The sequence below is a fragment of the Talpa europaea genome (genome assembly GCF_964194135.1).
Source record: "Talpa europaea genome assembly, chromosome: 12".
Taxonomy (NCBI): Eukaryota; Metazoa; Chordata; class Mammalia; order Eulipotyphla; family Talpidae; genus Talpa; species Talpa europaea.
Genome location: NC_140079.1, coordinates 7,950,658 through 8,019,576, shown reverse-complemented (window position 1 = coordinate 8,019,576; position 68,919 = coordinate 7,950,658). Strand labels below are relative to the sequence as shown.

General features: G+C 56.2%; 3 protein-coding genes across 4 annotated transcripts; 2 read left to right on the top strand and 1 right to left on the bottom strand.

Moving 5' to 3' along the window:
- Nucleotides 1-10,733: 10,733 nt before the first annotated feature.
- Nucleotides 10,734-24,862, top strand: LMNB2 (lamin B2; the record flags this gene model as incomplete). 2 transcript variants are annotated; one of them, XM_084251244.1, is made up of 12 exons in its annotated part: nt 10,734-11,009; nt 17,293-17,429; nt 19,089-19,245; nt 19,487-19,612; nt 21,723-21,893; nt 21,972-22,097; nt 22,422-22,642; nt 22,934-23,222; nt 23,293-23,400; nt 23,801-23,920; nt 24,109-24,222; nt 24,821-24,862. In XM_084251244.1, 12 exons carry the CDS (start codon nt 10,734-10,736, stop codon nt 24,860-24,862), a joined length of 1,887 nt encoding a protein of 628 aa, XP_084107370.1. The 2 variants fall into 2 exon arrangements, with proteins under 2 accessions (XP_084107370.1, XP_084107369.1); XM_084251243.1 differs by having other exon boundaries at nt 19,487-19,652; nt 21,700-21,893.
- A 2,901-nt stretch (nt 24,863-27,763) lies between these two features.
- On the top strand, nt 27,764-28,569 carry TIMM13 (translocase of inner mitochondrial membrane 13). The gene is made up of 3 exons (XM_084250946.1): nt 27,764-27,925; nt 28,004-28,072; nt 28,196-28,569. Exons 1-3 carry the CDS (start codon nt 27,806-27,808, stop codon nt 28,292-28,294), a joined length of 288 nt encoding a protein of 95 aa, XP_084107072.1. The 5' UTR covers nt 27,764-27,805; the 3' UTR covers nt 28,295-28,569.
- Nucleotides 28,570-28,954: 385 nt separating this feature from the next.
- TMPRSS9 (transmembrane serine protease 9) lies at nt 28,955-53,221 on the bottom strand (the record flags this gene model as incomplete). Its single annotated transcript, XM_084248626.1, has 17 exons — nt 28,955-29,116; nt 29,546-29,682; nt 29,798-30,063; nt 30,724-30,898; nt 33,035-33,419; nt 34,021-34,157; nt 34,693-34,964; nt 35,545-35,716; nt 37,605-37,923; nt 38,698-38,834; nt 41,263-41,537; nt 43,783-43,954; nt 45,357-45,486; nt 48,859-49,048; nt 49,152-49,219; nt 49,441-49,568; nt 53,080-53,221. The coding sequence occupies 17 exons, from the start codon at nt 53,219-53,221 to the stop codon at nt 28,955-28,957; spliced, it is 3,267 nt and encodes a 1,088-aa protein (XP_084104752.1).
- Nucleotides 53,222-68,919: the final 15,698 nt, after the last annotated feature.

Genomic DNA, 68,919 nt, shown 5'->3' with positions numbered 1-68,919 from the left:
GGGCGCCTGTTGTTATTATGGGGCATTAAGTACTTTCGCAGTGCTGTGCAGCCATGACCACTAAAATGTATGCAAGCCGTCCCCACGCGAGATACCAACAAATTAACATTTTGACGGTCCGCAGGCTCTGACAGAGTCACAACGAGGGGCAGGAGCAGGGCCAGACGCTGTCTTAATTTGATCTTCTGTTTGTCATGTATTTTTTTCTATGTTGATTTTTATTCTTTAAATTAAGATATTTATTTATCTTGACCGAGCTTACTTTGGTAACTCCCTTAGATTGTGTTTCTGCCTGCTGCGCCTTCCCCTACACCCAGTTCTGAGAATATGCCAGTCCAGGCCAAGGAGGTGTGACCGAGGGGTGCCCCTCACTCTCCCCAGGCATTTGCCCTGCCCCACGATGGGGAAAAGGCAAATCCATACCCATCTCAGGAGTGCGGGAACCCTTGTCTCTAAAATCTCTAAACTTAATCACTTTTCAAATGAATGTTGCATTGCACTGAAGACTAATAAATGCTGACATATACTGAGCACTGGCTATGTGCTAAGCATTTTGTAAAAGGTTTCTCGGTTGGTGTTCACACCTCCCTCACTGCCCATGAAGTAGCTCCTGAGTGACTATTCCAAGTTCACTGAGAAAGAACTAGAGACTGGGAATGTTACAGGGCAGGGTGAGAGGCACCCCAAAAAACCCCAAACCTGCCCACTCTAACTAGATTCTATCATCTGCCACATCAGGACAAAACACACTCTCGCCTGTGAGCCTGTCAATGGAAAGGAACTTGAATACAATGAGTGTGCAGTACAGAAAAGGGGAAGAACAGGCAAGAATATAGTTTCCAAATCAAGCACCCACAGTTACCCATCCCCTCGAGGGTAAATGCCCAACCAAACAGGGGTGGCCCAAAGCAGGGCCTCTGAGGCCCGAAAGCCTGCCACAAGTCTAAAGCACCTTCTGATGGGGACCCATAGAAAAGGGTCAGAAACAGCCAGACAAGTCGGGAAAGGAAAGAGCAAAATCAAAATACAAGTGAAGATAAAAGCTGCCACTGTCACCTCCCCGCGGTCTCTCACCCGCATCTGTGTCACCCCGTCCACGACCAAAAGGCAAGCGCAGCTTCTTCACGTGTCTCTGCTCCACGTGCCTCCTCCAGGCCTCCTCCTGGCTCCATCCTGCTTCCTTCCTTCCTTCCAGAATCTCCTCTCCAGCTTCTTCTCCTCCTTACTCAGCTCCACCCTCCCTTGGGTGAGGCAGGGAACCTGGAAACTCCCCCTTTCCTGGGGACCCCCCTGTTACAGGAAGACAGTTAATAGCTCAAAGGCACAGACCCGGGAGCCCCCTGGGATACTCCGAGATGCATGGGGGAGGCAGGGATGGTTGCTGGGGTGTGGAGGGAGAGGGCTGGGTAGGGTGCAGGAGAGGGAAGTCAGAGTGGGGAGGAGACAAGCAAAAATGTGTTGAGAGAGGGGAGGTATTTCCCTAGTGAGGGCCGGAAATGGCAAGTGGGTGAAGACTAAGCCAGCCAGGCCAGCCTCTCAGATCTGGTGATGCAGAGGAAAGATCCAGACACGGGTCTTTGCTGTCCTGCTTTGTCACCTAGCGGGGTGGGGACTAGGGTGACAGAGCAGTACATTTGTTTGGTGCAGATTTTTTTTGGTCATCAAAAACCTCAGTCATCAAGATAAATCATCTTTTTTTCCCCTGCCATTTTTTTATTGAGCTAGAAATCATATACCATAAAATATAAAAATACTTTATCTAAGTGTAGCTTTTAGAGTGTCCAGTTCACTCTTTTTTGTATAGTCTCAAGTTAGTGCAACCATCACTACTAGCCCAGAATGAGATTAACAGTATTTTAACGCAATAGTTTAAATCAAATGCATGGGGCCTCCCTGGTGGCACAAGGGGTGAAGTCTCCACTATGAAGCTGTCCACAGCCATTGCAGCACCAGTTCAATCCCCCGCCAGGGAGCAACCCACATGGCGCAGCAGACCTCTCCTGACTCTCCCGCTGCTCCCCTCAGCAGTGTACTTCGATCAATCTGCCTGTTCTGCTCCCCACTCTGTCTCTGGTGAATCCTCTCACTCCCCGCACCTCTGGCCTGCACCCCAGCTCCTGCCTACATAAATAAATAAATCTTTTTAAAAATGCATGCCTCAAAATCCATGATGAACTGAATATTAGTGTTTCCTTTCAACACAAGACCACTAACAGTGGCACGCCAAGCTGTCTTGGAACCCCAGCCTACAGGAAAACTCGGTACGGCTGATCCTGCCTTGATTTACAATGCTGAAAATGGACTCCATGTGACTTTTTTTGTAATGTTTTCTAATACTGCATCAAAATCTGAATCTTCGCCCTAAGTTTTTTTCTCCCTCTTGTCTCAACCCTGCTTCTTGGGGCCCTGCCTTGTTAATCGGTCTACAGTTGTAAGTGTAATGTTAAAGCGCCCTGGTGTTATTATGCTGGTGTCAATATCTCTCTTTAGTGCTATTAGTAATTATCTTGCTTGTGTTGGTGCTCCATCATTTGCAGTATGTATATTTATAAGTGTTGTTTCTTCTTATTGTATTAGGCAATAGATCATAATGTAATGTTCATAGAGATTATTATATTAGTACTTCTTATAACTTTTTTTTGATAATTTTTAAAAAAGATTTATTTATTTATACATGCACTGGGTACAGTCAGAAGCGCGGGAGGGTGAGAGAATTCACCAGAGCCAGAGCGGGGAGCAGAGCAGGCAGAAGGACCAAGTACACTGCTGAGGGGAGCAGCGGGCGGCAGGAGAGGTCTGCGCGCCATGCGGGACCCTTCTCCGGTGGCCGAGGAGCAGCCGGGGATCGAACCGGCGCCGCAGAGTCCGTGGGCAGCTTCGCAACCCAGCGCTCAACCGCTGTGCCACCGGGGAGGCCCCCTTCTTATAACTTTTTTTAACTGGAAAAATATTTTATCTAAGTGTAGCTATTTCTGACTTTTTTGATTGCCATTTGCTTCTTAGATTATCTTCCACCCTTCACTCTCAGCCTACTTGTCTTTGTTGGTAAGTTTCATGTATGAAGCAGAAGGTTGGTTTTGTCTTAAAGCCACTCAGCCACTCTGTATTTTTTTGCTGGTGAACTCAAGCAACTTACATTTAAGATGATTATCGAGACATAGTGCTTATTGCCATTCTATTAGTTTGTTTTTGTCTTTATTTATTTATTTATTTTTGTGTAGAAGAACTGAGGTGTAGGCCAGAGGTGTGGGGGCATAAGAGGATTCACCAGAGACAGAGCGGGGAGCAGAACAGGTGGATCTACTGAAATATGCTGCTGAGGGGAGCAGCGGGGAGACAGGAGAGGTCTGCTGCACCATGTGGGTAGCTCCCTGGCCGGGGATGGAACTCATGCTGCAGTGGCTAGTGACAGCTTCATAGTGCTGAGACTTAACCTCTGTGCCACCAGGGAGGTCCCATGTCTCACATTTTCTTGACCTGTGTTGCGTTCCTGTTTTACATCATCCATTGTTTCCTTAATTCAGCAAACATGGTTATAACTTGTACCTGAAATGCTTCCTCAGGCATAGTTCTGCTGGGTTGAGACTACCTTGGGGGATTTTTTACTCAAGTGTTTGTGACTTATTCTTCTGTCTCCTCATTTTCACTTTTTATGAGCAGCGGTAGGGAGTTTCCTTTTCTTAGCAAATTAGCTTTATACCATTCCTACCAAAAAACTAGGAATAATCCAAGGTATTTTGCCCAGGAGAGTTAGATGTAGATTATTTCACAAACTACTACCTTTGCACCCATCCCTGTACAGGGGCGCTGGTGCTAGTAGCAGGTAATAGGTAGGAAGGAACTGGAGCAACTGGGCGCCAAAAGCTCCCCTCAGAGAACATCAGGGTTCAAGTCTCCTACTGTGTGTGGGACCCTGAGTTGTGTGGTGGGATCCACAGTGATCCCTGCCCTACACTTGTCAAAAGGCTTGTACAATCTTGTGTCTGCCCCAGCCGCTAGGCCGTGGTGGAGCCCTAGATGTAGTGCTGGGGAAGAGCCAGAGCTGATACCTGGATACAGCTGGGAGCTCTCTGTGCTTTTGTTTGTGGCCCTGGGTGGGTTACCAGCAGGTGTTTCAAATATATCATTGCCTCGGGCTGCAAACAGTAACCAGATTGGATCACCCAGGGGAGACGGATGGTCCAATTTGACTTTCCTCACCAGCACAAGCTGCAGCTGTTCTTAGGGAGCCTGTGACTCAAGAAACATGGCCCTCACTCGCCGCGCTGCCCAGTAGCGCCCTCTGTCCTGCGCACCAGCGCTGTTCCCCAGTTCAGTGCCAGGTCTCTAAAGTCTCTGACGTGGGCATGTTTGAGTAGAGGGGCTCCGTACAATAGCCGCCCCTCCTTTTTTGGTTGCACTGCCCCAGTCTCCCTGCAAATAGAGTTTAATTACAGTTCTTCCTACTCCTTCCTACCACATCATTGCTTCCAATGGATGCGGGAATTAGAGTGGGGGAAAATATTGGGGTGAAGCCAGAGGCCTGGGGGTCAAAGAATTCACCAGAGACAGAGGGGAGAACAGAAAAGGTGGATTTATTGAAATACACTGCAGAGGGGAGCAGTGGGGGAGACGGGAGAAGACTGCACCTGAAGGAGGATTTGAGGCTCTTTTATACTCTTTTCTCGAGTTTTCTAACTTGGGGCACCACATTATACCAGTTATCTGCTGGGCTGTCCCAGCAGGCGCTGGCCTTTGACACAGAAACATGCCCGGGCCTTGGGTCTGCTGTCCTGCAGCTGAGCTGGTTTGTCTGGTCCTGGTGGTCCCAGCTTCTGACCCGTCCCCAAGGCAACCCTATCAATTCCCGTATCCATTTAAGCATCCCTGACCTGCGCAAGGTGTGGGGGCTTAGCTTTTAACCTTATGAAATGGTACCCCCACTGTAAGTATCTGTTTATCCTCAGGTGTTGTGGACTTTGTTCTCTTATGATTAAGTTGTGAATATGTGGGGGGAGAACCCCGTTTCTGCCATTGGTGAGTTTGAAGCAGAGAAGGGCTGGGCTCTGACATTCTGTTTTTTTGTTTTGTTTTGGGCAAAGATAGGTAAATTGTGACTTCTGTTCCCAAGGAGAGGCTTATGGCGGCGGTGAGTCACCTGAACTTTGAGACCTTGGTAAGGCAGGATGGGCCGGGGAAAGGTGGGGGTGGCATGCCAGAACATACCAGAGCAAAGGTGAGGTGGTTGGATGCCAAGGTACACTTGCAAAATGCCCAGGAGCATGGTGGGGAAAAGAGAGGGAGTGAGATGCATGACGAGGTCAGGAGTATGGACTGTGGCATCCCAGGGAGCTGGTTGGGGACTCCTGCGTGAGGTCAAAACATTCTGGTTCAGGGGCCTCCCTGGTGGCCTAGGGGTTAGTCTCAGCACTAGCACCACTATAGCCTGAGTTCGATCCCTGCCAGGGAGCTGACCCACAATGCGCAGCAGACCTCTCCTGTCTCCCCGCTGCTCCCCTCAGCAGTGGATTTCAGTGGGTCCTCCTGTTCTGCTCCCCACTCTGTCTCTTACCCCCTGCACCTCTGGCCTACACCCCAGTTCCTCTACACACACACACACACCCACACACACCATACTCTCGTTCAACCCCACCTCCAGATCCTTATATGCTGCGTGTCCTTGAGTAGGTGACTTAATCTCTGGAGCTTCCTCCTTTATGGGAAAACCAGCTGTTGAAAGGATTACAAAAAAAAAAAAAAAAAGGTGACCTAGAATAACCAAGTGTGTTCTGCACACCTTCTCTCCTGTGCTTACCTTGGAAGTCACTTGAAACCACTCCTGATGGAGGCTGCACGTCGTCAGCCTCCGTCTCTGCTGGCCCCACTCTCCATTTCTGCTGCCACTTGACACACGTTCCCATCCCCCACGCTTCTCCTGTCCCCTCTTATGCCTTAGCACTCAGCACCATGTAGCTCACCAGACATTCCACCTATTCATCTGAATGACTATGACCCCCACTACAGAGCAGGAATCTTCGTCTGTCCTGCTCACAGGCTATTTCCAGCACATAGCAGGATCTCAATAAATATGGCTGGTTGAATGACAGAAGGCGTCCCCTGATGGGGGGGTGTTAGCATTATGTGAAAAGATAAATTAAAAAAAAAATGATGAAGTTTGATTTTCACAAGTATGTGATGAGTGTGTGTCCAAGACTATCTTTTTTTTTTTTATTTTATAGAGGCATGTTTTATTTACTTATTTTATTTGTTTGTTTGTTTGTTTTGTTTATACATGCACTGGGTACAGTCAGAAGTGCGGGAGGGTGAGAGAATTCACCAGAGCCAGAGCAGGGAGCAGATCAGGCAGAAGGACCGAAGGACACTGCTGAGGGGAGCAGCAGGTGGCAGGAGAGGTCTGCGCGCCATGTGGGTTGCTCCCTGGCTGGCCGGGGATCGAACTTGTGCTGCAGAGGCTGTGGATTGCTTCATAGTGTGGTGCTTAACCCCTTGCGCCACCAGGGAGGCCCAGCTCTGGTTTTCTTTCCTTTTTTTTTTTTTTTTTAAAGGCACGTATTATTCATTTATTTGTTTGTTTATACATACATGCACTGGGTACAGTCAGAAGCGCGGGAGGGTGAGAGAATTCACCAGAGCCAGAGCGGGGAGCAGAGCAGGCAGAAGGACCGAAGGACACTGCTGAGGGGAGCAGCGGGCGGCAGGAGGGGTCTGCGCGCCATGTGGGACCCTCCTCCGGTGGCCGGGGAGCAGCCGGGGATCGAACCAGCGCTGCAGAGGCTGCAGGCAGCTTTGTAAGCCAGCGCTCAACCGCTGCGCCACCAGGGAGGCCCTATTTCTCTCTCTTTTTTGAGGGTATTCTTTTTAAATTGACCTATAACTTATACAACATTGTATGAGTTAAAGTGTTGATTCGATACAGCTACATACTGCAATATGATTACCACTGTAGTTACACCTCTATCAGGTCACAGAATTAGCTATTTGTGTATGGAGGACATTCTGAAGAAGACATTCAAACAGAAGGACATTCTGTTTCTATTGGGAATTGTTCTATACCGGAGTCTAAGGAAGCTTTTCCCCCCCATTTTTAAAATATAAAACATATAAAATTTACATGTGCAGTTAAAGAATAGACATTTACAACCACTGGGCTTACAACACAGTTGGCTTCAACCAACTGTTGAAGTCCCTTCTGTGTGCACATCCCCACATGCTTACCATTTCTACTCTCCCAACAGAACCACAATGTTGACCATGTCTCCCACTTTTCCTTTTAATTGTATCACATTGGTCGAATCCCAAATAACAATCAGCTAGTTTATTTTGGTTTTGAATTTTGTAAAAATGGCAGTATACTGTAGGTATTTACTGACACTTTGTTTTCTTTGCATGGGCTTATCCGGAGGCCATTATGTGAATGGGTGTCACTTAGGTGTGCTCCTTTTCACTGCTGTATAATATTCCACAGTGTGAATCTATACAAAAACACCAGTCTATTGTAATTGATGCATATTTTTTTATTTTTTTAAAAGATTTATTTATTTATGCATACAAGAACTGGGGTACAGGCCAGAGATGTGGAGGGTGAGAGGATTCACCAGAGACAGCGTGGGGAACAGAACGGGCAGACTTAAGAATCCAAGAAGATTCTTAAGAGCAGGGATCTTTGTTTGGATCAGGGGCGCAGCCCCAGTGCCCTGAGCAGGAGAGCTGCCTAATCAGCTTTTGATTGCCACTACCCCACTGGTTGACAGGGGCCCGATACCCCAGGACCCTATGTGCCTCCCAAATTTCAGTGTTCCAGGCCCAGGTTCCCAACAATCCTGTATTCCAGGCTTAGCCTCCAGCCTCGGAATCTGGGTGACCGAATCCTATCTCCTCATTCAGACTTCAGAATCTGAGCTCTGCGTATTCAGGTTCTGGAATCCCCTTCCCCCTCCCCCCCATTCTAAGTTCCAGAACTTCCCCTCGCCGGCCCCCATCCCATTCAGGCTCCGGAATCCCGGACCCAGATCCAGACTCCCAGCCCCCCAAGATCCCAGGATGTGGGACTCCGTCCGCCCGCCTCTGCTCCCCCAGCCAACGCCCCCACTCCAGGCTCCGGAATGCGACCCAGGCTGGGAGCCAGCAGAAACCGTTAGTCTGAGATTTTGAAAAATCTGGCGCTAAACTCGGGCGTGGAACGGGGGTGGCGGCGCAGGGTGGGGTGGGGACCCGGCGGGTCTGGGCCATGCTGGGCGCAAGGACTTCTCGCCCACAGCGGGACCCTCCTGCTCTTAAAGCAGACGCAACTGGCCATTAACTTTCCAGCACCCTGGGGTCAGAGGGTCCTAGATTCGACGCCTGGGCGCAGGGAGAGGGGTTTCTGGAAACCCTTTCTGGACTCCCGCGGCGCCTCAACGTGCCGTCTGGAAAGGAGCGCGGAGCCCTCGACGGGACCCCGCTTTGCCTGCGCCCAGACCTGGAGCTCTCGGAGCGCCCGCCCGCGAGCGCTGGGAGGGGGGCGGGGTGGCGTGGGCGCCCCAGCTGTCACCGCCTGGGAAGCTCAGCGCCAAAATTTAAAAATTGCCAACGCCTCCAAACCGAGCGCGGGGATCCGGAGCTCCGCGTCCCACCCACGGGAAGTGCAAGGCTTTCTGGGACTTGGAGTCCAGCCCCCGGGGGTCCGGCACCCGGGAGGGGGTTCCGGGCGCTCTGATTCCCCGCCCAGCTCTGAGAAATCAGGGCCAGAAAGTAGGATCAAGACTCCACTTGACAGAGGGGAAGACCCAGAACCAGGTCTACCTGTCAGGTGGGGAGCAGCACTTCTGCCAGGGAACAGCACAGGCAAAAAGTCTGGGAGGCGGATGGGACATCTGAGCGCCCAGAAGGGCAGTGCAGTGAATTGGGGGCACCCACAGGGATCAGGTGGCCTGGCGGTGGTCCGCGAGGGCTTTGATGAGGTAGGGGTTGCAGCTAAATCTGGGGGCCTCCCTGGTGGCGCAAGGGGTTATGTCTCAGCCCTATCAAGCTATCGCCAGCCACTGCAGCACAAGTTTCATCCCCTGTCAGGGAGAAGCCCACATGGCGCAGCAGACCTCTCCTGTCTCCCTGCTGCTCCCCTCAGCAGTGTATTGCAGTAGATCCACCTGTTCTGCCCCCCACTCTGTCTCTGGTGAATCCTCTCACCTCTCCACACCTCTTCCCTACCTCCCAGCTCTGGTATGCATAAATAAAATAAAAATAAATCTTCAAATCTGGGGGGTGGTGGAAGGTAGAAGAGGTGCACCATGCCACCCCAAACCTCTATCCTTTTCCTCCTCTGGTGCTGCCTCCTGTAGTATCACTTACTCATATTTTGCTTTTAGTCCCCTTGTGTATTGCCAGCTGTCTTTTATGTTGGATATTTCGACCAGTATGAGAGCCTGAAAACAGCCCAGGACACATGGTCACTTTTAGAAGATCAAAGGGACTCTGGACTATCTGGGGTCTAAGGGGGAGGACCCCGGCTTCTGATAAGTGAGTAATATTAGCAATTAGTATCAGGTGTTCCAGACAGGTGACTACAAGTGGATCCCATCCATGGGGGTCAGTTCTCAGAGGCTGTGTAAGGAGTCACAATCTCCATTTGCCATTTGCTGAGGTTCTTGGAGGAAGCTGTTTGAGCCAAGTATCCCAAGGGGGGCACAAAGGGAGGAGAGGTTCTCCAGGCAGAAATAACACCTGGTGAGTTACAAGGCTAAAGGAAACAAGGGATTCTCAACTGGGGGCGATCCTCCCTCCCACCCCCCAGGTAAATTATAGCCATATCGGAAGACATTTTCCATTGTCTGGATTGGAGGCAGGTGCTGATGCTACTGGCATCAAGCGTGCGGATGTGGGATTGAGGGGGGTGGGGGAGAGCCAAGCCCTGCGTACGTACTGCTTAACACCCTGTGACCAGATCCCCTAGACTAAAAATTCGGAATAAGTGAAATTAAACTCTAATCCTTGTACCCTCTCTTCCCTACACTGTCCTCCTGATGAACTATTAACTGGTACGAACTGCATTCGAGGGGCATCGGAAACAAACATCTACTGATTGCTGAGAAAACACCCTACTGGGAAAGTTACCCCCCCCCTCCTGCTGTCTAGACCGCCTGCACCTCCTCCTCCGACCTGGAAATGAGAAGCCCCACACTTCCCTCACATTCCTTCTCCCCTTGCATTGTGTAATCACTGAGCTCCTGCCATTCCAGGAGCTAGATTTTTGGGGGGTGCCTATCCTGCTGACTCCCTTGATGGCCATTTCCAATAAACTCTTTTGTGTAAGGACATACTCCTGGTGCAGTTTGTTTTACTGGGTGCGAGCAAAAGGCCCAGTGATGTCGTTTACACCTTGGGAGAAATCCGGCTCTATAAATTTTCCTGTTCTGGACATTCCATGTAAGTGAAATCACACACTCTATGTGGCTTGTTGGATCAACATGTTTTTGAGGTTCCTTCACCACCTTTATTTCTAATAAGGGGGGGAAGGAGGCGACACAGCTGGGGGAAGCAGCCCGGTGTCACAGAGTGGCTGAGTTGTTCTGACGCCAGGCGGTTGGGCCGGCGATGCTGCCCCTCCCTGGAGCCGAGCAACGTAGAGTGGCGAAGGGGCGGGGACTACAACTCCCGGGGTGCCCCGCGCGGCCCGCCGGACTACAAGTTCCAGGCAGCCCCGCGGCGGCAGGCGGCGGGCGGGCGGCGGCGCCATCTTGAACGGCGGCGCGGATTGAATGAGCCCGCCGAGCGGCCGCCGTCCCGAGCCGCGCAGGCCTCGAGCTGCAGCCGCCGCCGCCGCCGCTGCCATGGCCACGCCGCTGCCCGGCCGCGCGGGCGGGCCCGCCACGCCGCTGTCGCCCACGCGCCTGTCGCGGCTGCAGGAGAAGGAAGAGCTCCGCGAGCTCAATGACCGCCTGGCGCACTACATCGACCGGGTCCGCGCGCTCGAGCTCGAGAACGATCGGCTGCTGCTCAAGATCTCCGAGCACGAGGAGGTGACCACGCGCGAGGTAGGCGGCGGCCGGGGGGCTGGGGGCCCGGCCGCGGGAACGAGCCGGGGTGGCCCCGCGGGGTCCCCGGGGTGTGCGGGGCCCGCGGCGAGGGGTTCGCGCTGGGCGGGCCCTGTCCGCTGAGGAGCCCCGGGGCGTTGCGGGCCCTGAGAGAGGGGTGCACGCTCTGGCGGGCCCCGACCACCGAGGGATCCCCACGGGGCTTGGGGTCCCCTCTTGAGGGGGTGGTTGAGGCGTGAGGGTCTACCGAGAGGCTCTCCACGGGTTTCTGGGCTCCCCGGCCGGGAGAAAGGGCCGATTGGAACCCTGAGTGAAGGCTGGGGGCGCTGTCCACTGTGGGGTTCCCAGGAGTTTGGGGTGTTTCCTTGTCTAAAGGTGGGGGCTGCATCAAGCCCGCAACCGTTAAAGGGTCCTCAGGGGACTCTGGAGTGTGGGGTGCATCTTGCACACCGGGGCAGTACCATAGTTTGGGGTTTTCCCTGCGAGAGGCGGCTGGTGCGCCCCGCCCACCGAGGGATCCCGGGAGATCTCCTGAGAGCCCTCGAGGGATTTCAGAGGTGCCCTTAAGCCGAGATGCAGACTGGGCGGGCCCCTTGCTCGGAGGGATCCCCAGTGTATCTTGGGGCCCATAAACCCCCGATGGCGATGGGACAACCCTGCTCATCAAGGGGTCCGAGGAAGTTAGGGGGCCCCGAGTTTGGGGTGCAGGCTGAAGCTTGCCTGCCCCTCTGATCTGGGGCTGACAGGAATTGTGAGGAATTCTCTGGGGATGGGTTTGGGTGTGGGAGTGGTGGGGGAGAAAGTTGTGGGGGGATGGTTCTCTGGCTGGGTGTCTGGGAATCTCAGTCTCTGGAAAGAGGAGGGTCTTACAGGGTCTCTGGGGTGCCAGTTTTCTGGAATTTTGTACAAGTCGCATGATGAGTCCTGAGGAGTTTGGGGACAGGGGGTGGGGGGTAGGCATTAGGCTCTGGGCTATCTGGCCCTGGGCAGGGGGTGGGGGAGTCCCAGGGGAGGGGAGATTTTGGAAGGCCTTGGGGTGGACCTTGGGCCATGTTGGCTGGTGGGTGGGAGCCTTGTAGCCCCACCTAGGGGGGGTGACCTGAGGTCTTGTGGATCCAACAGAAGTCTGGGATATGGGGTGGGCGGAGGACTTCCCTTCAGACACAGGAGAGGGTGGATGCGCCCCACCGGCCTAGGAGAGGGGAGGGCCAGTGTCTGGGGGTCCCTGGTAGGGACCTAAGTATACCCATGCTCTTTTCTCTTTTTGGGGATCCCCAGATCCAGAGACATGCCCTCTGGGAAGGGGAGAAGGGGAGTACTCCCCACATGTGAGTGGGGTACCCCCTGTGGGCCACAGGAGTCGGGTGCTGACCCACGGTAGCTGTGTGAACGTGGGTAAGCGCTGGGGTGGTGTCACCCTCCTTCTGTGCCGTCTCGGGCAGGCCACTGGCCTCTGGGTCTCTGCCTCCTCTGTGAAGTGGAAGTCGTTGTAGCTGGCCGGCCCCTGTGGGCTTGCTTGCGGGGCCAGGATAGTCTTGCTTTTGTTCGAATCCAGGATGAGCTCTGAGGGTTCTCTTCAGCAGGGGCCAGGACTGGCCAGCTGAGAGAGTGGACTTGGGTGTTCGGGCAGGAGGTCGACCTGGTCAGCGGCCCGGCCACGGTTGGCAGGGGAGTGACACTCTGCGTTCCAGCTGCGTGGCCGTGGAAGTTTGTTTTGTCATCTGTGCCGTGGGGCTGGAATGGCCCACCCAGAGCAGAGCAGGGCCACCTTGTCTGGCTCCTGGTCATACATGGGCCTCCCTTGGGCCACCTGCAAATGGGGTAAACCTCCACTGCAACCTTTGGGGGTGCTGGGTCCCATGGGCCCCCGGAGCAGATGCCGGGAGCCCCAGCCACTGAGCTCCCTCTGTGTGGGCTGCAGGGTTGTTTCTTTCCCAGCTAGGGCTTGTTGGTCAGCTGGGCTAACTCGTGGGGGTACTTGCCCCACTTGGCTGCCACCCAACCATGACTGTCCCTGGGTGTGTTCAGAGTGGGAGCTGGGGGGATCCGGGCTGCTTGGGCGGGTGGGGTGAGAAATGCTGTCCTAAGGTTCGGTGGGGAGAGAGGACCTGGAGCAGTGGATGAGGCTGTTTTGGGGGACTGGCATGGAGATGACCTTAAGCCACCCAGGGGCCCAGACTTGACGGGCAGGCAAGGTGGGTCTCAGGCCGGAGCGGGTGGTGTGGGAGGGGCTGGGCCGTGGCCTGCTAAGGGACATGGGTGTCCTGTGCTCTTTGTACTGCAGGTTCTCACCTGCGGAATCTGCCCTGGGGGCAATGTCTGGGGACAAATGGGGTGTTAGGCTGGGTGGGTATTATGAGTGGGGGCGAGGGATGCTGCTTAGCACCCCACGGTGCCCAGGACGGCCTCCCACAGAGTGATGGGGACCCTGAATGCCATTAGTGCCAAGGTTGAGGAACCCTTTGAAGGTGCCACTTAAAAATAGTATAAAGGTGGGCCTCCCCTGGTGGCGCAGTGGTTGAGCGCTGGGCTGCGAAGCTGCCCGCAGCCTCTGTAGCGCCTGTTCGATCCCCGCCCACTGGTGAGGGTCCCACATGGCGTGCAGACCTCTCCTGCCGCGCCCACTGCTCCCCTCAGCAGTGTATTTCGTCATTCTGCCTGTTCTGCTCCCCGCTCTGGCTCTGGTGAATTCTCTCACTTTCCTGCACTTCTGACTGTACCCAGTACTTGTATAAATAAATAAAATAAATCTTCAAAAAAAATAAATAAATAAAGGGCCACACACTGGCAGTCCATCCAAGACTTCCGGGACACCAGGTAAAAGGCAAGTTTGCTCCACTGGTCCCCCATCCCCCGTGAGGTCGGTGGTGTCGGCCTTTCCCATCCACATGCCCCGCCCCCACTTACAAGGATGCCATTGGTACCCCTTGGCAGGGCGGTCAGTGCTGCAGGTGTCACTGTGGGGGTGGCTTTGGGAAAGCAGCAGGGTAGGAGCTGGCCAGATTTCCTTTTGAGAAAGATCATGGGTGCGAGCAGGAGAGACGGGAGGAGGGGAGGTATCTCCAGGGAAACCCCCCCCCCCCCACACACACACCAGGAGTTAAGTCCTCCAGGAGAGAATCTTGGTTTTGCTTTCTTTCCCTCCTGGCCCAAGCGCCCTGTTCTGCTGGGGTAGGGGGCTCCCCAGGTGCTGCAGGGAGGAGGGACTAGACCAGGAACTTGAGGGTGAGGGTGAGCTGTGCTTCTCAGCCCAGGGTGATTTTATAAAATGATTTTGGGGATGCAGCCAAGTCCTCACCTGCTGCATCCTCCTCCGCCACCCTCCCCCCAAAGAAAAGGCTCCCCCTGCCAAGGCCAACACGTGTTGACACTTGTTGGGATCCCGTGCCTGGCCCTCGCAGGTCGCCATGAAGACAGTCCCAGCCTCCCTGTGGTGGTGTGAGTGAGGGCACAGGTGCCGGGCAGCTGGGCCTGCCGGGACACCACCTGTTCCATGGTCTGAAAGAGCCTTTGTGCGGTCTGCTGCCTGTGTCCTGCCGTAGACCAGGGTCAGCACATGTGTTCTGGAGAGGGCTGGTGTCCGCGGGCCTGCCTGTCCCTAGTGGTGCGGGACCATCGAACTCCTGACTCCTCCATGGGCTGGGTGTTGGGACAGCTGCCAGTGATGCCTGATTTGTATGCACTGGAACTGGAATTTCCTAGAATTTTCCCGTGTCACAAAATACCTTTTTCTTTTCCTTAATTCTCCCTCTGTCCTCTGGCTGTTTAAAAAAGCATAAAAGCCATTCTGGACGGGGGCAGGACAAGCATAGGGCAGAGGGCTGGAGTTTGGACTGTGGAGCTGAGTCTGCGGAGCTGACTATAGAGAATTGCCTCTTCAGATAAACACACGAGTGTGCGTGTACAGAGGAGCCCAACCTTGAGCTCCAGCCCAGACACCTGTGGTGGCCAGGCAGGTGGCCCTTGAGCCAGCCAGTATCCAGGTCTGGGCAGAGCCTAATGGGGACCCCAAATTTCAGTCGTGGAGACATGAACCCAGTGGTGTTACTTGGCCTTAGTTTTTATTTTTATTTATTTCTTAAAAGATTTTCAGTTATGTAAGAGCTGGGGCACAGGCCAGAGGCAGGGGAGGGTGAGATAATTCACCAGAGACGGATCAGGGAGCAGAACAGGCAGATTGTCCGAAATATGCTGCTGAAGGGAGCAGCAGGCGAGACAGGAGAGGTCTGCCGCACCATGTGGGTATCTCCCTGGCCGGGCGGGAATTGAACCTACGCTGCAGAGGCTACGGACAGCTTCACAGCTCTGTGCTCAACCCGCTGCGCCGAGGCCTGGCTTTAGTTTTTAGGCCAGTTTTAGAGAGGCTTGGCGGTCGTACGGTGTCCCGTGAGCATCTTTACCAGTGTGGACACGCCCTTGTAAGCTTACACAGACCTTATTCCGGTTCCTCAGTTTCCCAGATGTTGCTTACTCGCGGTGCCTGGGCAGGGGGCAGGGGGCGGGGGCAGGAGCTCTGGACAATGTCCTGTTCACTGTTGACTGTATCCGGCTGGGGTGATGGGATGAATAATATTTTAGTGGAATCTTTTAAAAATACAAATTTACACACAAAAAATCTGCAGGGGCTGAAATATCAAAAGTTTCCAAACAGTGTCGGGATTACTGAGCTCCCTTCGGCCCTGTCCAATGTAGCACCGACCTGGCCTGGGTCCCTTGGTGGGTCAGTCCATCCCGGGCCCTCTTGCCAGAGACGGTGCCCCAGGACGTGTGCGGCTTGGGGAGGCGGGGAGGCAGGGCAGGAGAGCCTGTCTGGGCTTTCTGTCAGGCTTCTAGACCCTCCCTTGGACTTAGTGGAAGGCGAGATGGTAGGAAAGAGAGCAAAGACATGTGCGTGAACAGAGGCACCCAGCTATCTTGGGAGTATGGAGCTGGCTTGCTGCTTTAGGGTTTATTCCAGAAGTCAGTCCCCAGAAAGTGGACATGGAGGGTGTGGCCTGAGGTGACCACCTCTGAGGGCGGGCCCTTCCTGTGCCTCCCAGGGGAAGGATCGAAGGGGCCACTAGGATGCAGGAGGAGGTTTGTTTTTCGTCTGTTCCCCATCCCCCCACCACTGTGTGCCCCCATTTCTGAATTGCCCCAGACCTTGACGGGAAGGCAGTTGACTGTTACGCGCCTTGGTTCCCCACCTGGAGTGGGGCTGGAGCCCACATCTCACTAGCCTGTGGGATGAATGACCGAGAGCACCTGGATTGGGGTGGGACAGCCACGGTATGGGGGCTGGTAGTCTCTGACCATTGGACCCCACCTCCTTGTCCAGACTGACATGGTGCGTTCTCATTTTAACCCTCAAAAGTCCCACATCCAGGAGACCCCTTTGGCCAGGCAAACCTGATTAGTTGTTCACCCCACCAAATGGCATCTTCTTAGCAGTTGTCCATCTGTGCACCTCTTTAAAGTTCACAGTCAGTGGCTTTAGTATATTCACAGACACATGGACATTCACAGAACATTCTATCACCCCGGAAAGAACCCCCGTCCCCACTGGTGGTCACTCCCATCCCCACCTCGACCCCTGGCACTGCGCACCCTCTGTCTGTGGACGTGCCTGTGCTGGACATTTCACACTGTTTTGTTGAAGGTCCCTCCGTGTGGTGTGTGTGTTGAGCGTTTACTTCTTTTTGGGGCCGAGTCATGCTCCACCATGTATGAGTGGACACGTGTGTTCTACCTTGTGGCTGTTGTGTTCGTGCTGTGAACATGTGTGTGCAGTTTGGTGTAACATGGGTTCATTTTCCTGGTAGACACCTAGGAGTGGAATTGCTGGTGTCCAACACCCCTGCCAGCTGGGTGTGGACGTGCTGGTTTCTCCACGTCCTGGCTGCCACTTGTTGGTCTTTTTGCTCCCAGCCACCCTAGCGGGCGAGGTAGCATCTTACCGTCCTGGTTTGGCCCCAAATATTTGGTTCCATACACATGTGAGTGGCCCTGTGTGCCTAAACGTGGGGGTGGGGCGGGGCCAGAAGGCTGGTGACAATGAGTTGTACACTTGTTCTCTGGGTGGGGGAGAAGGAACATGGACCGGTCAGGCAGGCTGCGTGGCCCCAGAATTTGGGGCCCCAGAATTTGTGCTGGTCAGGGAGCTGCTGGGGGTGTGTTGGTTTTGCTGATTTTCTCCGACCTGGTGAGCTGGCTGTAGGGCCGTGTCTGGAGCAGGCAGTCTCGGCCCACCTGCCGTCTGCCTCGGGTAGGGAAGGGGCTTCACCTGGGCCTTGCTGTCCCTCAGGTGAGTGGCATCAAGACGCTGTATGAGTCGGAGCTAGCCGATGCCCGCAGGGTGCTGGACGAGACGGCCCGAGAACGTGCCCGGCTACAGATCGAAATCGGGAAGCTGAGAGCTGATCTCGACGAGACCAACAAAAGGTGGGCTGCAGCTGGGGGGCATGTGCAGGGTGGGGACCTTCACCCTCTGTGTGGCAGGGACCACCTGGCCTTCAGGGCCTGTGTCCATCTAAGTGGGGTTTGGACAAATGTTTCATGGCGCGAATCCCCCATAGAAGCGTCACACAGAATAGTGCGTGCTCGGTCCCCTTCCCCTTTCCTGGAAGCCACGGGTCCTTTCACTGATTTTACCTTCTCCAGAATGTGCTGTTGTTGGATTCCTAGCGTGTAGCCTTCATGCCTCCCGTGGCGCAGAGCAGAGCGCCAGGTAGACCCCCAGTCAGCCGGCCTTTGATAAAGCAACACAGGCCACCTGCACATTTCAGAAGCAGCCCGGCAGACTATAGATCATCCCGTTCACTCGAAACAGATTTGAACTACAAAAGAATGCGTGCTTCTTGGAGAAGATTAAAGGAATTCCAAAATCAAAGAGAAAAACAAATCTCCATGAGCCTCACAGTCGCTGTGGACTGTTTCTTTACCACCCAAACTTAGAGTTGTTGAGTTTTCCACATTTCCTGACCCTTGGGTGGTGGGTGAGCAATGCTGTCCTGACTGGTCCAGCTGCCCAGGCTTGAACTCCCCCCCACCCCCACCCCGTCCCCTGCCCCGTGCTCTTCTCCCAGGAGAATGGCCGGGGCTCCCTCCCGAGCTTTGCGTTCCAGGGCCACCCTGCAGGAGCACCTGTGCCCTGCTCGGGGTCCTGCCCCCGCATGGCCCCTTCTCTGCTTCGGCGTCTGTCATTCTGACACAGCCCCTGCTATCTGCGCCTGAGAGACTTCTTCACAAGGCAGAGGTGTTTGCAGTGTGTGTGCTGGGAAGATGCCTTCTCCACAAAGCTGGCAGCCAAGGAACAAGTCCAGTGTCCCCAAGCCCCTGCAAATTTCCTCCAGGAATGTGGGGCTTAGCCCCCTCCCCCGGGAGTGGAACAGCCAGCATTGTGTGGCTTCAGCTCAAGAACCTGGGCTCCTGGGAAGCCGGGCCCTTCCTGGAGGCCACTGCCACACAGAACAGGGTCCTGAGGGCTGCTGGTAACACCACCAGCCTTGTGACTCAAGTGACTGGACCTTGCGCACTACGCCCCCCCTTCACAGGAACAGGACAACCCCCCCCCCCCCAGTGTATCTCAACTCAGGCTCCCCTGCCTCCAGGGAGAGTGGCAGTATCTGGGGACATCTCTGGTGTCACTGGGGTGCTCCTGGTATTGAATGGGTGGGGCCTGTGATGCTTCTCAACCTCCTGTAGTACCTGTAGTGTCTCCCCTTACATGAGGTTTTTTTTTTTTTTTTTTAAAGATTTATTTATTTATTTATGCAAGCACTGGGTACAGTCAGAAGTGCGGGAGGGTGAAAGAATTCACCAGAGCCAGAGTGGGGAGCAGAACAGGCAGACTGATGAAACACTGCTGAGGGAAGCAGCGAGCGGCAGGAGAGGTCTGCACGCCATGTGGGACCATCGCCGGCGGCCAGGGATCGAACCGGTGCTGTAGAGGCTGCGGGCAGCTTCGCAACCCAGCGCTCAACCGCTGCGCTACCAGCCCCCCTACATGGAGTTTTGAACCCACAGCCCAGGCCTCATTACCGAGGGGAGCTGCCTGCACTCGAGGGCCACTCCCCACTAACTTCCGCTTTTGACTTCCAGCTCCAAGAAGAGGGAGGGAGAACTCACTGTGGCCCAGGGCCGTGTGAAGGACCTGGAGTCCCTGTTCCACCGGAGTGAGGCAGAGCTGGCCGCCGCACTCAGTGACAAGCGCAGCCTGGAGAACGAGGTGGCTGAGCTCCGGGCCCAGCTGGCCAAGGTAGGAAGTGGGCCTCGGTGGGGATGAGCTCTGTGGTGACGGGCACGTGCAGCTGCAGGGCTGGGGCGGCTGAGGGGGTTCTGGCAGGTGTGAGCTGCCTGGGGTTCAGTGTCTGACCCGTAGGCCCCATATGTAGTAGACACCCCTCTTTGGAGTTTGTCTATTCAGGGGGCTCCCGTGGCCCCGAGGAGCCACAGGGGTCCAGCAGGAGGTTGTCCTCTCAGCCTGTCCTGCCTCCTAGGCAGAGGATGGCCATGCAGTGGCCAAGAAGCAGCTGGAGAAGGAGACGCTAATGCGCGTGGACCTGGAGAACCGCTGTCAGAGCCTGCAGGAGGAGCTGGACTTCCGAAAGAGCGTCTTTGAGGAGGTGAGCCCATGTGGTCCACCTCCAGCCTGGATAGGCCCGCGTGCCTGGGGCGGCTGTCACAAGTCACACACGCAGGGACCTTCAGCAACAGGGCTCTGTCCTCCCAGCTCTAGGGCTGGGAGTCCAAAGTCAGAGTGTTGCAGGGGCTGCTGGCCCTTCAGCGCTGGGAGCCCCGGGCATCCTGGGTGCATGGCTACATCATCCGGTCTCTGCCGACACGCTGGTGTCCTCCCTCTCTCCTCTCTCCTGCCTCTTACAAGGACACTTCACGTGGGGTTCAGGGCCCACCCCAGTCATCCAGGCAGCTCTTATCTCCAGACCCTTCAGATCTGTGAAGTCCCTGTTTTCAACAGTTCCACTCAGGGTTAGGATGTAGGCACACCTTTTGGGGGGGGGGCACCATTCATCCCACTACAGATGTCCCTGTCAAAAAGAGGGGTCCAGATGGACCCCCCATCTCTGGCTTGTGGTTCCTCCCACATCATCACAGAGCCCATTGTGTTGTCAGGGCCCAGAGCGGAACCCTGGGGGTCCCCCAGTCCCTGCAGCCACTGCCCGGGAGCCTGCGAGCAGGAAGGATGCCCATGCGACTGAGGAGCGCCCTTGTGCTCCAGCCGGTCCCCTCCTGGGCCTCGGGGGCTGCACGGGGAGCCCAGAGGGAAGCTGGAGGGAAGGCCAGGAGTGCTGAGATGGGAGCTGAGTCCACACCTGTAAAGGCATCCATGGGAGAACGTGTCAGGGGACCCTTGAAGGAGCCTGTGAGGGGGATTGTGGAGGGAACTGTGCAGAGACCCCGGAGGGGGCCTCTGAGGTGGACTTTGAGGAGCTTTCGGCAAGAATCTGTAAAGAGAACCACAAGGAGGCCCTGGCAGAGAGCTGTGGGGGACACCATGAAGAAGGTGGGTGTTCTGGTGGTGGGGCTTGGCAGCCCCCCCCCCCCCCCCGCCCCCAGGGCCATGAGGTTCACCAGTTCTTTGTTTTTACAAACCCCTGCCATGGCAACACGTGACCAGGTCCGGGGCCTTGGCACTTGCTCTCCTAGAGCCCCAGGTCTGTCCAAGAGCAGTGACAGCTGAGCTGGTCCACTGGCACCTGCTGACAAGGGGGCAGGGGCATGGGTGGGCCAGGCCTCCAGGGCCGGTTTAACCAGGTGTCACTGTCGCAGCCCACGCTGGTGTCCCAGAACTGGTTTCTGCTGCCCCTTGAGTCTTGCAGGCCCTGGGCACCTGGGGTGGACTTTGACATATGTGTTCCCGTGCCGTATGAGTGAGTTTAGAGTGAGTTAATATATTCACAGCCCTCACTCATTCTGCGTACCGCCGCATTCAGAGCATTATCCGAAAAGAAACCTTGTTCCTATTAGCATTCTGGGTTTTTTTCCTATCTCGGTTTTTCCTAAGTGAGATTAAAAACTAACTATTTAAAAGCATACAGTTTGGGGCCTCCCTGGTGGCGCAGCGGTTGAGCGCTGGGTTGCGAGGCTGCCCACAGCCTCTGCAGTACCTGTTCGTTCCCCGGCCGCCGGCGAGGGTCCCATAAATAAAATAAAATAAAATAAAATCTTTAAAAAAAAAAATAAAAGCATACAGTTTTATGGCACTTAGTACATTAATAAGGTTGTGCAACCACCACCTCTGTCCAATTCCCAAACATTCTATCACCCGAAGAAATTCTGTTCCTAGCAGTAGTCACTCCTGTCACAGTCTCCCCAGCACGCTACCATGGGCTGACGTGCAGTCTGTGGCTGTGCCTGTTCGGAACATCTCACGTCAGTGGACTCACCGTGTGGACCAAGCAGCCTTTTCATGGCTGTGTAATATACCACACTATGTGGATAGACATGTTTTATTTTTCCCTTCATTTGCTGGGGGACCTTTGACCTGTGTCCACTCTAGTGGTTGTGAGTTGTACAAATATCAGTCAATAATTGTGACGGGGTAAGTAAAGTCCCAGAGGTCATCGTTTGGAAGATTTTGAGTCCTGGTTTGGGCCTTGTGCTTGGGTGAAGAACACTGGTGGCCAGGACAGGGCTCAGTCACCCTGGCTCCCCACACTCGCCTGCTGCTGCCTCGGGTAGCCCTGCTGAGCAAGTCACTGTGACCGTCGACAGGAGGTGCGGGAGACGCGGCGGCGGCACGAGCGTCGCCTGGTGGAGGTGGACAGCAGCCGGCAGCAGGAGTATGACTTCAAGATGGCGCAGGCCCTGGAAGAGCTGCGTGGCCAGCACGACGAGCAAGTGCGGCTCTACAAGTTGGAACTGGAACAGACCTACCAGACCAAGGTGTGGCTCGGGCAGGTGGGACATTGGGTGGCCTCCTCCCTGGCACTGGCCCCTCACCATCCGCCTATCTCTTCTCAGTTGGACCACGCCAAGCTGAGCTCTGACCAGAACGACAAAGCGGCCAGTGCTGCCCGGGAGGAACTGAAGGAAGCCCACATGCGGCTTGAGTCCCTTAGCTACCAGCTCTCTGGGCTCCAGAAGCAGGTGACTCATGAGGGCCCTGGGGACCCCTGGGCCCTGTGGCCCAGTGGCCCAGTGGGGGTGGTGGGCTGCCTCTACTCTGGCGCCCAGTGGTGCCCTGCGGTGTCTTGTCCCCTGTGCTCGTAGTGGAGCACTTTGGCCGCTGCCACCTGGCTGCTGAACCCCTGGCTGTCTCAGGCCTGGTCCCTGGCCCCCGCCCAGGTACCCCTCCCCTTGCTGTCATATGTGTGCAGTCCTAGGAAACAGGAAAGAGGCCCCAGTCCGGGGGCTTTTCTCTGGGCCCAGCCTGAGCTGAGCTGACCTGGCCAACCTCCCCTCGCCTCCCAGGCCAGTGCCGCGGAGGACCGGATCCGAGAGTTAGAGGAGGCCATGGCTGGGGAGCGGGACAAATTCCGAAAGATGCTGGACGCCAAGGAGAGGGAGATGACCGAGATGCGGGACGTGATGCAGCAGCAGCTGGCTGAGTACCAGGAGCTGCTGGACGTCAAGCTGGCCCTGGACATGGAGATCAATGCGTACCGCAAGCTCCTGGAGGGCGAGGAGGAGAGGTGGGTCTTGGGGGAGCCCCCTCCCCAGAGGGGTGAGGAGGCGCGGCGAGGTGAGGGAGCAAGAGAGGTGGTGGGTAGGGAGGGGTGAGAAAGGAACCTGGGGGGCAGTAGGGGTGGCGCCAGAAGAAGAGGTGTGGAGAGGAGGGGCAGGGTGAGGGCTAGGCCCAGCAGGACTGCTGCTGTCTGTGGACCCTGCGCTGCCCCGCCCACCTGTCCTGGGCCCGCTTTCCCAGTCAGGGCTTGGCCAGCCGGCTCTGGGCTCCTGTCAACAGCTACCCTCTCCTCCGACAGGCTGAAACTGTCCCCCAGTCCCTCATCTCGGGTGACCATCTCTCGGGCCACTTCAAGCAGCAGCGGCAGCAGCGTGTCCACAGCTGGGCGCTCGGGCCGTGGCAAGCGAAAGCGGCTGGAGGCAGAGGAGCCCCCAGGCACGGGCTCCAGTGGCATCGGCTCCGGCAGCAGCACCAGCACCAGCAGCAGCTTCCACCTGGCCCAGCAGGCCTCGGCGTCAGGCAGTGTCAGCATCGAGGACATCGACCTGGAGGGCAAGTTTGTGCAGCTCAAGAACAACTCAGACAAGGTGAGACCCAGCAAGGGAGGCCCTGGGGGGCCATCTAGAGCTGTGCGTCAGGCGTCTGTCTCCCTGCCAGGATCAGTCCCTCGGTAACTGGAAGATCAAGAGGCAGCTGGTGGAAGGGGAGGAGATCGCCTACAAGTTCACGCCCAAGTATGTGCTACGGGCTGGTCAGACCGTCACGGTAGGTGGCAGCTGAAAGGCAGGTTGGCCCCCGTGGGAGGGTGGGGTGGTGGTCTGTGGCCCAGCTCTGAGAGCAGCCACCTGCCGTCTGGTCACGGTGACCAGTGTGGCAGTGGCGGGGTCCCACGGTGGAGGTGGATCCGGGCCATCTGAACAGGTGGGCATTGAGTAGAGGTGGTGTGCCCACGGACCCAAGAGCCAGGGGCTCCAGATCCCATCTTGGCCCGCTTGCTGAGAGCTCTTGGCCACTGCGCACCTCCATCTCTCCATAGCCCGAGACCGTCATCCCTGGGCAGGACCGAGTAGGGCCAGAAGGGTTGAGCGCCCGGGCATCGAGGGAGATTGCGTGGTACTTGCCCCTGGACCCAGAGCCATTGCTGAAGGCCCTTCTTTGTCCCCAGGTGTGGGCGGCTGGTGCAGGGGTGGCTCACAGCCCCCCCTCAACACTCGTGTGGAAGAGCCAGAACAGCTGGGGCATGGGCGAGAGCTTCCGGACCATCCTGGTCAATGCCGATGGGGAGGTGGGTACCTGGGCTCGGATGGGTGGGAGCTCTGGGGTGAGCTTCAGCCAGCAGGGCCAACAAATGCAGCCCCGGCCTGGCCCTGGGATGAGCCTGTGGCCGGTGACGGCGGACTGGGGCCCTGCCCTCACTGCACTGCGGTGGCTGCGTGGCTGCCACCCGAGCGTCCGGGGCTTGTGTCTCCACAGGAAGTGGCCATGAGGACCGTGAAGCAGACCGCCATGGCTCGGGAGACGGAGAACGGGGAGGAGGGGGAAGAGGAGGAAGCTGAATTCGGGGAGGAAGATCTTTTCCATCAACAGGTAGCCGCCCGGGGCTGCACATGCACGCACACGTGTGCTCTCGTACGCCATGTTTGTGCTGCAGCGAGACACAGAGCTGGCCCTGAGTGGTTCTTGGCCTCACCCAGGCCTTCCACCCCCACCACGGGGCCCCCAGGTGGAAGCCAGAGGTGGGCAGGGGCGGCTGTCCCTGCCTCTGGTTCTTGTCCCTAGTGTGGCCCTCAGGGTCGCTGGCCCGAGGTCCCCGGGAGCGGGGGACGGGAGGCAGGTTCCATCTTGAGGTGGCGCTGGCACGCCCTGGAGGCTCTCCTCACCATTCCGACCTCACATTTCCTCCACTGTGAGATCCCCGCGACCGGCGGGAGACCCAGAGCCTGGGAACCACCCCGTTGGTAGAGGGTCATGAGACGGCCGGAGTCTGAAACAAAGTTGTGATGTGGTGTGTGGCTCAGGGCAGAGGTGAGGGCGACACGGAATGTTCTGGGGCAGGGACGGTTGAGCCTGAAACCACTGGCCCTGAGCTTCAGCCCCTCCCTGCTCAAGGGTGGTGGGTATCGCCAGCGACCTGCCTACTCAGTGGGCACACACCCTCACCTGACTGCGCCATCCTTCCTTCCAGGGGGACCCCAGGACCACCTCTCGAGGCTGCCGCGTGATGTGAATGGAATTTCCTCATCACACGTCTTTACCCAGAGCCACTGAAAACTATTTTTATATCATTGGCTTTGTTTAGTCCTTGATATATTTCTAGAAAATTTTTAAGCAAACCGCCAGGAGGCGGGGGTGGGTCTGTTACTCTACTTGTGGTGGACGCGGACTCTCCATCACCACTGTCAAGACTGTTTTTTGGTGCCCATTTCACCATTTGGTTGAATTCAAGACCCAGGAACTTGATGGCCAGGAGGTGGGAGGGCCTGGCTGGGCTCTGCGGCTGACCTCCGCCCTCCCCCACCATAGGCACCACGCCAGTCCCGAGCCCCCAGGTGACACCGTGAGTGAAACTGTAATGGTTGTTTCTGTCAGCTTTTTTCAAAACCAAATTTAGAATCTGGTTCCAACCTGGTGGCAGGCAGGGGCATCCCCGTGGAATTTTGGTGGCTCACCCAACCGTAAACCAGAAATTTACGTAATTTTACGTACAACATGAATCCGTTTGGAATGATCCCCTGGGAGTCAGGGATTTTTACGGTCTTGTTTGCCACAATTCCTGCTCTGCCCATGCGCCACGACGCTCTGGGCTGGGCCGCACTCTCCGCAGGTCATTTCTCCAGCCACAGGAACCGCGGGGCCTGAGAGGCAGTGGCCTGGGCAGCGGACGGGTCCATGCTAAGACGTCGCCCAGGTAAATGTCGAGAGGACAAGTCTGATACCCTTAGAAGCACCTGCCTCCAGTTTCAGAACAGCAGTCCACGGGCAGCCACTCCAGGTCCTCCCAGCAGGAGGAAAGTGACTGACTTCCGGGAGAGCCCTCCGGCTCCCTGTTTTCCAACTCTGTGCCTTGTGCATGGGGCTGAGCGACCTCCCCATTGTCTATATATACTCCCATGCATATATCCATATTGTAGCTTTCATCTGTAGGTTTCTTGCTGAAATTATGTTTCTCAGACAGACATGCCAGTGCCATCATCCTATAGGATGGCTCTAGGCCTTACAGCCCAGCTCTGGCCGCCTGACATCCCCGTTTGCATTAGCTTACCGTTTACACCTCCTTCCACATAGATACACAGAAGTTATTTTTTTAATGGATATTTATTTTTTTACATTGGTCAGTATGCAGATTGCCGGATCCCACGTCAGGGTTCACACCAGGGCCACCAGGACAGTCCCGAGGGGCGGTATGGGGGTGGGGGGGTGCCTATCTCTGAACCCCCACGTGGCAAACTTCCTTCAGAAAGTGCAGCTCGAGTCTTAAAGATGCAATACTGAGCCTTGGAGGTGTGCTGTCTCCCACATAGCTCGAGCAAGTTCTGGCCTTCTGTGGGTCACCCTGGGCCAGGAACAGCACACCTGCTTTCCTGCCCCCCCCCCCAAATGTCCGCCTCTCCCTGGGAAATGGTGAGGAGTCAGATCTGAGCCCCAGGCCACGAAAGTGCCGATGGCCAACAAACGCTGCTGCCACTGCATGTAGGATCTGCCTGCAGCCCTTTGCTTTAAGTTCTGGGTTCTTTCCTGACCTGAGTTGTTTTTCTCCTAGAGGGAAATGCTCTACCAAAGTAACTCCTCCCAGAAGGGTAGACACACCACCTTTCTGGTGAGCACCCTGAGTGTTGCCAGCTCTGGTGAAGCGCCATTGCCCCCATGTGTGGCCCTTTCAGGGATGTGCTTTTTGTGGCTACCTGCTGTCTCCCTTTAAGCCTGGCATAGTAGGACCCATGTGGACTGCGTAGGGTCTGGAGAGCAGATGCCAAGGCACTGGGAAAGGTGGGTCTTGGTGACCCCAGAGACCTGGAAAGTCTGCACTGATTTCAGCCACACCCTTCAAATTATTTTTGGGACTCTGGAGGATCAAAGTTGTGTCTGGAATTGGGGGGTCTAGGATTTGCTGAAGAAGTTTTGCAGGCTGAGCTTGTGGACCCACGAAGGGAGCGGGACCCACCCTCCCCCAGGACCCTGAGGTCCCCAAGGTCCCCAGATGCATGGATAGTGGGTGCCTCTGGCAGATGATGGTTCTCACCTCAAAACTGGTTCTCCTACTGGCCCTCATCCGTGTTGGCCTGGCTGAGGTCTTGGGTGGAGCTGGGAAGTGGGCCAGGCACCGGGGTGCCCTTGACTGGGGGGGCAGGGGAGCTGGACTGGGGAGCCCGTTGGCAACGGCCGTTGGTAATGAAGTATTCGGGAACATAGAGTAGAATTCATTGTTGAAATGACTGTGGTCTGGGAAAGTTCGCACTTGTCCTTAAATATGCTTAACTTTAAGCCACTTAATGTAGAAAGGATTCTTTTGTTTAAGCCCCGTCACGTGAGTCCCCGAAGCGCAGGCCGGCCCCGCCCCCGGGCGCTGTCGCCTTCCCCGGGCCCGGCCGCGCCCGCTCGCACCGGCGTCCTCGTGCGGAGGAGCCCGGCTTCCACCCTCGCGGCGGCTGTGCTTGTGCGGCGAATCCCGAGGGCGCGGGGGTCCCCCGGGGCCGGCGGCGAGTGGCACGCCGGGCGCGTCCCCGGGGTTTGTAATGTGCGTTTTATGACTGGAAACTTTTGTACACGCTCCAATAAACGTTTTGGTTTTGAGTCCTGCCTGCCTTGCTCGGCCCGACGGCCCCAGCCCGCTCCTGGAGGGCCGGCCCCGGCCCCGCGGCGCCCGCTCCCCCGTGTCTGGGTCGGGTTCCCGGTCACGCGGCTCCCACTGCGGCGACACCCGGGGGCGGCGCCCGAGCGCGGGGAGACGGCCCTGCTCGCGCCGCCCCGCACCCCCTCCCCGCGACGGCCGCGGAGCCGGCCCGCTTCCGGGGCGCATGCGCACAGGGCCCGCGGCCTCGCGGGAGTTGTAGTCCGCGCGCCGCCCCGCCCACGGCCGCCCGCCTACATCTCCCGTGGTGCCCCGGGCGCCCGGCTTCCGGCCGGTACGGCTCGGCGCGTGCGGCCTCGGTCCGGTTGACTTTGCGGAGCCATGGAGGGCGGCTTTGGCTCGGATTTCGGGGGCTCCGGGGGCGGCAAGCTGGACCCGGGGCTCATCATGGAGCAGGTGAAGGTGCAGATCGCCGTGGCCAATGCGCAGGAGCTGCTGCAGGTGCGGGCCGGGGCGGGCGGGGGCCGCGGGCGGGGGGCCGCGGGCGGGCTGGCGGCTCAGCGCCCGCTCGTCCCGCAGAGGATGACGGACAAGTGCTTCCGGAAGTGCATCGGGAAGCCGGGCGGCGCTCTGGACAATTCGGAGCAGGTGAGACCCGCCGGGGCGACGGAGTCGCGGGGCGTCGCGGCGGGCTCCCTCGCGCGTGCGCGCCTCGCTGACCGGGCTGGGGGCGCCGGCCGGCTGACCCCTGGCCTGCGCCCCCGCCTGCAGAAGTGCATCGCCATGTGCATGGACCGCTACATGGACGCCTGGAACACCGTGTCCCGCGCCTACAACTCGAGGCTGCAGCGGGAGCGAGCCAACATGTGACCGCGGGAGCGCCTCCGGCAGTTGCCCCCACCCCACACCCCCGTTTCATCTCCATAAATGTCTGTTGTGAGGCGAGGACCAGCGTGTGCCCTTGGTGTGCCCTACTGCTGGGACAGTTGTGATTCAGCCGGCCGCCCAGACCTGCCAGCCAGCGTAGCTTGGGTCTTGGGAGGCCCTGGAACTTTCAAAAGTGCTAGCTGCCTGGCAGGACCTCCCCTGGTGTGCCCAGGTCAACCTCAGACCCTGGGTATTGAATGGGTGAGGGACGGGGGACTGTGCTCATACCCCACCTGGGCTGTGAAGTCCCGGGGCAAATAAATTATGGAGGACAGGTGGGCAGCGGAACCCTGCGTGTCTTCCCTGCAGGGGGTATCTGGGAAGAGGTGTCCTTTGAAACTGGGCTCATCTGACTGAGCCTCTTTCTTCCGCCCCTCATCCTCTGCCCAGCTCTGGACCCCTGGCGTAGGTGGTCCTCTCTCTGACATGGAGGTACAGAGCCAGCGTGTGAGGAACCAGGGGCTGTGTTTATTGCAACAAAATATTCAGTAAACCATTTGCAGCCCCATGTCCCACCCGCCACCTGAACTCCCCCTCTGGGACTGGCCGCGGCTCCTGCTGCCTTTGCATCTCTGGTCCTGAGTCTGGGCGGCCACGTGGTGGTCATTCCTGGATGTTCTGCCCAATCCAGCCCCGCACAGCAGCCACCCGGGTATAGACACCAGGGAAATGAGGCCGGCCGCAGCCATAACCCCAGCTGGTGACCCCGGTTAGCACCCACCGGCCAGAAGGCTCCCTACAGGCCAGGGGCCCCCCGGCATCACCCTGAGAGGAGAGAGGAAAGGCTCTTAGAGTAGGCCAGCGACTCCCCCACAGCAGTCTGGGACCAGGGAGTGTTGCCCGGGGTTCCCCAGGCTGGCAGACATGGACGCCAGCCAGCGGGCCCCTGACCAAACAGGGCTCGCTGCAGCCGCTGCTCGCTGTGTCGTATCCCCTCGAGAGGCCAGAAGAGACTGCACCGGGGGGAACCCAGGGTGGGTGCCCAATAAATGGTTATCTGTACAGTGAATTTTCCTCCAAGGCTTAAACGGTGAGCTGCTTGATTCACCTGGAGAAGCTGGCACCGAGGATAGGGCCCAGCTGAGGGCTTTGGAGCAGGGAACCTCGCCCTCCCAGGGTGGCCTGATCAAACCCACTTCATTTGCCAAGTGCGCCTCCAGACCCCGGCCTTGGAAGGGCAGGGTAGGGTCTCACCGAGCAGCTGTCCACGCCGCCGAGCGGGAAGCCTGCACACAGCATGCGGCTGCTGATCTGCACCGGGTAGAAGCGACGGCAGGTCTGCTCGCTGAGGAGGCGCACGGCGGCCTTCTGCAGCTGCCGCGCCATTGAGCCTGCGGAGGAGACGGGCAAGCAGAACCCCCTGGATGAACTCCCCACCTCTCCTGGAGGCCCTTCCTCATGCCCCTGGGTCCCCGCCCCAGGGTGCCCCGGCCCTGCTGCACCTACCTCCCTCTCTCACCGAGCCCCAGCCTGTGATGACGCAGCGTGTGCCGTCGGGGGGCCGAGGTGCCGGTTCTGGCAGGCAGATGGGCCGCACCAGGCTGCTGCGGCGCACCGGCCCCGCCAGCTCTAGCAGCGCCACATCGTAGTCCAGCGTGTAGAGGTTGTAGAAGGGGTGCTTGTAGATGCCCGCCACGCGCTCCAGCTGCCCGTCTGTGCCGCTTAGGAACGGCGTGCCCAGGAAAGCCACCCACTGCTTGGGGTCCCCATAGCTGTGAGACGTGTGGGGACAGGCTTCGGCCTGGATCCCCGCACTACCCACCCTACCCGCCCTCCAGGGGCTCCCCTGGGCCCCACAAGGCAGGGGCTTCACACGTGCCCCCAGGGGCAGATGGACCTGGACCCGGTGCTTGGCCTCTCTGGCCTGGGTTGCTCATCTGTAAGAGAAGCTGAGCCCTCCCTCCCAGGCAGAGGGTGGCAGCACTAATGCATCTGCGCCTAATATTAAGATCCTGGGGGCCTTGAGAGGCCCTGCCCTGCCTGCCCTTTGACCTAGACGCCTCCAGGCACATAGTGTACACTCGGGACAGTCTTGGATGTCAGAGCCCTTGCCTCTTCCACCTGCTGAGCATCCAGCCAGGAGAGGGCCTGGCCCTGGGGGAGGGGCAGCACTCCCTACTGGACGGCCTTTAGGACTGGTGCCAGTTCCTATGGGGGTGGACCCAGGCCGGAGGGACCCCAGTTACCCAGACACTTCAATGTTGCCTGCAGGCTAGGCCTGGGAGAGGCTAGATCCTGGGGTTGGTGGGGTCTGCCAGGCTGACCGCAGTCCCCAGTGCTGTGTGCTCAGGTTCAGGAGAGGGGCCGCAGGTGGGTCCCCATGACCCACATCCACCGGCAGGGAGACGGCATTTGGGATGGGTGGGACTCACACGTCGAAGCAGTGCGCCGCAGACAGCAGCCACCTCTCGGCCACCAGCACGGCCCCGCAGCGATGCTCCCGGCGTCGCAACCACAGGCTCACCTGCCACGGCCACTCCCCTTGGCCCGCAGCACTGCCGCCCACGATCCTGGTCAGCCCTGCCGCAGCTGGTGCCAGGCCGCAGTCTGAGGGGGAAGCCCGGCTTCACGTCAGCAGGAGGACGGGACAGGCCTCCACGCAGCCCAGCCAGCCTGTGCCCTTGCAAGCCCTGCTGGGAATGCCCGGCGGGAGGAGCTCAGGTGGGGTGGGGAAGCTGGGACTAGTGCCTGGGCCACAACATGAGCTTCTGGGCTTTCCTCAGATAACATCTGAAATACATTTAGGTTTGTTCTCTAGAACCTCTGTGGGTCAGTCTCACCAGCTCCTGCTCTCTTTCGGGGTGCCTTCTCTGGAGCTCTTTAGATCCCTGTCACACCCAGGGTCCTTTCTATGATACCTCCTCTGGGCTGTGATTCCCCAAACCCCACCCCTACCTTCCAGAGCCCCCTCAGGACAGCTGTAGAAGAGCAGCCCTGTGGTGATGGACCGCCGTTGCCACCCCTGGGGGCACTTGGGTACCCACTGGTCATTTCCACAGACCCAGCTGCCTTCCCGCCCCTTCAGTTTTGGGGAAGCCCCGCTAGTCCAAGGCTGGAGGGAACCAAGGGGCTCAGCTCCTCACCTGCCAGGTGCCAACCAGCCTCCCCACCCACCTCCCTTCTCCAAAAGACCCTGCGTGCGTGGCGCAAGCACCTTCCCTGCACTGGCCCCTGCTCACGGGTCTTTCCACCCCCGGAGACTAAGCTGGGGAGGAGCTCCCTGAGACGCAGCCCAGCAAGCGCCTCCCACGCGAGCCGCAGCCCACAGCCTCTGCCCACGGCCTCTGCGCTCGGCCTCTGCTCCGGGCGCAGGGGTGGCACCTGCTGGCTGATTTCTCGGCTCGAGTCCTGTGGAGTTGGCTGCATTTGATGGGATGTCACCTTTGACCTACAAATACGGCCATTTAATCCAGTTCTGATTCAGATTTAATCCAGTTCTGATTCAGATTTAATAAAGATGAATGCTTTATACTCGAGTGGAAAGGTCTGAAAGGCACCGCTTCGTCGGCGGCTCTGGCGGGTGCGAGCGGGGGTCGCTGACGCGCGGGACGGGACGGGCCTCTGCGCGCAGGCCGGGCGGGCTGGCTGTGCCATCCTGGGTGCGTCGTTCCCCGATGTTCCCAAGACGACCACATGCCCCGCGCTCACTTCTTAGACCGTGTCCCTGTCCTTGCAGCGACATGGGGCTGCCCTGCCGAATTGTTCTTGCTCAGCCCCTGCCCCGAACCCGGGCCCTCGGCTCCCGTCATGGGGCCCGAGGGACCCAGCGCCCCTGCGCCCCAGCTTTCCCTGCTTCGACTTCTCCTGCTGTGGTGCTGTGTGACTGTTTTAAGTGTCTGGCCCCTGCTGCGCCCTGGAGCTCAGATGGCAGCCTGGAGGAGGCCTTTGTGAAGGGCCTGCCCGGCCACCCCGCCCCGGGGAGTCTGGGATGCGGCTCTGCCCCGCAGGCACCCCTGGCTGTCAGGACAGAATCGGGGCTGTCCCTGTTCCCCACATTCATAAGTCGAAATCCTAAGCCCAGACCCTGGGACACGACTGAGGAGGCTTTAAAGAGGTAATTAAGCCAAACGAGCCCAGCGGGGTGAACTCCAGTCCAGCGTGGCCGCCGTCACGCGCAGGGAGACGGTGCCCCGCACACCCAGGAGAGGCCTCAGGAGACAACCCTGCCTGCACCCGGGCCTCTGTAGGGCCAGGTAAGAAAGTATCAGGCTTTTCTGCCCTCCCGCCGTCAGGATGGATGCTGGACCCCTGCGGTCCTGAGGGCGGCCCCTGGAGTGGTGGGCGAGCGGCGGTGGGTGCGCCTGGGCGGAGAGACCGGGCTTCTGAGGGCGGCGTCGCGGGGGCGCCAGCAGAGCGGAAGCAGAGAACAAGAGCGCAAGAGAGGTGGCGAGCACCAGAGAACGCTGGCGAGCCCAGAAAGGGTGAAGACTCACCGCCCGGCCCCCCGGCGCCCCTGCCTGCCCGCGCCCAGTAAAATCCCAATAAAAGCCTGAAAAGCCCCCGAGGGCTCCGGGGCTCTCCTCCTCCACCCTCTGCTCGGGTCCTAGAGAACCTGCCCCGCGTCCTCCTGCCTGTACAGCCTCCAACCCCCAGTCCCCGGAGCCGGGGAGAACCGTCTGGTGCTTGCGCCGCCGGTGGCTGGGATGACCCAGGCGCAGCCACCCACGCGGGCCACCCTGGTACCTGGCAGCCGGGCGCCCGCGGGGGTCTCTGGGGCGTGGGGCAGTGGCGTCTGTCGCCGGGTGGCGGTGCTCGAGGCCGTGGCTGTCCCGTTGGCAGGCCGGCTGGTGGCCTTGCTGGTGAGCCGCGGGGCGGGTCTGCGGGTGGTGAGCCCCGCCGGGGTCCGGGGGCTACGGCTGGCGGCGGTGGGCAGGCTCGTGGGGGAGGGGGGCGGTGTGGGCAGGGGCCGGGGCGACATGGCGTCCAGGATCCAGCCCTTCATCCTGGTGATCCTGGCGTACACGCCGGGTTTTCTGGCCTGAGCACAGCCGACGCCCCAGCTCACGATCCCCGCCAGGTAAAACACGCCGGGCGTCTCCTCGCAGGCCAGGGGCCCCCCCGAGTCACCCTGCAAAGAGGAAAGGGCGCTGGCGGGCCATCCTTGAGCCCGCGCCCGCGGGCACTGCCCCCTCACACCAGCACTCGCAGGAGAAGCGCCAGGGACGTGGCTTCAGGCCACACCTAGACGGGCCGGCGTGACCCCGCCCGGTTCCCTGCGGACCTCGCGGCTCTTGCTTTCGTTCTGCACATGTTTAAAACGTGCAGAAAAGCTGAAGGACCACACCTCCCACGGACATTCCCCCACCTAGGACTAAGCATTAAGCGACCGACGCTGGCGTCTCCTGCACGTCCCCGCAGCCTTGGCAGCCGCGCGCCGCCTTCCTTCAGCCACCGGGACGGGGCCACGAGGCCCAGGCCGTGGGGCAAGGCTGGATTTTCTGGGCACAGAGAGGACAGTCTCCCCACCCCGCACAGACCCTGGGCATGGAGACCGCGGCAGCCCTCCCGGCAGTGGGGGGCGGGGGGGGGGCGCCCGTCTCTGCTTTTGAGCCCGGACAGGCCTGTGACCCTCGCCCGGAGTCTGGGGCACGAACACTGTTCCAACTGCTCTTGCTACAGGTTAAGCGCGAGCGGAGCGGGGGCAGTAGGGGAGGGCGGTGGCACCTCACCTGGCAGGAGTCCACTCTGCCCTCCAGGAAGCCGGCACACAGCATCCTGTCAGTGAGGGAGAAGTTGTACAGGGAGCTGCAGGCCTTCTGGTCGATGATGCCCACGGACGCTCTCTGCAGAATGTCAGGCTTGGTGGCTGCCAGGAAACATTGCTTAGAGGGTGCTCACGGCGCGACCCAGTCCAGCTCTGACCCACCCCTGGGGGGAACCCTCCCCACTGGCCAAGAAACTGAAGCTTGGGACTGGGGAGAAGGCAGTGCCTCCTGGAGTCAGACTGGGGTCAGGAACCCCCCACTGCAGGCTCCCCAGCACCTCGGGTGGCTGCAGGGAGGTCTGCAAGGAAGCATGAACTCTTAGGGGGTTCTGAGGGTGTACCACGAGGGTCTTCAAAGTTTATATAAAGGGCCAGTAGCCTCTGTGGGCAGCACTGGGGCCTGCGTTGGCAGCAGGAAGGCAGCCACCCACCCGCGGTCTGTGAAGCCACGGCCTGGCCGTGTGCCAGCACCACCTCGTTCACAAGGAGCAGCCGCCCTGGAGCTCGGGACAGAGCCTTCCACCCCTGGAGGGGAGGGGAGCTGAGCAGTTGGCAGATGACGGGAGCAGAGACAAGGGGTCCCTTTGCAGGGGGTCCCTGTGGGGCCTGCATACCCCTGCCCCGGCCCAGAGCTCACCGTTTCCCTCCTGCGTGTTACCCCATCCCGAGATCATGCACTTCCGGCCCACGGGGAACTTCTGGATGGCCAGGGGGAGGCAGACTGGCTGGACGTGCTTGTTGAAGACCAGGGGCCCCGCCAGCTCCAGCACGGCCACATCAAAGTCCAGGATGGCTGGGTTGTACTGGGGGTGCAGCAGCACTCTCTTGAGCCCCATCTTCACCGGACTCCCCCCGATGCCCGAGAGGGATGCTGTGCCCAGGTGGGCCCGCACCTGCTCCACCTTTGTGCTGCCAACAAGGGGGCGCTCAGACACCCGCCAGCACACCCTCCCCGGGGAGTCAGGCACCGCTGCTGGGGCTTGGGTCATTTTTCAGACCCTCAGTTCTGGGGAGGGGCATGAAAAGGGGCCACAAAGCTGCTCCCCCACATGGGCCCTAGGCTGGGAGGGTTGTTGGCAAGGCAGGGAGGACCTTTGCCCTTTGGGGGCAGCGTGAGAAGCCCCTGGAGCTCTATGGCTATTAAAGTCAATGCTGCTGGCTCAGGAGTGAAGGGAAGTCCTGCCCCTCAACCCCCATTTGTCCCCCTCTGTCCTCCAAAGTCCAGCTCCACACCCTTCTCCCAGAAGCTGACACCAGGTCCAGGCCCTGAAGACGACACCCCAGGCCCCCTACTCTCCCTCCTGCTCCTCCTTTCTTGTTTAAATTGAGCATCCAGACACCTGGGCCTGAGCCTCTGAGGAGGGGCTGCCTCTGCCGGCCACACCACACACCTGGGCAGCAGGAGGCTCCTGAATGTTGGGGGTTTGATGGGGTTGCTGGAGACACTGGGGGAGCTGAGCACCCCCCGCCGGAGCTGAAGAGGTCTTACTGGTTGAAGCAGTGTGCTGCAGACAGCAGCCAGCGGTCGCCCACCACGGTGGCTCCACAGAAGTGTCGGGAACCTTCCTTCAGGCTGACCTGCCAGGGCACATCCCCAGAGGCGGCTCCAAGCCCTCCTACAATCCTGGGGGGCTTCTCCATGGCCGGTCTGGCCCCGCATTCTGGGAGGGGACAGGAGAGGAAGGCAGCTGAGCCTTGGGGCACCAGAGTGCGGCCTCCTGCTCCAGCTGGGCCGGGGCACCATCATCCTCACTATACAATGAAGAAATGGACACCCCGAAGGGTGTCCTAAGGCCTCCTAACTAAGGATGTAGTACAGCAGGTGGGGGATAAAAGAGAGAAGACAAGGGTCTCCCTGGTGGCGCAGCAGGTTGAGCGCAGCGCTGTGAAGCTGTCCGCAGCCTCTGCAGCGTGGGTTCAATCCCGGCCGGCCAGGGAGACTCCCACATGGTGCGGCAGACCTCTCCTCTCGTGCCTGCTGCTCCCCTCAGCAGTGTATTTCAGTCAGTCTGCCTGTTCTGCTCCCCACTCTGTCTCTGGTGAGTCCTCTCACCCTCCCACGCATCTGGCCTGTACCCCGGTTCTTGTATACATGAATAAATAAAAAAATCTTAAAAAAAAAAGGGAGAAGACAAAAGCATAGTGTCCGGACCCCCTCAGCCCCAACCTGCTCTCTTAGTTTGGGCTGATATTTGTTCTCTTAATATACTTGTAGACGGATTTGCAAGAAAACATGGACAAGCTGTAGCACTAAGAATCAGGATGATGGGATTATAAATGGATCTTTAAAAAATGTAAGGAGGGCCTCCCCCGTGGCGCAGCGGTTGAGCGCTGGGTTGCGAAGCTGCCCGCGGACTCTGCAGTGCCGGTTTGATCCCCGGCTGCTCCCCGGCCACCGGAGGAGGGTCCCACATGGCGCGCAGACCTCTCCTGCCGCCCACTGCTCCCCTCAGCATTGTACTTCGATCCTTCTGCCTGCTCTGCTCCCCGCTCTGGCTCTGGTGAATTCTCTCACCCTCCCATGCTTCTGACTGTACCCAGTGCTTGTATAAACAAAGCAAACAAATAAATAAATAAATAAAACATGCCTCTATTAAAAAAAAATCAACTTTAAAAAATGTAAGGAACTCTCAATTTTTCTCGTTTCTAGAAATTTAGAAAAGGCCTGACAGGAAACTAACTTCTACCTCTAGCTTGCCCTTGGAAGTCATTTCAGCACTGGGGATCTGTTCTTTTTTCCATCTGTAGCAGAAGGCCTAAGGGAAAAAATCCCAAAGCTAGTACAACCAGATTTACAGATGCTAGACTGTGCCAGGGAGGCCGCAGCAAGGACTGCACGCAGAATCAGAGTCCTGGGCACCGAGTTATGGTCCCTTCTGAACTGTGGCTGACAAAGCTGCTCAAGCAGACTCAGAGTTATTCTGTCTTTGCAAGAAGCAGTACACTTGCACCATCCACAAAAGGATCAGAGAACTTGACATAAGAGCTAGCATCCTAGAAGTCTTAGAAGAAAAATAGGAGTAAATCTTTGTGACCTTGTAGACCGGGAAAACTCAAGAGAAGCAACTAAAAAAACTTAGAAGCAGAGAGATAATTCTGAATGTTTGTCACCACCATTGAAAAGGAAATAAAAGTAAAAAGCCAGATAAGAAGATTTTCCTCTTCAATTGGGAGAGCTTGGAGCAAGCAAGCATGTCTAGGAAAATTTTGGAGGACAGATTAATATGAAAATGTACACCTAAATGCTTTATGTGGGTGGCAGGTCTGGAAGAACACTCATTTGTGATAATTCAAAATTAGTCTCTCTCCCACCCTGCACCTACAACCATCATCACTAGCTGCTTCTTGTGCCTTCAGGATAGACTACATACAACCTCTGGGTCTCACTGACTTTGCCATGCTGCACATCTGCCTTAACCTTTGCTCATAACAGACATCACTAATCAATCACCTGTCTCTTTCCTAAGGATTGCTTCAGAAAGTCAGTACCAGCTGATCTGAACCTGCAAGGAGTGGACACCTACTTCTGCCTGTCTCCCCCCAAAATACCTTGTGGCTTAGACGTGGTAACTGAGTCAAGAGGTGCAGTGCTGGGGGCCAGTGTGGGTTTGGTGGGGGTGTCGACCACCCCGCTTTCACGGCTGGTGGGCCAGGTATTGCTTGAAGTGGTGGGGGCAGGAGCCACAGTGGGAGCCAGAGGCTTGCTTGCCATGGTGATTGCCTCCAGGATCCAGTCACGTAGCCTGGTCACTCGGGCATAGACCCCCGGACGCCAGGCTTCTGCACAACCAATTCCCCAGCTCACAATGCCAGCCAAGAAGAACCTTCCGGAGGGCTCCTCACAGACCAGGGGGCCTCCAGAGTCACCCTAGGAGACAAAGGCACATCCTCAGGTGGGGTCGGGCCCCCGAGCCACAGCCAGTCCAAAACCCAGAACTACAAGATCAAGGAAGAAGCCCTGGATAGGGACTCCTGAGACCTCTTTCCCATGAGCTGACAGATCAAATGTAAGTTAATAATTCATATATCAGAACCTCAGTCCCGTCTTCCGTAAAAATAAAATAGGACGTTTGGACTATACCGTCTCTAAGGTCTCTTGCGTTTCCACCACTGGCAGTTTTAAAATCCAACCCAAATAATCAACATCCTCCCCCATCCTTATCCCAGTAGATCTTTAATAATGTCACCGCTTGCTTAGGTTGACAGTATGGCTGCTGGGCTGGAGCCTCCACACAGCACACAGGCAGCCGCAGCGTTTTCCGAATGCCTGGGCCGCCCTCATGCATCCCGTCTGCCCACGTCCAGCTCACCTTGACTGACACATTGAAACACAAGCGCTCTCTTGTCTCCCAACATTTTCTCTGGGTTCTGGTTTGACGTGGTGACCTGAGTACACTCCACCTTTCCCCACCCACCAGACTTTAGCAATAAGAGTCAGGGTAAAAACTAAGAAAAAGGGAAGCCAGTCGCTGTTAAAACCCCAGCCGGGAAGTCTTGGTGGTCAAGCAGAGAACGAGAGGACTCCCCTTCCAGGGAGAGTGGCCCCGCAGACAGGAATGTATGGCCCTTTCCTGCTGGCCATGGGTGGGGTGTTGTCTGGGGCCTCTTGGCTTGTCCTTGGGCCTGCGGTGCCTCGGCTCACCTGGCAGGAATCCACCTTCCCGTGCAGGTAGCCGGCACACACCATCCTGTCCGTGAGCGAGTGGCCATATAGGCTGGCGCACAGGGCCTGGTCCAGCAGCTCCACGGTGGCTTTCTGCAGCATCTCCGGCTTGACCACTGTCCAGGATAGGGAGAGGCAGGTGTGGTGAGCATTCCAGGGTCCAGGGCAGCTGCCCCGAGCTGGGAGGCTGAAGAACAACCGCTCTTTGAGCCTCAGTTTCCCCGACCAAAAGCAGCCCCATGTTAGAAAGCAGCAAAGCGTGAATGTCCACTGATAACCTCCCTCGCCCAGACAGCTGGGAAGCATCAGAGTAACACCCCGAGATTGGTTCCTCCCTCCCAGGACAGGGAAGCACCCTAAATCTCCATGGACAAAGGATTAAGAGGATCCCGCATGGACAGATCATGGGGTGTCTCGCAGTTACGAGAAAAGGACGGGATGCAGCCATTTTCAACAAAATGGAGGGAATTTTAAAAAATCATGTGGCAGAGCAAGTCAGAACGACAAACACTGGACATTCATGCAACATACAATACGACAGCATAAAGCACTTTCAAAAAGTGGTGGACTCCAGGGCCTCCCTGTTGGCGCAGCGGTTGAGTGCTGGGCTGCGAAGCTGCCCGCAGCCTCTGCAGTGCTGGTTCGATCCCCGGCCACTGGGCGAGGGTCCCACATGGTGCGCAGACCTCTCCTGCCGCCCGCTGCTCCCCTCAGCAGTGTGCTTTGGTCCTTCTGCCTGTTCTGCTCCCCGCTCTGGTTCTGGTGAATTCTCTCACCCTCCCGCGCTTCTGACTGTACCCAGTGCTTGTATAAATAAATAAATAAATAAATCTTTAAAAAAAAGTGGTGGACTCCAGTTGGACATCAACGGACATCCTCAGGCCTCTGAGGCTGAAGGGGAGCGGGGAGAGGGGCAAGGAGGCCCAAGGCAGGGGGATTGGAGGTAACACTTTTCTTTTTGATGCCCTAAAATAAACACTGAGGTCCCTGTGAGCCTCTGGTCACAACATTTTTGTTGATTTATCAATATCAATTGTTTTTTGTGGGTTTCTGTTTAAAGGGAAATACATTTTTTTTTAATTTTATTTATTTTTGTGTAGAGAACTGGGGTGTAGGCCAGAGATGTGGACGGGTGAGAGGATTCACCAGAGACAGAGTGGGGAGCAGAACAGGCAGACTGACTGAAATCCACTGGTGAGGGGAGCAGAGGGCGAGGCAGAGGTCTGCTGCGCCATGTGGGTAGCTCCCTGGCTGGGGATCAAACTCAGGCTGTAGGGGGGACAGCGCTGAGACTAACCCCTAGGCCACCAGGGAGGCCCTACAGGGAAGTCTTTATCTAGGGAAACTGCACGAAGGGTCTGGGGAAAGAGAAAGTGGCCAGCTGACCACAGATCCCAGGCACCCAGCAGGGGAGGGGCGAGCATGGGGGAGGGGGACTGTGCCGACGGGTCTTGGTGCTAGTGGTGGTGGGATCGCTATGGGGACCGCACCTGAGAGGAGAACCCAATTACTGCCCCAAAATGGACAGCAATGTAAGAATATGAAAGGAACAAAACCCCCTTAACCTAACCCTAACCCTAAAAACAACAACAGGCCCCACCTTATTTAATATCCATCCCTGACTCAAGACCGTGGAGCTCACCGCCAGCAGCACCTTAACGGCTGTTTTCTTTTCTTTTTAAAAAAGATTTATTTTGGGCCTCCCCGCTGGCGCAGCGGTTGAGCGCTGGGTTGAGAAGCTGCCCGCAGCCTCTGCGGCGCTGGTTCGATCCCCGGCTGCTCCCCAGGCCACCGGAGGAGGGTCCCATGCAGACCTCTCCTGCCGCCCGCTGCTCCCCTCAGCAGTGTACTTCGGTCCTTCTGCCTGCTCTGCTCCCCGCTCTGGCTCTGGTGAATTCTCTCACCCTCCCGCACTTCTGACTGTACCCAGTGCTTGTATAAATAAATAAATAAATAAAAATTAATCTTAAAAATATATATAAAAAAAATTTAAGAATTTCCATTTTAAAAAAAAATAAATAAAAAAGATTTATTTATACAAGAACTGGGGTACAGAGGCGCAGGAGGGTGAGCGGATCCACCAGCGACAGGGCGGGGAGCAGAACAGGCAGCCTGACTGAAGACACTGCTGCCGGGAGCAGCGGGGGAGACAGGAGAGGTCTGCCGCGCCATGTGGGTATCTCCCTGGCCAGCGGGGAATCGAGCCGGCACTGCAGAGGCTGCGGACAGCTTCACAGCGCGGCGCTCAACCCGCTGGCCACCGGGGAGGCCCAACTGTTGTTTTCTTGTGACACATGATTTCCTGGGCCTGGGGACACGGGCCAGTACTTCAGCTCGGGGGTCACGCCTCACAGCCAAATCTCCCGCAAAAATGCAAAACAAAGAAACACAAAGGAGCCGCGCACAGGCCCGAGCTGGGCACGGCTTTGCCTCTGGCCCGGGGCGGGCGGCGGCCCTCGGGCCCTGCTCTGGGCGCGCGTGGCTGAGGGGCGCGCGGCCTCCCCCGGGCTGGACTCGGGGCCCGCGGGGCGCGGGGGCACTCACGGAAGTCCTCCTTGAGGTAGCCCCAGCCCGAGATGAGGCACTTGCGCCCGGCGGGGAAGACGTGCGAGGCGGCGGGCAGGCACACGGGCTGCACGCGCCGGCCGAAGGGCAGCGGGGTGCGCAGCTGCAGCAGCGCCACGTCGAAGTCCGCGGTGTCCGCGTTGTAGGCGGGGTGCGGGATGATGCGCGCCACGCGCGCCCGCACGGTGCCCGCCTCGCCGCCGCTCAGGCGCGTGGTGCCCGCGTAGGCCACCCACTCGGCGGGGGCTGGGAACCTGCGGGGCGGGGCGGGGCGGGTGAGACGGGAACACCAAGGGGCGCCCCACGTCCAGGCGTCCGCACTCCCAGTGCAACGGTGTCAAAAATCAAAACGATGCCTCCACCCCCAAAATGCGCACAATCATCAACATTTTGGGCAAACGCGGGCTCTGCGGGACCAGGGCGAGGCGGGGGCAGGAAGCGAAGGGGGGGGGGCAACAGCGACGGATGTGAAAAACCTTTTCATGCCAGGTCGTGAGACAGGTGGGGGAATGCAAACCATCCGTGGTGAACAGATGATGTGTAGAGATGTGTAGAGAACTGGGGTGCTCACACAGAAGCACCCCAGCCCCGCTGGCTCTGCCAGGGGCTGGGGAGGGGGTCCGGCCGGATGAGACACTGTGCAGGGTGGACACACTGGTCACGGCCTGCCCACTGCTGCAGTGGCTGGACTTAGCTTGTTAGCTGAGACCTTAAGCCCTGTGCCACCAGCGAGGCCCATTTTTGTTTTTTGATTGCATGTGTATCATGCATTGTTTTGCATTAATTTTTATTTTTTTATATGGCATGAAAATATTATGTGTGAGATGACTGTTTTTGGTGGTGACTTGCATTACCCCCCAAACGCACCCCAGTGTGACTGGACACCACGAGCCATTGTTGCAGATGTTCTGGGGTGTGATAGTGATGGTATGGGAGTGGGAGACTCTTTTTTTATGTAGATGCCTGCAGGAGACCTACAGGGGATGCTTTGTGGTGTTTGCTACTTAATTTCAAATGGTTTGGCAAAGTAATAATACAACCTATGTGTGCAGAGGTGCAATACAGATGCCCATGTATGAAGACCAGAGAGAGGAAGGAATACAGCAAGGTATGAACACCTGTTGCAATCAGAGAGAAGAACGCAGTATTCACTGCACTATTTTTCATCTTAATATTAAATATCCCCATATTTACTATTAATATTGAATTAATATTTTAAACATAATATTTTCATATTTAATAAAATATTGGGAGAAATAAAACTTAAAATTATAACAACAGCTCTTATTGCCCTAGTTAGTCATTGTTTATGGGCTCTCTGTCCCCCGGGCTGTCACTTTTGGGGCAGGGAAGTGGTCTCCCTGGAGATGACATGTTTCCTGCCGCCCCGACCTTTCGCCCAGGTCTCTTAGAGGGAAATGATTAAATAGCAATGCCTGGCACAGACAGAGTGTTCTAGAACCTTTCCCCCACCTTTTGGCCAGCTCCATTCCAGGCAGTCATTGTGTTAGTTAAAGATTCTGGCCACCCCCAACCACTGCAAAAAACCCTGATTCAGGGATGAGCTAAGAACTTGAACAGATTTCTCCAAAGAGGATATATATAAGGACAGGAAAAGACATTCAAGCCACCAAGAAAATACAAATGAAAACCACAGTGAGATCCTGCTTGGCACCCACCAAGCTGGCTAGAATCAAAAGCCAGCCAGTAACAAGTGGTGGCGAGGCTGTGGAGAAACAGAGCCCACATACGCTGCTGGTGGGAATAGGAACGAGCGCAGCAGCTGGCAGACAGTCCTGTGGCTCCTCTAAAAGTTTAATCATAGAAGTACCGTGTGATTGAGCAATTCCGCTTCTGGGCTTAGACACAAGGACATTGAAAAGAGGCACTCAGACAGATACTTGAACGTCCATGATCACAGCAGCCAGAAGGCGGGAACAACCAAGGATCGGTGGAAGGATGAACACACAGGCAAGACGTGGCCCACCCACACGCTGGAATATTCTTCCGCCTAAACAGGTTACAACGGGGATGGACCTGGAGGACGTGACTTTCAGGGAAACAAGCCAGACACAGGCCGTACACCGTGTGAGCCACCACAGGAGGCCCCGAGGAGTCACCTCCAGAGAGACAGGAGGAAGGTGGTGGCAGGGGCGGGGCAGGGAGGGGGTGTTAATGTGTGACAGGGACAGGTTTCTGTTTGGGAAGATAAGAAAGTTCTGGAGAGGGAGGTGGGGATGGTTGCAGAACAGTGTGAGTGTGCTGAATGCCACTGAATGTTCACAGTTGGAAGGATAAATTTATATAATACGTACTTTGCCACAATCATTAAAAAGGAAATGAGAAAAAGAATGTGTTCAGATTGAACCACAAACAAAAAGAAAGAAAAGAAAAGAAAAAAAACAAGTTCCAAGGGGCTCTGTGGACGCCACAGAGGAGAGGGAGGTGGGCGGCGGTGGAGGCCGGGGCAGCCCCCGAGCCTGCGGGGCCGTGGCTCACTCATTGAAGCAGTGGGCGGCAGAGACCAGCCACCTCTTGCCCACGATGGCGGCCCCACAGAAGTGCTCGTCGTTCTCCCGGAGGCTGACTTGCCAAGGGAACTCCCCCGGAGACGCCTCCACGCCGCCCACGATCCTGCTGGCTGTCCTCCAGCCAGGCTGCAGGCCACAGTCTGAAAGACAGAGATCACCGCCAGGCCCCCAGGAAGGCAGGGCCTCGGCCTGCGCTCCCGGCTGCCTGGCATGTCTGCAAGCACCAGGCACTTGGCCACGCATTGAAGGGCTGCCCAGCCGCCCCCGCTGTTTGAGTTCTGCACTTCTCAGGCCAGGTCCCGGCCAGCTCCTGGCAAGAAACCGCTAAGACCTTGGAATAAAACATCCATGTTTTCATCCACGCCTTTTGTGTCTCCCCCAAAGGTGCAGAAGTCCTCAGTTCCCCCAGTTCTCTGCGAATGAGCTTATTTGGAAATAGGGTCTTTGCGGATGATCAGATTAAGACGAGGCCATGAGGGTGCGCCCTAAGTCCAAGGAGTGAGTGCCGTCCTTACAAAAAAGGGAAACTTGGACACAGACGTGCACACAGAGAGAAAATCGCGAGAACATGCAGGCAGCGGCCAGGCTGATGCTTTTAGGAGCCAAAGGGGAGCCAGGATTGCCAGTGACCCCAGAAGCGCAGAACAGATTTGCCCCCAGAGCCTCAGAAAGAACCCGTCCTGCCATATCCCCCCGATCTTGGACTTTCTGCCTCTGGGCTTGCGAGAGGATAGACTTCTGCTGGGTCTGCTGCCCCGTCTGAGGGGCAGGAAACTCATATACCAGGATGAGCCACGGAGCTGTGACCAGCCCCCGTGGGTGCCCTGGACCCGAGGCTTGGGTGCATTTCCCTGGCTGGAAATAGTCTGTATGTGTTGACTCCTTTTATGTCCTTCAGGAAAGTTTGATAATTATATGGAATTAACTTTACAGGTCATATACACATGACACCCATTCGTTGTAGACCCAGTGTGGGATTTTCCCTTATTTGTCTAACTTGTTATGACTTGGTTAAAGCGAAACAATAGCTTTCTATGTCTTGCTTTTTATCTTATCCTGACTTTACTGTTTAACTGTCTATTTTTTCTAAGAGCTTCTTAGCTGATTTGTGGATTCATGTTAGGTCAACTGCAAATAGAATTTTCTTCCCAATACTCAAGCTTCTCTTCTTGCCGTATTGCCTAGGGTAGCATTGCTGGGAAAATGTGGACTCCCCTTCTAGCATTTTAACTGTGAGATTCCCCTGCGCAGATTTGGTGGTTCCCACTGTGTGGGGAACAGAGCGCCAGGTGCTGGCATTTGGAATACCCACAGTGTGCCCAGCATCTGTCTTTCCAGCCTGATCCTTTCCTCTGCTCACTCATAGGTGCTCGACTCCATGCCCCCAGTGCAACTGGTCATGTTTCTCCCCATATTAAGGGAGCCCCTCCCTTTTCTGCGCAGTCCTAGGAGTGCCATGCGTGACTGCCACATCTGGGGCGGCCTGAGAGCAGAGCACCCTGAGAGGGGATGTGGCCCACGGCGGGCCAGACAGGGACTGACCACAGTGGGCCTCATCAGAGCCGTCAGCGCAGTCCACTCTGTCGTCACACTCCGGGTTCACCTTGGTCACACACTGGCTGTCTTGGCACAAGAAGGCGTTCTCCGGACAGTGACCTGAGGACAGAGAGAACTGAATCGGGACCCCACACCCACAGGGAGACCCCCCCTCTCTTTTCAGAGCCCCCAGAGTGTAGAAACAGCTAGGGTCGGTCTGCTCCCTTATCTCTATTTATTTATTTACGCATACAAGAGCTGGGGTACAGGCCAGAGATGCAGGGTGTGAGAGGATTCACCAGAGACAGAGTGGGGAGCAGAACAGGCAGATCTACTAAAACACTGCTGAGGGGAGCAGCGGGGAGACAGGAGAGGTCTGCTGCACCATGTGGGTAGCTCCCTGGCAGGGGATTGAACTCATGCTGCAGAGGCTGCGGATTGCTTCATAGTGCAATGCTTAACCCCTTGCGCCACCAGGGAGGCCCTCTCTGACTATTTCTGAGATTATTTTTCTCTGAGTTAGTGCAGAGACTTCTGTGAGAGTGTCTGTGAGCACTGAGGCCAGGCCCCTGCCCTGTGTGTGTGTGAACATCATGTAAATGTGTCACTGGACAGCAGGAATGCGGGGCTACTGTTGCAGACGAGTCCATCAGTGACACACATGCTCTCACGCAGCACATGGCCGCACCTCCAGATTTCTAGCATCCACATTTAAAAACAGTAAAAAAACACTGGAGCGATTGGATTTTTTAAAGTGTGAAAAAATCCACATAAATAAAAATCACCATTTTTTAAAAGATTTATTTATTTATACATACAAGAACTGGGGTGTAGACCAAAGGTGTGCAGGCGAGAGGTTTCACCAGAGACAGAATGGGGAGCAGAACAGTCAGATTGACCAAAGTACACTGCTGAGGGGAGCAGCGGGGAGACAGGAGAGGTCTGCAGCACCATGTGGGTCAGCTCCCTGGCCGGGGATCGAACTCGTGCTGCAGTGGCTGGCAATAGCTTGATAGACTTTAACCCCTGTGCCACCAGGAAGGCCCTAAAATTTACCATTTTCAGGTGCACAGTTCAGTGGCAATAAGCACTCACACTGCTGTGTGGTCATCCCCGTGCTCCAGCTCCAGAACTTTCTCATCTTCCCCAACTGAAACTCTGCCCCCATTAAACACTAACTCCCTCCCTTCCCTCAGCCCCTGGCACCACCATCTACTCCTGATTCTATGATGTGACTCCTCTAGGGACCTCCTGAGAGTGGGTCACATAGCGTTTGTCCCTGTGTCTGGCTTGTTTCGCTGAGCATCATGTCCGCCAGGACAAACCTCCAGGATTATCTACATTTTCGCACGAGTAAGAGAGCCCTTCCCCTTTAAGACTGAAGAATAGTCCATAGTCTGGATGGGCCACATTTTGTTTATCCAGAAATTCATTTGTAATAATATCTTTTTATTTAACCAAGAGACCTAAAATATTTTTATTTAACGTGCCGTCAATATAAAAAATGACCGGTGGGCGATCTTACGTTCTTTCCTCGTACCATGTCCTGTCTTCCGTGCAGGGTGAACAGTGTCAGCTGAGCTCACATCCCAGGGGTGCATTGATGCTCAAAGTCACAGGTGTGGGGGGACCCACCACCCAGTTTCCCTGGGGTGGAACTTGCAGTGCTAAAACCTGGACAGTCCTGGGCAGGCCAGGGCCCGTGACCAGCCTCCACACCCATATTAACTGTGTTTTTCATTTCCTGATGACTTGACATCTGGGGTCTCACTGACCCCAAAGGGATGACTCCCCCAGGGTGCCAGTTCCCACAGATGGTGAAAATCTCACCAGGAATGCACCTGTTTGTTTTTTTAAGATTTATTTATTTATACAAGAACTGGGGTAGAGGTCAGAGGCACGGGAGGGTGAGAGGATTCACCAGAGACAGAACGGGGAGCAGAACAGACAGACTGATGAAATACACTGCTGAGGGGAGCAGCAGGAGAGACAGGAGAGGTCTGCCACGCCATGTGGGTTTCTCCCTGGTCTGCTGGGAATTGAACCCGCGATGCAGAGGCTGCGGACAGCTTCTTAGCATGGCGCTCAACCCGCTGCGCCACCATGGAGGCCCAGGAATGCACCTTTCAAACACACACTGGGTAACCAGAGCCCACCCCACTCCCTTCGGTCTTGGGGCTACTATCCCCCCCCCACATCTCTATCACCCCAGGCCCAGGTGGGTGTCAAGCAACTAGGGAGCCCCTTCCACCCCAGAGCCCTCTGGAATCACTCACACCCGCCAGTCCTGGGCCTGCTCCCTCCCTGCCTGTTCCGCCCTGACACATCAAGCCCCTCTCCCACCTTCCTGCCCCCCCCACAGGCGCTTCCAGATAACACTGATCTCCCCCCACCTCCCCAACCTGTCAACCCCACCCGCCCCAAACCCTTTGTTTGGTTTGGTTTCTGTCATTTCTTTAATAGCAGATTTCTATCATTTTTCAAAAACAACCCACACTTTCTCTTAATGGCGCTTGGTCACACATAACTCCAAGTACCATATTTTTTGCTTATTTTCCTTGTTGTTTATTTTCTTTCCTGTTTGAAAATTCTGCTTTCCTTTCGCTTTTTAAATGCCTCCTCTCCGAGCCCTTGGCCCACGGACCCAGCCTCGGCGGGCGGCGCGTTCCGCTCAGCAGCCTGGTCGCCTCTGAGGACGGTCAGGCCGCCCCCAGAAAGCCCCCAGCCTCACGGCGACCGGGAGAAGCTGGCCACGGGGCGGGGGGGGGCTCGGGGACAGAGCAAACCATACCTGATTTTGAGTCTCTCTCTGTCCACTGCCCCTGCCGGCTGCCTGGGAGGAAACGGAGAGACACACCCCATTGGAGGCGCAGAAAGGGCTTTGAAACTCTGCGTTTCCAAGCGGCGCCCCCACAGAAAGTCTGGCTCCGGTCAGCAGGGTCACCCCAAGTGGAATTCTGCTCCTTGGCCACATGTCAAGTGTCCGATGGCCACCTGGGGCCGGCGGCCACCTTGCTGGAAGGTGCAGACAAGACGCGTTTCCACCAGCCCAGGAGGCGCGTCAGGGCCCCGAGTCCGGTCACTGAGCCGCGGGCGGCGCGGGCACCGGGGCTGGCTTGGGGGCGAGACGCCGATGTGGGGTCTGACCACGGTCTGGCCTCAGATCCCAACGCCGCACCTCAGAAGCCGTGCGTGAGCTTAGCGTCTCCTCATGTCTGCACGAGGGGTCGGCGGGTCACAGGCTCAGGCCCAACCGGCCACCACTCGCTCTGCGGTCCACACGAGCAGGTCTGAGCAGTGGCCACAGACCCAAAGGGCTGCGGGGAGGACAGTGTCCACAGCCCGGCCCTCACAGTGGGGGGCCTGGACCCCCGAGCTCTGCGCTGAGGGGGCTGCATAAGAAGGGGTGACACTGAGAAGTTAAGGTTGGATGCCACTTGAGTGCACCCGACTCCCCTCCCACGTCACGGCCCTCCGTCTCCTCCCCAAGGCCCTCAGTCTCTGTCACCGGCTCACCTTGGAGCTCCGCAGACAGGATGGTGCCGTAGGCGGCCAGAGCCAGGCCTCGCCCCTGCAGCCGAGCGCGGAGCCCCTCCTGCAACAGCCTCTCCTCCTCCTCCAGGCCCGGCCTCGGGCCCCAGGGCTCGGGAAACACAAAGTGCAGCCGGAAGTGCACCAGGACGCTGGCGTTCCCCGCCCTGCAGTGGGGGAGAAACTTTGCAGAGGGAGGGCTCCTCTCTGCTGGAATCTTCTTGTGGTGTCCGCCAAGGTTCCTTCATCCCGAAGACGCCCCCAACTCACCTGTAGCTTAGCACCGTGCAGCTCACGCAGCTGGCCTCCAACTCTGTCTTCCAAAAGCTGCTTAAAAACTGCAAAGGAAGCCACACCAGCCAGTGCTGAGGCGCAGCAAGGATGGACCCGTCCCCACAGCCCGTTAGTCCCTCTGGCTCAGGCCTGCCAGGCAGACCCTGCTCCCATCTGCTCTGCACAGGGCATGGGGGCTCCTTTGGGTCAAAGCCATTGGCGGCCCACTTGGTCCCTGTTGCTCCTAGGAGCTCCCTTCTCACCCCCCAACGCAGGCCACGCTCACCAGCATTTCCAGGGCAGGCGTCAGCGTGCGGTGATACTCCGAGGCCTCCTGCTGCAAGCTGTGGGCGTAGCGGATCCCCTGTAGCTCGGCCGTGTGCTCCACGTCCACGCCCCGGGCAGACAAGGAGGCTGCAGATGAGACCAGGGCCTGGTGAGAGAGCCGGCCTGGGGCGCGGGCTCAACGCCTGCCCCCCATCCAGGGACCCGGTCACGCTGACATGCAGGTGGGTGGGCTGACTCCGAGGGGTGAACAGTGCCTCCATTTGATTTGCACACCTCCTGGTCACCCACCCCAAGGCCCCTTTTCCGAGGGCAGGACCAGCCACTGCTCATCCTCATCTCACCTGGAGCATGTGGCCCCAAAATGGTTGACGTGGCCTCAGGAGACCACTCCTCCACTTTGGTGAGCAACAGCTCCACCTCCTCCCTGAAAAGTGGGCACCAAATATGGCGGGAGGGGTGATGGCCGTCAGGAGCAGCAGGCCCCGGGACCATGCCCTCCACGAAAACCTACGTGTGTGTGTTTTTTTTTTTTCCTGTGGGACCCTTGCCGGTGGCCGGGGATCGAACTGGTGCTGCAGAGGCTGCGGGCAGCCTCGCAACCCAGTGCTCAACCGCTGCGCCACCAGGGGAGGCCCCCTATGTTGTTTTTTTTTTTTTTAAGATTTATTTATTTATACAAGAACCGGGCTACAGGCCAGATGCACGGGAGGGTGAGAGGATTCACCAGGGACAGAGCAGGGAACAGAACAGGCAGACTGACGAAATACACTGCTGAGGGGAGCAGCAGGTGAGGCAAGAGAGGTCTGCTGTGCCATGTGGGTAGCTCCCTGGCCAGCCGAGAATCAAACCGGCACTGCAGACGGTGTGGACAGCTACACAGCGCTGCGCTCAATTCGCTGTGCCACTGGGGAGGCCCTGTTAAGTGCTTCTTAATGCCTTTCTTGGTTTCAGGCATCCTGCCAGTAATCATATTTATCTGTTGTCTCCAAACTGCATCCTTGCTTCCAAAATGCAGATGTGAAACTCTGCCCCCGCCTGCCCCTAGGTCGAGGACACACATGTGCGCACGTGCTCACACACGTGCACACACAGACACACAAGGCACTTACACATGGGCACAGAGATATGTGTGCATGCATGTATGCATGTACTTTGCACACGTGCGTATACTACACACATTCGCACACAGGCACAGGCTCATACACCTGTACCCAGGCACACACAGGGATGAATACACATGCACACATGCACACATAGAGCCCGAATTTTCCTGCACTTGATGCCCATGGCCACTAGGAGGCGTCCGTCAGACATGCTGGGCTGTGGGATGCACTGATGTTCCACAAATACTTGTGTTAATTTAATTAACAGGGCCCACATAAAAAGTCATTTTGCCACATGAAAGCACTTCCCCACATCTTGGACACCCCAAATAGAACTGTAGGAAACTTATCACCTCAGAATAAACCCTGCTCCAGGGCAACACTGCCCAGCAGAGCTTGAGGATGCAGGGGATAGAATGTTCTAGATCTGTGCTGGGTACACCAGCCAACAGCTACCCATGAAGCATGGCTATTGGGAACAGAGGACTTGAATTTTAATGTGATTTAATTTAATTTAATTTTTAAAAAAGATTTATTTATTTATTTATTTATACAAGCACTGGGTACAGTCAGAATGCGGGAGGGTGAGAGAATTCACCAGAGTCAGAGCGGGGAGCAGAGCAGGCAGAAGGACCGAAGTACACTGCTGAGGGGAGCAGCGGTCGGCAGGAGAGGTTTGCGCGCCATGGGGGGCCCTCCTCCGGTGGCCGGGGGACAGCCGGGGATAGATCCGGTGCTGCAGAGGATGCGGGCAGCTTCTCAACCCAAAGTTTTAACAGCTGTGCCACCGGGGAGGCCCTGATTTAATTTTTTAATTCCAAATAGCCACTGGGATGGAGACTACCTTCCTGCCCTTGGACAGCGCTGGGCAGGGCAAACCTGGACACACCCTAATACGGAGGCGGGCAGGTAGGGCTGGCTCAGTGTCCTTCGGAGCCGGTCGCTGCGCTCGACAGTTGGAGGACAGATGGTGGGAGGAGAAAGGCAAATTCCAAATGATATAGAGAGTCCTCGATCACACAGGGTCCTTGCAAAACAGGACTGTGGTTTGGGCCTTCCCTGGTGGTGCAGGCAGTTGAGCGCTGGGCTGCGAAGCTGCCCGCAGCCTCTGCAGCACAGGTTCGATCCCAGCCGGCCGCAGAGATGCCCACATGGGCACGGCAGACCTCTCCTGTCTCCCCGCTGCTCCCCTCAGCAGTGTATTTCAGTCAGTCTGCCTGTTCTGTTACCCACTCTGGCTCTGGTGAATCCTCTCACCCTCCCACACCTCTGGCCTGTACCCCGGCTCTTGTATAAATAAATCAATTTTTTTTATAATATTTTCTCTCTCCTTTTTTTAAAGATTTATCTATTTATTTATACAAGCACTGGGTACAGTCAGAAGCGCAGGAGGGTGAGAGAATTCACCAGAGCCAGAAGGGAGAGCAGAGCAGGCAGACTGACAAAGTACACTGCTGAGGGGAGAGCGGCGGCAGGAGAGGTCTGCGCGCCATGTGGGACCCTCACCCTGTGGCTGGGGATCGAACCGGCGTTGCAGAGGCTGCGGGCAGCTTCGCAACCCAGCGCTCAACCGCTGCGCCACCGGGGAGGCCCTAAATAAGTCAATCTTAAAAAAAAAAAAACAAGACTGTGGTTTATGGAGACACAGCAGCGTCACACACACCGTGGAGACACCCAGAGGGCATCGCCGCAGAGATGTCGGGGAAAGAGCGACGTGGGCTGCGGCCATCCGTGATGGCTGGTTTCACACTTTAAAAAAAGGGCCACTGTCTGAATAGATATGATTTATCCATGTGGTTCAAAATCAAAACCACCAAAGTGAAGATGGTGAAAGCCTCTTTCCCACGCCTGTTACTTGACCGTGCATTGGCCTGCCCTGGAGGCCACCAACTGACTAAGTTCTGAAATGTCCTGGAAAAGAATTTATGCACACAGTCAAGTGTGTTTTCCCTCTTCCCTCTCCTGCACCTCCTCTAGTCTCCGTAGATCATTCTATAGATATAAAAAGTGCTTCCTTTGCTTATTTTTATAACTGTAACCCCACATTGTATAGATGTGTCATCATTTTGTATAATGTATCTTAAATAATATAAATACATGCTGGAAGCAAATATGGAAGTGAGCCATTGTTGACTGTGGGTGTAGGGAAAGCAATGGTGTTCATTTTAGTACTTTTCAATTTTTCAAGATTAAAAAAAAGCTCATTTTAATGTTCCTATAGGTCTCAATTTACCCCCGCCAAGAAAACGGCCTTAGAGAAGCCCTTCAGGTCTCAGAGAAGCCCTGTGTACTCTGAAATATGCAGAACCTCGATGGCAGGATCGCGACAGCTGTGCCCCCACCACCACCCACGGGAACAAAGCGGGGCCCTGCCCGGCACCTGGTCTTCTCAACTTGTCTGTGCAGATCCCTGAAGGGCCAAGCTAGCTTCAACCCCACACTGGGACACTCAGCCCTGTGGCTCTGGACCGTCCCTAGGACCCCACTGAGCCCCTTCTGAATCTCTGTGCAAGTCCCCTGTGCAAGCCACTTACCCACAAGGAGCCCGAGGGTGGTGATGACCATGGCAGCAGCCACCAGAGCAGAGAGGGCCGCTCGGGAGCACACGGCGTCCTGCGTGGAGGCTTCCTTTGCTGCGCTGGGCACGAGCTGTAAGTCACCAACAGAGGGCGCCATGGCTCCAGCCTCAGGACAGCCCCTAGATGCCAGCAAAGCAGGGGCAGGAAGCCAGGTCAGAGGTGGAGGGCAGATGTCTTCTCCTAAACAAGGGTCTTATATGTACAGGTGTGACAGCCATCAACAGCACCCTAATGCAGTCACTAAGAGTGGATTCGGATGATTACTGGCTGGGCTGGTGCCCGTAGCCTTCCTGCAGTCAGTGGCATCTGCTAGAAAGGATGCGTATGAGTTTCCTGTGGCTGCTGTGACAGTTTACTGCAAACCTAAGGTCTTGAAGGAGCACAGATTTATTATCTCACAGTTCTGGAGGTCAGAGTCTAAAATGGAGAACCATGTTCTTTCTAGAAGCTCCAGAAGGACCATCTCCTGCCTTTTCCAGCCCTTCTTCCATCCTCACAGCCAACGGGACAGCTCTTCCCATCTCTCTGACCCTCCTCTTCCCTCTATAAGGACCCACGTGAGGACACTGGGCCTTTGCCAGATGAGATGACAGGTTTACAGGCCCCGGGAACAGGACAGGGACATTATTCAGCCTGCTATTGAATAAAATTAGTTGATATAGAGAGTACAAGATTACCTGTTTCTAGCTCTGAAGCTCATGCGTACCCTGGACTCTATGTGAGCATTCATTGTGCTGCTTGAGCAACCTCACCATATGGCGGCTGGCTTCCCCAGAACTGATAATCCAAGAGAGAGTCTCCAAGTTCTATAAATAGGAGGTCTACAAATAGGAGCACCAGAGTTTGCCTAGGTGTGAAAATGAAAGTGGCCTTCTCCTCTGCCAGGGCTTGTTCTCTGTGGAGCAGTGGACATATTCAGGTGGTCCACAAAAAACTTCATCTCTCCAAAATGGCTCACTAAGCACAGAGTTGTCCTAAGAGATGGAACAAATGCCTGCGGCCGAGTTCAAGATGGCGGCCACGCCTGGGCTCCTGCTGTTCCCCTCTTTCCACGAGTGTGACTGGGTCTGTGACATGCTTCGAACCAACAGACTAGGACAAAGGAGGTAGCTTGTCTGATTACGTGCATGTAATTATGTTACATCAGATTATAATGCTTATCTTGTTAAAAGGCAGCAAGGGAGAGACTAGGGCTTGGATGAATCAGGCAGCCATGTTGGGAGGCCCTTAAGCCAAAGAGAGGAAGGTGGGCTTCAGCCTCCAGCTGGAAAGGAAAGGAAGCCGTGAGTCCTGCAACCACAAGGAGCTGAACGCTGTCAACCTCCTTGTGAGCTTGGACACAACTCCTTCACCAGTTGAGTCTTCAGATGAGAGAACAGCCTCAGCTGACACTTGGCTTACAGTCTTGTGAGACCATCTGGGCAGAACACCCTGCAGACCTGTGCTGACCTCTGACCCACAGGAACTGAGTGGTGATAGATGCGTGTTGATATCAGCAGTTAAAATTTTAGTAATATCATTTTGCAGTGCAAAAAGTGAATATAACACCATATCAACCATTAAATTCTTCAAAAGTCAATTGTTAGGGCCTCCCTGGTGGTGCAAGGGATTAAGACGCAACATGTGAAGTTATCAGCAGCCACTGCAGCATGAGTTTGATCCCCCACCAGGGAGCTACCCACATGGCACAGCAGACCTCTCCTGTCTCCCCGCTACTCCCCTCAGCAGTGGATTTCAGTCAGTCTGCCTGGTCTTCTCCCCACTCTGTCTCTGGTGAATCCTCTCACCACCCACCCCGCACCTCTGGCCTGTTTCCCAGTTCTTGTACGCATAAATAAGTAATTTTTTTTTAAGTCAATCATTGGCTTCATTTTTATAAGTCTAAAAAATATGAGCCATAGGCTGCTTCTCTGCATAACGGTGAAAGTTGGGTTTTTAAAGTCTCGTATTAGGAAAGCCGTAGGGTGTGATCTAACTGCCCAGGCCTCTAGCCCCCTCCCTCGTCCACGGGCAGAATGTGACACCTGCCTGCTCACTGCTGTTTGCCTCTGGGGTTCTTAGCTGCAAGACGGCAGAGCTTAGGAACGGGAACAAGCTAAGCCCCGTCACTTTGGCTTCTGAAATTTCTCAGTGTCAAGAGCCAACGAATTCTCTGAAGGTAATTGGTTTCTGCCACTTGCAACTAAAAGAACCCAAAGATAGAACATCACATTACCCCCCAAGCTGGGGAGTTCTCTTATGTGCTCGAGACCCAGCAGATCTTCATACCAAACCCAATGTGTTCTCAGCCCACTGAGCAGCCCTTTTCTCCAGAAAGGATGAATCACCGTGATGTTTTCTGCAAAGGTAGATCTCATTACTTCCCCTCAGCCTCAGCTCCCTAGGAAGGCAGCCTCCACCAAGTGGGTGGACAGTGATTCATACCTGGCCCCCAGCACATTTTTCCCATGAGAACACCATGGAAAAAGAAGCTGAAGGAACAATCCCATCCGCTTTCCCTTGACAAGGCTCCACAGTGGCACCCACTCAGCTGGTGCGTCCCTGGAGAGGAGGGAGCTGCTTTTGAGGTCTGTAGGGGTGAACAGCTGGCCTGGGTGTCAGAAAAAAATAGGACACCCAGTTGAATTTGACTCTCAGATAAGCAACACATTCTTCCGTACCTCAAGTGTGTCCCTGGGGTGGTTAATTTTATGTGTCCACTTAGTGAGGCCATGGCACCCAGTTATTTGGTCAAATACCTTGTTGCTGTGAAGGTAATTTTCAGATGTGACTGACATCTAAATTAGTAGGTGTGGAGTAAAGCAGAGGATGCTTGTAGTGGGGGTGGGCCATGTCTAATCAGTTGAAGGTCTTCTGAAGAAGGAATTTTGCCTCCAGACTCCTTTTCCCTGGGTCTCCAGTTTGCCCTGCAGATTTTGGCCTCAGCAGCCCCCATAGTCATGTGAGCCAATTCCTTAAAATCTCCCCACTTTCATCCTAGTGGTTCTGTTTATCTGGAAAATCCTGACCAATACTAACAGAGTGTACAGTAAGTATATAGATATGTCTGTGTGATATTTGGGACATTCTTTTTTTTTAAGATTTATTTTATTTATTTATGCATATAAGAACTGGGGTGTAGGACAGAGGTGAGGGGTTGAGAGGATTCACCAGAGACAGAGTGGGGAACAGAACAGGCAGATCTACTGAAATACACTGCAGAGGGGAGCAGCGGGCAAGACAGGAGAGGTCTGCTGTGCCATGTGGGTCAGCTCCCTGGCCTGCCAGGGGTTTGAACTCATGCCGTGCTGCAGTAGCTGCAGATAGCTTCATAGTGCTGCGACTTAACCCCTTGCACCACCAGGGAGCCTATTTGGGACATTCTTATACTAAAAAATTTTTGTTGTTTATTTGAAATTCTATTTTGCCTGAGTATGCTATATATTTATTGCTCAGTCTAGAACCCTACGCTAAAGTCCAGCCAGAACTTTCCAGCCTTAGGGAAGTGTGTCCCTGCTGCACATGGTCCCCCTGAGCCTTACTGCCACCCTCTGGAGTTGGTGAAAAAGGGGAGACGCACCAGGGTGACCGGGAGAGCAGTCACCCAACACTTGGTCCTTTATTCTCACACTTGAGTGAATTGTCTTCAGCGGAGCCAGAGAATCTTTAAGAATCACTTGATGAAATGTTTTAGGGACAAAGACACCAAGATTCACTTCTGTGATTGGGGCTGGAAATTCAAATTTAGCATATGAGATCATCAACATCCCTCCTCCCCAAACACACACACTGTGCTCATTCAGCCTCGGCTGCCCCTGCTCCCCTCTGTCCGTGGGTTTTCTAAGGATTCCTGTGTTCTCTAAGTTGTCTTGTCATCACCATCATTAGGGCACAGAAGGGGCCCTGCTGCTATTTAGCTTGGAATATAGTGGCACTATTCATCCAGCTTCCCCTCCGTTTGTATTTATGACTGGCCAGGCCTGACTGTCCGGTGGGTACCCAACTCTGAAGGAGACAGATGTGATTCCCAGCTAACAGAGTTTAAATCCTTGAGGCAGGGACCCAAATACATTAAAATTACAGATACTATAAAGGCTCGGATGTGAATCCACGGGACTTTGAGTCTGCATAAAAAGGGGGTTTTGATCTAGACAGGTCAAGGGAGTTTGGCTGAGGAGGGTGTAAGTTGTCTGAGTTCTGAAGGATAAGTAGGAATTCAACAAGTATCCAGTGGAAGGGACTGATGTCCACACAGTAAGAACAAACACATAAGAGTTCTGTGGCAGAAGGGGGGAAGTAACAGTGTGCCTGTTGGCCACTGCTGTGGAACAAATGACCAGCAACACAGCAGCTCAATGCAATACCAACGTTGGAACTGGGAGTCAGGGTTCTGGCCTGGGTTAGTTGTTGCTCTGGGACTCACAAGGCTGTCTTTGTGGTGTCCGCTGGGCTGTGTTCTCATCCAAAGGCTCAACTGGGGAAGGATGTGCCTCCAAACTCCTGGTTATGGCATATCAGGGTTCTCAAATAGAACTAAAAATAGTTCTAAAAATAGAACTACCAGGTGAGCCAGCCATTCTGGGTGTTTATCTGAAAAATATATGTCAGGACCACCCCATTCTCCATCCAGAGCCGCTGGGAGAAGCCAGCACCGAGAGCCCTCTGGACACACGCACCGGCCCTGGAGGACCTTCTAAAAGCACCGGTAGGACCTACTCAAGGCGAGCCCCCAGCCAAGAGCCCTGGCCCCCGCCTGACCTCTCAGCCCCTGTTGTCCCTCCGTTTTCCGTGATGGCCTGTCCTTCCCTCAGCTTTGGGACAGGACTCCTGCCTCAAGCTGTTTCGTTTCATTTCTGCTTTTTCAATGAGGTCTCTTGTTGAGGGCTTGTGACGGTTTATTAACTAAAAATACTTTGACTTTGTTTGTTTGTTTGTTTGTTTGTTTGCAAACAAACAGAAAATAACCAGTGTTACCCAGGACCTGGAGAAATCAGAAGCCGGTGGGCCTCCCCGGTGGCGCAGCGGTTGAGCGCTGGGTTGCGAAGCTGCCCACAGCCTCTGCGGCGCTGGTTCGATCCCCGGCTGCTCCCCGGCCTCCGGAGGAGGGTCCCACATGGTGCACAGACCTCTCCTGCCACCCGCTGCTCCCCTCAGCAGTGTACTTCGGTCCTTCTGCCTGCTCTGCTCCCCGCTCTGGCTCTGGTGAATTCTCTCACCCTCCCGCGCTTCTGACTGTACCCAGTGCATGTACAAACAAAACAAACAAACAAACAAATAAATATTTAAAAAAAAACCATGCCTCTATAAAAAAAAAATTAAAAAAAAAAGACTTAAAAAAAATGCTTCCACAGCTTCCTGAAGAATTAAAAAAAAGAAGAAGAAAAAAAGAAAATCAGAAGCCGGTGTCCTGGGAGTGGAATGGAAATAGTGGTGCGGTTGGCTGGAGACCAGGTGGGTGATTCCTCATGAAAACTAAGCAGAGAATGGCCATGAGATCTGGAAATTCCACTTCTGGCTCCAGACACACAGCGCAGCTCCCCCTGCCTACGTCGTGTGCATTGTATATGCCCTGAGACGTCCAACGCAAGGATTCAAACAAGTGCTTGCACGTCGTGCCGACGGCAGCACGAGTCACAGCAGCCGAGAGGTGGGATCGGCTCAAGTGCCAGGATGGACGTGGCCCACAACGTGGCCCTTCCACGCAATGGGATGTCACTTGGCTGCCAAGTCAGATGTCCCCGCACAGCTACAACGTGGGTGTACCGGGGGCGTCACCACATGCTGTGTGGTCTGCTCACAGGGGGTCACAGCCACAGAGACAGGAGGGGGAGGGGAGTCAGTGTCAGCGGGGAGAGTTCAAGTTTGTGAACTTGAGAAAGCTGCAGAGCTGGGGACGGCTGCACAGCAGAGTGAATGTGCTTAGTGCCGCTGAGCCTAAAAATGGCTGGGACGGGCATGTCTTATGCTGCATATAATTTACCACAATAAAAAAGAAACAAGGCCTCCTCAGTAGCGCAGTGGGTTGCACGCAGCACTGTGAAGCTGTCCACAGCCTCTGCAGCGCGGGTTCGATTCCTGACCAGCCAGGGAGATACCCACATGGCGTGGCAGACCTGTCCTGCCTCACCCGCTGCTCCCCTCAGCAGTGTCCTCAGTCCATCTGCCTGTTCTGCTCCCCGCTCTGTCTCTGGTGAATTCTCTCACCCTCCTGCGCCTCTGACCCAGCTCTTGTGTAAATAAATAAAATCTTAAAAAAAAAAAAAGAAAAGAAACAGAAGTAAGGGAAAGAGAGAGAGCTGGCGCATGTCGGAAATGCTACATGAGGAGGAGTTGCTGGCTCATGAGGATGAAGCCTAAGACCGACAGGAACCAAGAGACATGCTGCAGATGTTTCCATGCGGAGAGCCGGGGAGCCCTGTGTGCAAAGAAGGGCCTGAGAGGCCAGGCGCCTGGCAGCACCGCCCCTGCCCGCGGCTGCCACCTGTTGGGCGCACCCCCACATTCGTGCCCCCGCACGACCCCACGCGACTCCTCGAAGGACCGAGAAACCTCATCCAGAGTTGGCAGGCCTGGGGAGAGCAGATAGAAATCAGGCTACAAAATCTGCCTTTGAACCAAACAAAGCCCAGAAAAGGCAGTGAGTGTTTGGGCCAAAAACCTGAGTGTTTCTGGGCACGGCCATGGAGACGGCGTCTGCTTTAAGGCGGAGGCGGGAGGAATGAGGGCCCCTGAGGCATCTGGGCCCCAACCCTGGAGCCGGGCGGGAGAAATGGACTGTGCAGGTGGGATTGAGCTGACGCCCCTGAGATGGGGGAGCATCCTGGATTCCTGGGGGCCGCTGTCCTCATGAGGGCCCCAATCGGGAGGAGGAGGGTCTGGCAGAGAGCCGGGAAGGGGCTGCGCAGCGGTGAGGATGTAGCAAGGGCCTGAGTCTGGATGCGGCGCCTCTAGAGGCTGGAGCAGGCTGGAGCCTGGGCGGAGGGGCCTGGCCACACCCCGGGTTTAGCCCCACGGAGCCCCCTTTGTTACAGCAGCAGCAGGAGACTCCTTCGGCTCTTGGCGGCCAGTGCTTCTCAGTGCTGAGGTAGGAGGAGGCTGAAGCAGTCAGGTGCAGGTAAGATCACCTTGACCGTGGGACCCGCCTCGTGTCAGGGTCGGAGCAACGCTGGCCACAGAAGGCCAACGTCCACATTCCAGCTTCAAGTGACCACCAGGGACCCCAGCACGGCAGTCAACCTCCCCAGGCCTCAGTCCCAGCTGGTGGCTCATCAACTTCGTCCCTTTAGTTCTAATGTTCTATGGTATATAGGGACAATGTCATTTTTCTTTTCCCGGAACCCCATTCTTGGCCAAAGCCCAATCACGGCACCCCACCCACCTGACCACCAGGCCTGCCAGCCACGGTGCACACGCTGTAGCCAGCGGGCTCGGTGCTCCCTGAATTTAGCATTTGATGGGGATGGGGTTGGACAGAGGAGAAAGTTCTGGAGCTAGAGGGAGGGGACAGCTGCACAGCAGCGCGATGTGCTCGATGCTGCTGAGCTGTGCTCTTCACCATGGTTTAGACAGCAAACTTCATGTTATACCTAGTTTACTAGGCTTAGAGAAGACGTTGAGAGGAAGCAGCAAGGAACAGGAGAGGCAGGAGCTGTACCTCTCCTTGTTTCTGGGAACAGAAGACAGAAGGACGTTTGGAGCTAATGCGATACCCTGAGCAGAAAACAGCTGTGGCGGTGACAGATCTGGCTGCATTGGGAATCCATTATAAAGTAGCCTGTGGATACATCCACTTTAGAGAATCATCTAGAACCCTGTCATCTCCTCAAGGACAGACACGTCTCCTTCACCTTCAACCTGGCTCTCACATGCAAACAGTTGATACAGAAAAGGCATCTGTTGCTTGAGTGAAAAGCCAATAGTTTCACCAGAGAATTAAGAAGCAAGCTTATTAGCTTTGGCAACAGCTGTAACAGTAGCCTCTTGGATTGCTTTATCTTCCATTTAATGTTGAGAAACAGAAGTTGAAGGCCAGAGTAATCATGAACTGATTATCAGCCTCCAGTTTGTCTGTTCAAGTCAATCAAAACAAATTATTTGGCACTGAGTAGACCAAAAATCAAATCTGCCTGCCTGGATGGTTCATTCCCTTTTCACTCAGCTGTAATGGAGACGGCCTGTCTCCGACAAGTGGGCATTTTACTTAAGAAAGAGAAAGAGATGGAAGGTTCTGGAAGATTCTACACTCCCCTAATCTCAGATTACAAAATATCTTCTAAAATTTGCTTTATTTTTATTTTTTGTAAAGATTGGGGGTGGGCGAGGGTGGAATACAAAAGCTGAGGATAGCCCATTCAGAGAGGTAAGAGAACACGATAAGGTCGCGCTGACTCACACCATGACCTTGCGCTAAGAGAAAGCTCTTGATGGGATGAGGCAGAATTTATGTTTTTGAAAGCACTGGAGGAGGATAAGTTACCACCCGAGCTTGAGTGATACATGAGAACATCCCAGATAAATCTAAAGAGCGAAGGGGCAAGAGGAATGAGTAGGAGGCGAGACCTGTTGTTCCCACGGCAGGAGATGTTGGTAAATGCTTCCAGAAGGATCCTCGCCGGATCTGAGATCTAGAGTGTGCACAGAGATGAGGAGGGGGGTGGGAGGAGAAGACAGGTGTCTTCAGAGGCACAGAGTGTGCAGAACTGAACGATAAACTGTTAGCACGGACGGCTCTAACTGGAATCCAGCGGTGAGGGGGTGACACTGAGCAAGTCTGTCTCACTTGGGGTGACCAGTCACCCTGGGTCACCTGGGGCTGTTCCAGTTTTAACCTGGCAACAGGACATCTGGTTAGCCCACTTCTTCTCTTCACCTGAAGGGTCGGGAACAATTTGGGGGTCCCTAAGGTGGTGCGAATCAAGGGGACTTGGCAAACAAAACCGCAATTGTGACCTTCAGCAGGAAACAGTGGCTGGTTCCAGCCTCCTCCCAAGAATGCCATGGCCGTCTGGGTTTAGGGCCAACGTGTCCTTAGTGCCACCCGAGCACCTGCCAGTGACTGTTTTAAGAAAAGAGAGTGACTGCAGGCGCAGAGCCTACGTGGGGGTGGGGAAGCCAAGGCCTGGAGTGAGGTGGGGCGGTCACTGGCCTGGGGGCAAAATTTAAAGTGGCAACAAAAGCCTCAGTCACAAGATAAATAATATTTTCAAGCGACATTAAAAAAAAAATCAAAATCCATGCCAAAATAATCCACGATTGACCAAATGTCAACATTTTACATAAAGAAAGGCTCTGGGAGAGCCGCGCTGTGAAGCTGTCTGCAGCCTCTGCAGTGCCAGTTTGATCCCGACCAGCCCGGCGAGGGTACTACACCACGCGGCAGACCTCTCCTGTCGCGCCCGCTGCTCCCCTCAGCGGTGTATTTCGTTAGTCCTCGTGTTCTGTTCCCCGCTCTGTCTCTGGTGAATCCTCTCACCCTCCCGCACATCTGGCCTGTACCCCAGTTCTTGTATAAATAAATAAATATTTTTTTAAAAAGGAGATTAAATAAATATTTTCACAGGCTGCCTGGAGAGATCTGCTGCCCCTGTGACCCCATCCCCACAGTCTACAAGCTCCACCCAGACTCCTCTTCTGTGTTCCCAGCTGACAGCTGGAACTTCCTCTGGGCGACCTAAGTTGACCCCCAGAAACCCTGACCTCCTGGTGCTCACACCCTTGCATAGCTCCCTCCCTTGAGTGTGCTTGGGACCTGTGACCTGCTTCAAACCAACAGAATGCGGCAGAGGTGACGGGATGGCACTGTCGTACTGATGTTACATGACACAGCTCCATTTTAGTAGATGGGAATGCAAAACCCTCCTAGCCATCTTGCTGAAGTAAGTGACCATAATAGAGAATCCTGGGGAGTAAGACAAGAAGGCAGCCTCTAAGTGTTGAGTGGTCACCAGCCACAGCCAGTCAAGAGACCCTAAGTCACCTGCCAGCAGCTGCATAAGCTTGGAAGTTATCCCTTCCCCAGTCGGACCTTCAGATGAGAACACAGTCTGGCCAGCACCAGGTCACAGTCTCATGAGACCTTGTACAGAGAGCCCAGCTCAGCCATGCCTGGATACCTGACCCCCAGAAATAGTGAGGTATTTAGGGGGAGCTATTTCGAATCATTGAATGTATTGTGACGCACCCCACCCACTCTTAGCTCTCTCTCTGCAGCTCCTGTCTCCCTCGGTTGTGGGCCTCCCCACTATTCAGAGCACAGACATGATCCAGCCTCAGGGCCTTTGTACCTGCTATGCCTGCTGCCTCATGTGCTTACTATATCTTCATGGAAGTCACCCCCACCTTCTTCCACATTCCCTGGCTTATTCTGAGCTATGCACACTCTACCCATGGCAGAGATGGCAGGATGGTTTCTGCCAAGGTGCAGAGCCTGGCATCCACTTGAGTCCCTTTGGGAGAAGTGGCTGATTATTGGAAAAGGCAGCCAGGGGAGGATTGGCCTCAATGTTCTCTCCATTCCTTAGCCCCACATGGACAGAGAGAGTAAGTCACCTTACTCTACACCTCTGACCTCCAGCTCCAGGGGTTACCGTTTAATACTATTACTGGTACATCATCCTTCAGAGAATGGAAAATCCACAAAAAAAGCTCTTAATAAAAATAAGTCTTCCCTATGTGGTAGGCAGTGGACTAAACATATTTACGAACATTACCCAATTTATCACAACTCTCCTGTGAGGCCAGCTGTAATCTCCACATGCAGAGTTTAGTAACTTGCCCATGGTCATAAGTTTGAAAATACAACCATGAATTCTTTGCTGCTCCTCTCTTTGGTGGAGTCTGATTTGTCTCCCTTCAAGTATGGGCTGAACTTAAAGACTTGTTCATGAATAGAATGTACTGGAAGCAATGGAGTGGGACTTCTGAGGGTAGTCATGAGAGCCATGGCAGCTTCCGCCTGGCTTCATCAGATATCACTTACTCTGGACAAAGCAGGCTGCCATGTTGTGAGGGCGCTCAAGCAGTGTTGTGGGGGTAACTGATGCCTCCCGCCAACAGCCATGTGAAGGCGCCATCTTAGAAGTGCTTCCTCAGACCCCAGTCAAACCTCAGAGGAGGTACGTGTCATGCATCCTCCTGGGAGACTCTGAGCTGCTTCCAAATTCTCAACCCAACTTTGGGATAATAAATGTTGATTGTTTCGATTGGCTAATTTGGGGGGTGATTTGTCACACAGCAACCAACAACTAATATACGAGCTTCCAGACCCTGTGATCTTTCCGTCTGGCTTTCTATTTTCCCTCCTAGAAACCACACACTCTATTCTGGGTGATTCATCCTGTTTCCTTCTTTATTCTTCCTCATTAGCCCTTCATTCATCCTGTAGCCCACAAGACCCACCACAAATCTCCTTGCCTTTAAGGGCTGGTTCTGGTTCTGTCCTGTTGATCAAAACAGTGCAGTAAGCCTTGCATCTGTGCATCAACTATTCACTTCAGTAAAACCTCAGACTTCACCTCAGCTTTGCCTGTGGGCTCCTAACCTTTCCTGCCTCACTCTCAGCCTTTGAAGCACCTGTCACCTTTCTTACGATTTCATCCTCTCTCCTAAGCCAAGGATGACCGTGGTCTTCAGAATCTCCCATGCATTTGCAGCCAAGGCCTGTTTGTGGAACAGGCCTCTCTTGTCTGGGCTGCAGCCTCTCCTGTTTCTCCCGGTCTCCTCTCCTCAGGCTCAGATCCAGCCAGGAAAGCCTCCCTCCTTCAGTGCCCCAACTTCATGAAATAAATCACTCAGCAAGTCTAAAAGAAATTTAATAAGCTTGGTCTGTTTTTTTTCCTTTTTGTCTGTGGACTTTTTGTTAGATTTTCATGGGAAGAGGTGTTTGTGAAGAAACTATTTACGGCAATGATCGCTTGTGTTCTTTTAGCTTGATAACACGCACAGAGGAAAAGGGAGTCAGAGATCTTGGCGGGGGCACTGAGGAAGAAGCAGATAAACACGCTGATACCCAGGAGACTGACAGAGACGCATAGATTTAAAAAAGAAACTTCCAATCACCGACAACTTGCATGATTTAAAATAAATACAGCCCAAAACACAACAGAAGGTCCTGGGTTGGGTCTCAGAACAGAAAAAGGACGACCGTGCAAACGCGGGATGCCTGAACAAGGCGGGCTGAGAGCGTTCATGTCGATGTGAACGTGAACGTCTTAGCTTGACGACTGCCTGTGGTCAGTCAGTGCTCACACCAGGGAAGCTGAGTGGAGGGGCGCACGGGGCCCTCTGTACCATCTTGGCAAGTAAAATGATTCCAAAATGATTTTTTAAAGTAATAAAGGCAAAGCGGGAAAAACAACAAAGCTTACGCAGACATCAAGCAATGACACGGGGTAAGTTTTCCTCCGAGCTCATTCCACAGTCACCCTTACTAGACTACACGGCCCCCCTCTCCCTGCTCCCACGGGTGTGGGCGAGACCGGCTCCGGCCGAGAGAAGCAGCCGCCAGCAGTTAAGTCCTGCATCTTTTGGCCTCACAGGCTCAGCTTTTTTAGCCCCCCATGACCTCACAGGGGGTGCACACGGGATCACCCCATTTTACAGATGGGACATCAAGGCTTGGGGAGACGTGTTCTCTCTCTCTCTTCCCACCTGTCTCTGTCTCTCCCTCCCTGCCTCTTCTCTGGCCCCGCCTCTCTGCCTCTCTGCCTCTCTCTTTGTCTCTGTGTCTGTGTCTCTGCCTCTGAGTCTTTCTCTCCCTCCTTCTCTCTTACACACAAAGTTCTTAGCATTCTAGAAACTTTCCCCACTTTGCTGGTGGTTTCACTCTGCTGGCAGCTTCTCCACCACGGAACAGGCGCTGTTACCCAGAACCCCACTGTTCAGCTCCTAGGGGACCCCCGGGGTGGGGCCCATGAGTGCCAAGCTTGTAGGGGGCAGCAATCGGTTGGGGAGTGGCCAGGGCACAGAGGTCAGCGTCCACGCCTGGTCGCGCCCCGGCTCCGCAGGAACCAGCTACGCCTCTCTAGACCACACAGTCAGGTCCACGCAGCCGCGCGCCCGCTGGCTCTCACTCCTGCCTCCACAGTCCAAAGGCCAGACGCCTGGCTCTGTCCCTGCAGCCTTGCTTGGTGCTGCTCCTCTGGGCGGGCCGGTACTCCCACAGCCGCAGCCAGGGCTCCCACGGAACTGCCTCAAACCCCAGCACGGCAACGATGACAGACACTGGGGTCCTCACCTCGGGCCTTCCTCAGCAGGCTTCCGAGCTGGAGTTTCAGCCTTAACGAGAAGCCACCCCAACACACTTTTGTCTGAAGATTCCCAGAGCTCCCTGTTTTCACCCTAAACATTCAGGTTTTTGCAAAGTGAACGTTGAACATGCATCAACATGTCACGCACGGGGCTCAGTGCCGGGCTGCCCAGGGGGTCCCTAAAACCACATGTCCCCTCGAGCCAGTGCCAAGGTCTGGGCTTCTGTTGAGTGGGGTGGGGAGGGCTCCACACGCAGCATTTAGGGGCTCCTCTGTCTGTCAGAGCGGAGGGAGCAGCGAGCCTCCTTGCCCCAGTGAGGGGGAGCTGCACACACACAACCACACACCATCTTGACACAGCTGCGCGTGGTCGCACGCATGTGGTCACGCACAATCACACAACTGCACACAACCATGAGCCCGAACGCAGCCACACTTGATCTCACACCTGCAGCCCCACACAATCACACATGCAAACACAAAACCCTCAGAAACACAAGCACAGGCAACCAGGTGACTGCACACACCGTGACACAGTCACACACCCCGGGTCTGGGGCCGGGGCCTCAGGTGGCCCCTGCCTGGGCACAGACTCACCCGAGGCTGCCACCTGCTTGTCAAATACCTTGTGCCTTGGCCATGACGCCCAAACCATGGATCTACATATGGGGGGGGCCCAGTTCTGGGGGCCTCTCAGAGCTCCGAGTGGACACTGGGGGCAGGGGGTTGACCACAAACAGCTCTCTGAACCCTCCTGGACCTTGGGCCCCCGGAGCCGCCTTCCTCCCCTGCCTGGGGAGGCTGGCTTGGACCCCTGTGAGATGGAGAAGGGGGCTGGGGTCCCCCCACAGGGCTCTGCCCCCACCTCGGTGGGTTCCCCGGGATGTGAACACCCCTCTCCGGCCGCTGGCGGCTCCTGCTGGGCGACCCCCTGCAGCGCGCTGGCTCCGAGGGCGCCCACCCCAGGCAAACCACCAGCCCCCAAGCACAGGCTGGGGCCACACCTCCTCTCACTGTTACCCCAAATCGGTACATTCATTTCTTCTCAAGTAAACAAGCGCCGGGGAAGCCAGCGGCCCCTTAGCAAACACCTGGGGACCCGCCCTGCGGGGCTCCCCGCGCAGACCTGGGCGCGGTAATGGTGGAAGCGGCGGTTTCCCGGGGCAGGGGAGGGTGGGCGCCCCGACTCCGCGCCTGCTGTCGCGTCTACACCGGCAGGGCACGTCTACACAGCAGGGCGCCTGCCGCGTCCACACCCCGCGCGTCTACACCACCCGGCCGCGCGCGCGCACCTCACCCGCCGCGGCCCCGGCCGCGTCCCCGCCACGCGAGGGGCACCCCGCGCCGGCCGCCACTCACCGCGCTCCCGAGGCTGCACCCCGCCGGCCTGCGGACCCGCGAGCGCCCGGGGGCGGGGCCGCGGCGCGGAGGGCGGCACCGAGGGGCGCGGCGGGGTCGGGGATCCGCCCGCCGGGAGAGGGTCGGGGCGCAGTCTTCCTCGCCTCCACGGGGGCCGCCGGGGTTGGGGCGACCCTGGGGGAGTGATGGGAGCGGGGGCCGTCGTGGGGGGCGGGGGCCGTCGTGGGGGGCGGGGGCCGTCGTGGGGGGCGGGGGCGCCGCGCTCCCCTGGGCGTGCACGCGCTCTTCTCCCACCAGCGCCAGGGGCCGGGTGGCGGCCTCCCCCCCTACTGGGGTCACCCCACGGGGCCATCACATGGGGTGCTGCCTCCTTCCTCTCGCACCGGGGTCCGTGGGTTTGGGGCGAGCCTCCCTTCTCCCTCGGGGGTGACCCCAGCGCCACCTTGCCCTCCCACGGGGATCGCCAGCCGGGGCAGGACCCTGCTCTGCCCCTACATCACCCCCAGGTGCGCCCCTTCCTCTGGGATCTGAGGCTGCCCTGCCCAGTCGCCCGCAGCTCAGGGTCTCGGCGCTGACCCCCTGCGCGTGCTTGAGGCCAAGGCGTGGGGGCGCCGCGGAGGGCACAGGGCGCTCCTGTGCCCGAGCCAGCAGGAGGTTGGCCCTGCCCCAGGGGCTGCTGTGGGTGGAGCCGAGGAGCAGGTGCGTGTCGGGGGAGGGCACTACTGAGCAGGGGAGCAGGGTGGGCGGGTGGCAGGGCAGGACCCGCCGGGTAGATCCCGCGGGGTGGAGCGAGTGCAGAAGGGCTGTGTGTGGACAAACACCTTTCAGGAAGTAAACCCTTAGAAGAGTTATGATTTACAACCTTGGGAAGATCATTCCAGAAGGCCCCAGGAACCCGCCCCCAGACCCCATTCCTGACCTCCAGCCTCAGCTTGATACACTGCGACAGGTCACCAACAGCCACCTCTGTCACCAGCCACCATCCATCCATGGCTTGCTCAGGCCTCCCTCTCTGCCCCAACCCCCCCCCCCCATCTCAGGTGCCTCACACCCGGGCCTCTCCAGCTGAGTGGGTTTCTCAAATGGTCCTTGTTCTTGGTGCCAGGGCGGTGGTGGGGTGGGGGGTGCTGGGCCGAGTTCTGTAGGACTCCCCACTCTTGGAGTTAGTCTAGCTGGGCAATCGGCTGGCACTGCCCAGCCCCTGCTCTGT

Bases quoted from the DNA above. Each gene is read 5' to 3' on its own strand.
- TIMM13 (XM_084250946.1), top strand. From the start codon at position 27,806: ATGGAGGGCGGCTTTGGCTCGGATTTCGGGGGCTCCGGGGGCGGCAAG. The intron at 27,926-28,003 runs GTGCGGGCCGGG...CTCGTCCCGCAG, and splicing joins ATGCGCAGGAGCTGCTGCAG to AGGATGACGGACAAGTGCTT. The intron at 28,073-28,195 runs GTGAGACCCGCC...CCCCGCCTGCAG, and splicing joins CTCTGGACAATTCGGAGCAG to AAGTGCATCGCCATGTGCAT.